Genomic DNA, 72,089 nt, shown 5'->3' on the forward strand with positions numbered 1-72,089 from the left:
ACGGGAACATCATTGATGTTCTTTTCTTCAGGTTTGATTTCTTCGATGTGTGCTAGAACGGCATAGCAACCTTTTCTTATTAGTTTTTGCGCCTTCAAATTACTAATAAGATTTAGCTTCGCGTTGCTCTTTTCTCCGTACACCATTATAGGTTTTCCTTTTTCTCGTACACTGCAAATTGCATTTTTGTAACATACGATTTTCGCTCTCTCCTTTTTCAACCAGTCCATGCCGATTATCACATCAAAACTCCCTAACTCTACTGGTATCAAATCGATCTTAAACGTTTCGCTAACCAGTTTAATTTCTCGATTCCGACATATTTTATCTGCCGAAATTAATTTACCGTTTTCTAATTCGAGTAAAAATTTATTATTCATAGGCGTCAATGGACCACTTAATTTAGCACAAAAATCTCTACTCATATAACTTCTATCCGCACCCGAATCAAATAAAACATAAGCAGATTTTTCATCGATAAGAAACGTACCCGTAACAAGCTCCGGGTCTTCCTGCGCTTCTTCCGCATTAATGTTAAAAACTCTCCCACGACTTTGCCCATTATTATTTCCCTGGTTTGGACACGCAGTTTTATAGTGGCCCTTCTTCCCGCATCCATAACAAATAATGTGGGAATTACTTGTTCCTTTACCCGATGGTCCATAAATTTCACACTTCGTTGCATCATGACCTTTTCTATTACATTTGGTACATGTTGCTGGAAAAAAAGTAGTTGGATGGTACCCTTCACACCTTAGACACGGAGTTTTCTGATTTTGATTACCAGTGTTGTTATTGATATTGTTGTTGGGATTTTTGTTGTTGCGGTTGGTATTGTTGTTGGGATGATTGTTGTAGTTGTTGTTGTTGGAATGGTTTTTGTTGCGTTTGTTGTTGCGAAAAATGGTGCGATTGTGGTTGTGATTGTGGTGTTGATTGTTGAAATTGTGACTCTTGTCACTGGGTTCTTCCCACTTTCTCTTGACTTGTTTCATTTTAGCCTCCTCGACCGCCTGCTCTTTAATCCTTCCCTAGATCTAGTTTATAAGTTTGTGAGCCATTCGGCTTGACTTTTGCATTGAAGTGGGCGCGCTTGCACTCACATCCTCCTGAATTCTCTCTGGTAACCCCTTTACAATCACATCGATCTGCTCTTCTTCATCTTCGAACACTCTTGGGCACAATAAACACAACTCGGTGAATCGTCATTCGTATGTGGTGATATCGAATCCCTTCGTTCGTAATTCTCTAAGCTCTGTCTTGAGCTTATTAACTTCGTTTCTGGGACGGTACTGCTCGTTCATCAAGTGTTTGAATGCTGACCACGGTAGTGCGTAAGCAGCATCTTGTCCCACTTGTTCGAGATAGGTATTCCACCATGTTAACGCAGTACCTGTGAAGGTATGCGTGGCGTACTTTACCTTATCTTCCTCAGCACATTTGCTTATAGCAAACATAGATTCGACCTTTTCGGTCCATCGTTTCAGTCCGATTGGTCCTTCAGTTCCATCGAATTCCAGAGGTTTACAGGCAGTGAAAGCCTTGTAGGAGCATCCTACACGGTTTCCTGTGGATTTAACTACACTGCTAGACCCTGAGTTATTGTTGTTTTGCATTGAAGCCTGTACTGCGGCTATATTTGCTGCAAGGAAAGCACGAAAGTCTTCCTCACTCATGTTCAAGTTCTGACGAGTAGTCGGTGCCATTTCCTTGAAAAATAGCCAAAAGAATTAAGTTAATTATATAGAATATTAAGAGTAGTCAATAGTATTCCGTAGCATAATATGAACTCATTTATAAAAGCTTTTTATTCATATTAGCATTTTATAAGTTTTAATCCGGGTAATACCTACCCGTTAAGTTCATACTTAGTAGCTAACATACAATTCAACTACTACAATTCTATATGAAAAACTGATTATAATAATATTTCACATTCAAACTTTTATACAATATTTTGCAAACTTACAATACTACTATTTTACATATAGCATGAAATATAGCACATAAAAACTCTGATACAAAACAGTTGCGAAGACAATTCTAGTTAATACGCAAGTCGTTCAACAAAGGCAATAAAGACGCGTAATTCATACGTCCAGAAACAAGTCATGCATTCTGGTTTTACTAAGACTACTTCCCATCCTTGGTCTTGTGGAACATAACCGTTGTGACCGTTGACAAGACAGCATGTTGTAATGTCGTCAAAGGGACGAGGGTTTCGTAATGTCCAACAGCCCCGTAATAATCTAAAAACCTTGTTTCTCGCCCCAACTACTAAATCTGTCACATGTGGAAAGGTTTTATTTAAAAGTTGTAATCCGATGTTCTTTTTCTCACTTTGGTGAGAAGCGAACATCACTAACCTGTAAGCATAAGATGCTTCCTTATGTTGCATGTTAGAAGCTCTTTCTAACTCACGAAATCCTATGTTGGGATATGTTGAGTCAAAATAGGTTCTTAACCCGTAGCGTAAAATTGCATTTGGATTCCCCGCACTTAACGCTTTAAAGAAAACACGGCGTAACTTACGATCTCCCCAATGTGATATACCCCACCTATCAAAGGAAAGCCTTTTATAAACTAAGGCATTTCTGGAAAGTCTTTCAAATGTTTGACAAGTTAATTTCGCCATAACTAATTGTGCTAATGAATTCTGACCGACTCTAGATAAGATTTCATCAATCATATCCTCTGGTAGGTCTTCTAAAATATTCGGTTGTCTACCCTTAACGTTCATTTTGTGTTTTTATACTGTAAAATAGACAAGGATTAGATTCGTAAAAGATAATTAACAAATAATAAAAGCAATTTTTACATAAAACATAAAAGTACAAGCACACTACAATACATATAATACACAACATGATTACAACCCTCTAATCTGAATCACTGGTTTCTTCTTCTTCGGACTTGGTTCGTTTTCCTAATTTTCTAGGGATATATGGTGTTCCTCTAATACGAGTCGTCATTTTCCACAATGGTTTAGAAAAACCTAGTGGTTTAGAGGTTCCCGGGTTATTATTACAATTTAGGAAATACGGATGTTGCCGATACATATAAAGTTCATCGGGGTTGGAATCAGGTTTCTCTATTTTTATACCTTTTCCCCTATTATTTTCTTTTGCTTTATTAAATTGGGTCGAGGTAATTTCTATAACATCATCGGAATCCTCATCGGGATCCGATTCATCGAAAAATTAGTAATCTTCCCAATATTCTGCTTCCTTGGCGGAAACACCATTGGCCATTATTAACTTTGGTCCATTGGTTGAGGATTTTCTTTTATTTCTCTGTTTTTATGTGGTTCCTAATATTTCCTCCTCCGGAACCTCTTCTTCCAGTTCCTCTTCTTCCGGTTCCTCCTCTTCCGGTTCCTCTTCTTCCGGTTCCTCTTCTTCCGGTTCCTCTTTGGGAATTTGTGAATCTTCTCAAAATATATTCGACTCTTCATTATTATTAGGTGAGTCGATAGGATTTGTACTAGAGGTAGACATCTATCACACAATATCAAACACGTTAAGAGATTACTATATCACATAATATTTACATGTTAATAATATATAGTTTCCAACAAAAGATGTTAAGCAATCGTTTTTGAAGAAAAACACGGTCGAAGTCCAGACTCACTAATGCATCCTAACAAACTCGGTAAGACACACTAATGCAAAAATTATGGTTCTCTAAGACCAACGCTCGGATACCAACTGAAATGTCCCGTTCATATTGATTATAAACGTTCCATATTAATTGATTTTGTCGCGAGGTTTTGACCTCTATATGAGACGTTTTTCAAAGTCTGCATTCATTTTTAAAACAACCATAACCTTTATTTTATCGATAATGGTTTAAAAAGTATTACGTAGATTATCAAATAATGATAACCTAAAATATACCGTTTACACACGACCATTACATAATGGTTTACAATAAGAATATATTACATCAAAATAAGTTTCTTGAATGCAGTTTTTACACAATATCATACACGTATGGACTCCAAATCTTGTCCTTATTTTAGTATGCAACAGCGAAAGCTCTTAATAATCACCTGAGAATAAACATGCTTAAAATGTCAACAAAATTGTTGGTGAGTTATAGGTTTAACCTACATATTATCAAATCATAATAATAGACCACAAGATTTCATTTTTATAACACATTTCATATCAGGCATTTCGCAAACTGCATAGAGATAAAAATCATTCATATGTTGAACACCTGGTAACCGACCTTAAAAAGATGCATATAAAATATCCCCATCATTCCGGGACTCTCATCGGATAAGATAAATCGAAGTACTAAAGCATCCGTAACTCGGATGAGGCTTGTTGGGCCAAATAGATCTATCTTTAGGATTCGCGTCAATTAGGGGCTATTTCCCTAATTCTTAGGCTACCAAGCTAAAAGGGGCATATTCGGTTCGATAATCCAACATAGAAAGTATTATCGATTACTTGTGTCTATTTTGTAAAACATTTATAAAATCGCATGTATTCTCATCCCAAAAAAAATAATAGATTTTAAAAGTGGGACTATAACTCACTTTCACAGATTTTTACTTCGTCGAGAAGTAAGACTTGGTCACTTGTCGATTCACGAACCTATAACAAATATGTACATATATATCAAAGTATGTTCAAAATATATTTACAACATTTTTAATACGTTTTAATATTTTAAGTTTATTAAGTTAGCTGTCCTCGTTAGTAACCTACAACTAGTTGTCCACAGTTAGATGTACAGAAATAAATCGATATATATTATCTTGAATCAATCCACGACCCAGTGTATACACGTATCAGGCTAGATCACAACTCAAAGTATATATATTTTTAGAATCAACCTCAACCCTGTATAGCTAACTCAATCATTACTGCATATAGAGTGTCCATGGTTGTTCCAAATAATATGTATACATGGGTCGATATGATATGTCAAAACATTTGCATACGTGTCTATGGTATCCAAAGATTACATAATATATTAGAATACATGTATGATACAATATAAGTTAGCTAGGATATGATTAATATAGATTTGTTACCAATTTTCACGTAGCTACATCAAGCAAAATTATCCAATCTTGTTTTACCCATAACTTCTTCGTTTTAAATTCGTTTTGAGTGATTCAAGTTGCTATTGTTTCACATTGAACTTATGTTTATGAATCAAAACAGAAAAAGTATAAGTTTATAGTCGGAAATACAGATTACAAGTTGTTTTTGTAAAGATAGTCATTTCAGTCGAAAGAACGACGTCTTGATGACCATTTTGAAAAACATACTTTCACTTTGAGTTTAACCATAATTTTTGGATATAGTTTCATGTTCATAAGAAAAATCATTTTCTCAGAAGAACAACTTTTAAATCAAAGTTTATGATAGTTGTTAATTAACTAACACAAAACAGCCCGCGGTGTTACTACGACGGCGTATGTCCGGTTTTACGCTGTTTTTCGTGTTTCCAGATTTTAAATCATTAAGTTAGCATATCATATAGATATAGAACATGTGTTTAGTTGATTTTAAAAGTCAAGTTAGAAGGATTAACTTTGTTTGCGAACAAGTTTAGAATTAACTAAACTATGTTCTAGTGATTACATGTTCAAATCTTCGAATAAGATAGTTATACATATATGAATCGAATGATGTTATGAACATCATTACTGCCTCAAGTTTAGTAGGTAAACCTACTGTAAATGATGAAAAAATAACTTGAGCTTCAAAGAATCTTTGATGGCTTAGAAGTTCTTGAAATAGAATCATGACACAAAAATAAGTTCAAGTAAGATTATTACTCGAATTAAGATAGTTATAGTTATAGAAATTGAATCAAAGCTTGAATATGAATATTACCTTGATTTAGAAAGATAACCTACTATAAATAACAAAGGTTTCTTGATCTTAGATTATTGCTTGGAATGGATTAGGAAACTTAGAAGTAAACTTGTAAACTTGGAAGTGTTCTTGATGTGTTCTTGAGTAATTGTTTTTATAATGATTATAGGTAATAACCAACGCTTGTATTTGATGATTTTTTCTAAAAAAATAGTAACTTAGACGTTCATGGAAGAGTGTGTGTGTTTTGAGAGAGAATTGGGAAGAAAATTGGAAGTGAAATGGAGTAGGTGGTAAGTGGTGAAGGTGAGTGGGGTTAAAAGGAGTTCTTGTTTTTGTTTCCTTGCTCATAAGTCATGCTAGTTGTCTAATTGTTGGTTCCACATGTTTGTTGACTATATAGGGCTTCTAAGAGCTGAATTATTATGTGTATATACCAATAGTATATACGTCTAGGAGCTGGGTATTGTACGAGTACGAATACGGTTGCATACGAGTAGAATTGTTGATGAAATTGAACGAGAATGTAATTGTAAGCATTTTTGTTAAATAGAAGTACTTTTATATGTGTCTTGAAGTCTTCCAAAAGTGCATTATTACAACATAATACACTACATGTATATACATTTAACTGAGTCGTTAACTCATCGTTAGTCGTTACATGTAAGTGTTGTTTTGAAACCTTTAAGTTAACGATCTTGTTAAATGTTGTTAACCCATTGTTTATAATATCTAATGAGATGTTAAATTATTACATTATCATGATATTTTTATGTATTAATATATCTTAATATGATATATATACATTTAAATGTCGTTACAACGATAATCGTTACATATATGACTCGTTTTGAAATCCTAAAGTTAGTAGTCTTATTTTTACATATGTAGTTCATTTTAATACACTTAATGATATGTTTACTTATCATTTATCATATTTAAACATAGTGTAACAATATCTTAATATGATTCATATGTATTTAGTAAGACGTTGTTATAACGATAATCGTTATATATATCGTTTCGAGTTTCTTAATTCAATAAACTCATTTTTATGTATATCACTCATTGTTAATGTAACACCCCAGGTAAAACGTTCCCCGTAGCATGATATTGTCCGCTTTGCAGAGATAGGGACGTACCCTTGTCTCCCCCGTAGGTTGCTCACGGATTTTTCTTAGCGACCACACACGACGAACACTTTCCCAGGAGGTCATCCATCCTGGTAGTGCCCTTTCCTGAGCACGCTTAACTGCAGAGTTCTCATGAGATCTGCTGCGCTTGTGGTCCCAAAACACGTCATGCTAGGAAAGGTCTCCACACCCTTATAAGGCATGCTTCGTTCCCCTCTCCAACCGATGTGGGACGGATGTAACACGGATGTTACAATCCTCCCCCCTAATGGGACACAGCGTCCTCGCTGTGCACGTTTGGTCCGGGGCCTGGCTCTGATACCATTCTGTAACACCCCAGGTAAAACGTTCCCCGTAGCATGATATTGTCCACTTTGCAGAGATAGGGACGTACCCTTGTCTCCCCCGTAGGTTGCTCACGGATTTTTCTTAGCGACCACACACGACGAACACTTTCCCAGGAGGTCATCCATCCTGGTAGTGCCCTTGCCTGAGCACGCTTAACTGCAGAGTTCTCATGAGATCTGCTGCGCTTGTGGTCCCAAAACGCGTCATGCTAGGAAAGGTCTCCACACCCTTATAAGGCATGCTTCGTTTCCCTCTCCAACCGATGTAGGACGGATGTAACACGGATGTTACAGTTAACATACCTAGTGAGATACTTACTTATCATAATTTCATGTTAACCATATATATGTCTATATATATAACATCATATAGTTTTTACGAATTTGTAACGTTCGTGAATCGCCGGTCAATTTGGGTGGTCAATTGTGTATATGAAACCTATTTCAATTAATCAAGTCTTAACAAGTTTGATTGCTTAACATGTTGGAAATATTTAATCATGTAAATATCAATTTCATTTAATATATATAAACATGGAAAAGTTCGGGTCACTACAGATAAAATTCTACTTAACAACTCAGATTCGTCATGAAAACATATTTATTGTCAGCCATGACCATCCCAATCAAATTTCGGGACGAAATTTCTTTAACGGGTAGGTACTGTGACGACCCGGAGATTTCCAACCAAATTTAGACTTAATCTTTATATGATTTCGAAACGATAAGCAAGGTCTGTAATGTTGAGTCTCAAAAATTTTGAACTATTTCATATATGCAATTACCCCTTCGACTGTTCTCGACGATTCACGAACCACTATTTGTAAATAGATATGTGTGTATATATATACATAATAATTGAAAATATAATTTGAAATATTATATATTGTTTCTATTAAAATGTAATTATGTAAAATAAAATAAAAATAGGATATTATGTTAATTATTATTTAAAACATATCTATATATATAAATAAAGAATGTTAAATATATATTTTGTGATTTTGAAGTTATTTAGTAAACGACGGTAACGCTCAATTGTTATTCGATTGATAGTAAACGAGATAAAAAGGAACTTATGCGATTTTAGAATGAAGGGTGATTCGAAAATGAGTTATATAGATTATAGGCTTATTAAATATATATTTAGAAGCTATTTGTTAAATATTAAAACTTTTTATATTTTACTTAGGGTTTGAGTGAATAATTAATGTAATTTTTATTTAATAGTTAGTGACTGAATTTTATACCAAAATGACCAAAATAAATAAATATAGTTAATTTAAAAATATGGGATTTTTCGGAATACTTTTATTCGCCACTGAGTAACAACGGAGTACGAAATAACAGTCCGTTATATCAAATGATACGGCTGCTACACTATTTATGATATTGAATTTTTTTCTGTTTACTGTATCATTATTGTGCACATCCTTTTCCACTACCATGTTATGGGAATCTTTCATAAAACACAGCTGGATCACATTTTAATTATTTAAATATATTATTATACTTATTATCCTACTTGCTAGATATATATATATATATATATATATATATATATATATATATATATATATATATATATATACACACACACACACACGATGGATTACTTACCTTCACACACAAAAAAAATCACCTTCTTGCTTGATGAACGAAACCACACTATCATCATCCATCGACCACCACTTCAACCCATTAACCACCATCCTCCAACACCAGCAACCATCACCACTACCGACGAACCACCAAACCGTAGTTAATTTTTTTCTCTTCTCGCTGTTATGTTAGCTGAAGTAAACCCACAATCATCTCCACCATTTAACCACCACCCTCTTACATTACCTTGAACCTATCACCACCACCTTTACACCACCATCCCTCGCTCTATTTTTCTGTTTAAATCCTAACCGCCAACTATCAATAATTCATCGAACAACCTAGTTGCTACTGCAGCTCATTATTCTTGCTATTACTTCTGTTTATTTTTTTATTTTTTTTTTGCTGTTTTAAAACCCAAAAACTTCGAAACCCATTTAGGAAGACGATGAATAGTAATTCGTTGATAAATACACGTTTCTGTTTCAGCTTCCCTTATTTCTGTTTTTCTATCGTGATCCTAAACCCAAATAACCTTACTGCAACATGCGTTTTTTTTTCTTTCTTTGTTACCCAGCTCGTTCCTTAAAGATCTCAACCTTCAACAACTTGGGCCAAATAACCTGTTTTTGTATTACTATTGGGCCATAATCTTTTTCTTGCACAATTGGACCGATGAGTTTTGGACCGAAACATTTCCCATCTGTTTTGACAGCAACGAGTGGTTTCTTTTATTTATTTATTTTAGAACGAAACAAGTACATGGAACAATAATGATGGTTACGAACAGATGTTGATGATGAGGGAAAGTGATAAATGAATATGATGATCATGATGAAATGGTGTTACAGCGAAGGGATTGATGGCGAACTTGATGATGATAACCGTTGAAGGAAATGATGATGAAGAAACATGGTGATGATGTAAGGATGTTAGTGATATAGAAGATGATGTTAAAATGATAATAACGTGAATAAAATTGATGATAATAAAAATAATAGGTTATGATCATGATGATTAGAGACAATGAATAAGATGATGATGCGTATGATTTTGATTAGGGCTATTGTTAAGATGATGATGATCGAAAATGTTATTGATGATGACATACGGTTCATAGATGTTATATAAATATATACGCAAGTTATTATAGAAAATAAATAACGATTCAGTGGTAAGGGAGAGAAAGTTTAAACGGGAGGTCGCGGGTTCGAGTCCCACTTCAGGCAGTTTATTTCCTTCTTTTTAAGAAAAGCTTTTAAGGTATTAACTATTATTATTATTATTATTATTATTATTATTATTATTATTATTATTATTATTATTATTATTATTATTATTATTATTTTTATTATTATTATTATTATTATTGTTGTTGTTGTTAATATAGGTATTAGTTATCATTTATTATTATCATCATGATTATAATTATAATTATGATTATTATTATCATTGTTATTACTAATATTATTATTATCATTAATAGTATTACTATTTAGGAGCACTATTATTAATATTATCATTAGTAATGAAAATATTATTATTAAGTACTAGTATTACTATTAGTAGTAATATCATCATTATAGTTAGTAACATAAATATTAGTATTATTATTAATAGTAAAATCATTATTTTTATAGCTATTATTATTAGTATTTATTATTATTAAAAGTATCATTTTTTTTTCTATAAAAATTATCATTATAAGTATTATTATTATAAGTAAAGATATACTTATTACATATACTATATTACACTACAAAAATTTTTATAAAATATTACTATCTACAATTTTATATATAAATTTACATATAGTATAAATATATATTTTCACATAATCATAGATAAATATTAATTTTGATATATTATAACATTTTAAACATATATAAAATTTATAATAAATGATATATATATATATATATATATATATATATATATATATATATATATATATATATATATATATATATATATATATATTAGGTATAATAATAATAATTGTTTATTAATAGTATATGTGTTAATATTATTTGTTATATAATAATTTATTTAGGTTCGTGAATCCGAGGCCAAGCCTACATTGTTCAGTTCCGTCGTATGAATATTTTTACTACAAAATATCGTATTGTGAGTTTCATTTGCTCCCTTTTTAAATACTTTTGCAATATATATTTTTGAGACTGAGAATACATGCGCAGCTTTTATAAATGTTTTACGAAATAGACACAAGTAAACGAAACTACATTCTATGGTTGGATTATCGAATCGAATATGCCCCCTTTTAGTCTGGTAATCTAAGAATTAGGGAACATACACCCTAATTGACTCGAATCCTAAAGATAGATCTATTGGGCCCAACAAGCCCCATCCAAAGTACCAGATGCTTTAGTACTTCGAATTTATCATGTCCGAAGGGAGTTCCGGAATGATGGGGATATTCTATATGCATCTTGTTAAGGTCGGTTACCAGGTGTTCACCATATGAATGATTTTTATCTCTATGCAGTTTGCGAAATTCCTGATATGAGAATGATGTTTATGAAATATGAAAATCTTGTGGTCTATTAAAATGATGGAAATGAATATTTATGATAAACTAATGAACTCACCAACCTTTTGGTTGACACTTTAAAGCATGTTTATTCTCAGGTATGAAAGAAACCTTCCGTTGTGCATTTGCTCATTTTAGAGATATTACTCGGAGTCATTCATGACATATTTCAAAAGATGTTACATTCGAGTCGTTGAGTTTATCAAGATTATTATTAAGTCAATTATAGTTGGATATATTATGAAATGGTATGCATGCCGTCAACTTTCGATGAAATGAAAGTTTGTCTTTTTAAAAACGAATGCAATGTTTGTAAAATGTATCATATAGAGGTTAAGTACCTCGTGATGTAATCATATGTTATTGTATTCGTCCTTATGGATTTGGACGGGTCGTCTCAAATTCCATAAATTGAGTAAGAATTTCGAAGTCAAAGTTTTTGATTTAAAAAGTCAAACTTTTGTTCTTGAACGAATTCAAAATTTCTGTTATGAGTTAAGTCAAATTGTCGATTCCAATAGTTTATAGGATGGTTTTTCAATGTACTTTGTGTTTTAATCTTGGTCTATTACGTTCTAAAATTCAAAATCAATTATATATATATTTTTTTAAAACCGCGAAGAATAGCAGCAGAATCAAGATTTGATTGTATCGATGATTAAAAGTTTTGGTCGATTATGGTTCTGAGAAAAAGAAGAAGTAGAGAGAAACAGATGAAAATAGTTTAAACTAATTAAAGATGGGAATAATAACAGGAAAATAGAAACGGAGTGTGGTCTTGGGGTGTTTCGGGTGAGCGAGTGGTCACGAGTTCGAGTCTCGTATGGGGCAATTCTTTTTATAACGACTTTTTAAAGGGTATACATTCCTATTTTATTTTCTAATTATTATTATTATTATTATTATTATTATTATTATTATTATTATTATTATTAATTATTGCTAATATTAATTAATATCATTATTTTGATCATTAGTAATATTGTTATTATTATTACAAATACAAGTATTAATTATCATTATTATATTATTATGATTATAGTTACAAATTTGAATATTATTATTATTATTATGATTAAGATTAAGATTATTGTTATTATTAATGTATTATCATTAATATTGTTATTATTGTTATCCTTATCAATATCATTAAAAGTATTATTATGGAAACTTTAGAATTATCATTATTATTTTCACTAATATTAGTATTAGTATCATTTTTATAATTATTAGTATTATAATTATTATTATTATTATTATTATTATTATTATTATTATTATTATTATTATCATTATTATTATTATTATTATTATTATTATTATTATTATTATTATTATTATTATTATTATTATTAATATTATTATTATTATTATTATTATTATTATTATTAGCATAAGTATCATTATTAAAAATATCATTATTTTTATTAGTATTATCATTATTATTAATAAAGTTAGTATTATCATTATTAGTAAATCATTACTATCAAAAACTATCATTTTAAACAAATAAATATTTTGTACATAAAATATACTTGTTACATATACTATAATTATATTAAAATTTCACATACCTATATATATCAAACCTATCAATATTATTTATATAAATACATACACATAATAAACTCTCAATTTTTAAATATACCATTAGACAATTATGTATATAAATATGGATATATTAATATAACTATATAAATATTTACCATTATGAACATATACAAAAATTAAACATACATAATATATAAATTAAAGATATAATAATAAATTTGTTCAGTTACGATTATATGTTTTAATATATATATATATATATATATATATATATAAATGATATAGGTTCGTGAATCCGAGGCAAACCTTGCATTGTTTAGTTTCTTCGTATGAATATTTTTACTACAAAATATTGGATAGTGAGTTCATTTGATTCCCTTTTACTCTTTACATTTTTGGAATTGAGAATACATGCGCTGTTTTTATAAGTGTTTTACAACTGCTTTATTAAATGCTTTTGCAATATATATTTTTGAACTGAGAATACATGAAATGCTTTTATAAATGTTTGACGAGATATGACACAAGGAAAACATTCCTCGAATGAATTATTATGCAGACAGAAGTTCTGTGGATTATTATTGAATTAGTTGGACGTTATAATTGCCACTAATTGTTGTGAATATTTCCCTTGATTATTATTGCTTGGTAACCTAAGAATTAGAAACGGGTATGACCCTAATTCACGCGAATTCTAAAGTTAGCTACCGGGTTTAACACCCCCACCCAGAATGTTAACTAGACGGAAGAGCTAGTGGGCGTGGTGTTTAGTACTTCGAAGTTTATATATTTTACAGACGAGATGTTCTGTTTTGGGAATATTATTGATGCGCATTATATGTTAAGGTCGGTTACCATGTTGAGCAATGAAATCGAATTGAATGTTATGTATCGAAAGAATGATTTTTATACACAGGTTATGTGTATTATTTTTGTGCACGAGATATTTGTACGGTTATTTAAAAATCGCGAGGCAACCTACGGGGGAGAAAATGATACGAACCTACTCTGCTAAGCATTATGAAAAATGGTTCCGTACACGAGATAGGTGTACTGTATTTGTATCTTGTGGTCTATCAAAATGATGAATTTTATTGTTTATGATAAACCTATGAACTCACCAACCTTTTGGTTGACACTTTAAAGCATGTTTATTCTCAGGTATGAAAGAAATCTTCCGCTGTGCATTTGCTCATTTAGAGATATTACTTGGAGTCATTCATGACATATTTCAAATGACGTTGCATTCGAGTCGTTGAGTTCATCAGGATTATTATTAAGTTAATTATAGTTGGATATAATATGAAATGGTATGCATGCCGTCAAATTTCGATGTAAAGAAAGATTGTCTTTTAAAAACGAATGCAATGTTTGTAAAATGTATCATATAGAGGTCAAATACCTCGCGATGTAACCAAATGTAATGTATTCATCTAGGTGGATTAGGACGGGTCGTTAAACAAAAATATGCTACAAACTTACATAAATGTACTGATGTTGCCCACAAACCCATTTTCGTCCTACTGTCGCCTACAAACATATAAAAAATGTGCTACTATAAACAAAATACTTTTTTAACCGTCAACCAAAATAGTTGATTACGTGGCTTCTAAGTAGTCATGACACGTCGGTGATACATCGAAACAGAAACTAAAAGTATATGGGCGACATCGTAACACAACTGAAAGTATATGGGCGACATCGGGACATATAAAATGAATAAAAAAAGTTAAATAATTAACTTTACAGGTTCAGCAAGTAACCGGTAACGAAATGTTAACATCAGCACATTTTTTATAAGTTTGTAGGCGACAATAGGACGGAAATGAGTTTGTGGGCGACATTGGTACATTTGTGTAAGTTTGTAGCCTATTTTTGGCTTTAACCCTATATGCTTTAAGTCATACTTTATGAAATTTATGTGGTTTGTAGCTTAGCCTATCTATGAATAATGATTGGTCTATGATTATTATTTTGCTACTTATCAATGTGAGTTATGAAACTTATCTAATATGTTTTCTGCGTTGTCTATTCGTTCATGTAACCACTTATATTTTATATAGTTTATTCAAATCAAAACTATATTCTATCTTTCCTAAGATAGTATTATTTAATTTACTAAGAACGTACCTCCTATTATCTCTTTCCTAAGAGATAGTATTCCAAACTTAAACAACAACCAAAAACATAAAAATATATTTCTAGTTCTTTAATAAGATTTAGACTACATATATAAACCAACTTAAAACCGCTTCCACGCTCTCTTGGGACGATAACTTAAAATATTACATCTGATCGGGTTTTATTGCTCGTTAGGGTGTTAAAAGTGAATTAAAAGGTTATATAAATTTAAAAGTTTAAAAAGAAAATTAAACACTACACACTTTTGCACATCAGGTGTGGACTAAGGCAACATTCATTCAGGCTGACAAATTGATAAGCTGATAAACTTAATTAGATAAACTAAAGTTACTAGCTAATAATCAATCTTTTGACTAAATTTTCATGCAATTGACAATTGAATCCAAATAAGCAAGGGATCTTCGATTAAGCCTAATGATAGTGAATTTATTATATGAGCATAATTAGTGTTTTTATGATTCATTATTACACATGTTCTTTAGCTAAACTTCATGCAATCCAAATACTTTATTGATGTGATTAGTCTCAAAAGTTAGATGAATCGAGTAAAATAATACTTAGAATTAATTATAAGTTAATCCTAGTTCCTATTACCTAATCATTAAGCATGTAAATAAAGATCTAGAACATGGCAGCAATAAACAGATAAACAGCAATCACGGGAAACATAATTGTATACTAGTAGTTCTAAAAAATCAGAAACTGTACAAATTGAAGCACGAAGCCGACGGCTTTGAATAATCCATCCGGCGGCTAGGATTAACTCAGCTGGCGCCTTCATCATAAATCTCAGGTAATTTGCAATTTTTGTCCCATTAACCACTATGAACGTTTAGTTCATAATGGTAGACGAACAGAAACAAAAGAACATTAATTGAAATATAATTAAAGAGAAACGAGAATTGAAAAGTAAAAGTACCTTAAATTGAATGAAAGAAACTTGACTTGTATTGAAAAGAAGATGATTACAACTTGAAAGAAAGACTAAAACTCTAAATAATTCGTAACTTTTCGTAGCTAAACCCTAAAACTGAATATACATTTAAAACTAGAAAATTCGACATCTATTTATAGGACATTGTTATACAGCCTAGCCGACGGCTAGGATTGGTCTAGCCGGCGGTTAGATAAGTCGGTTAGGTATTTTTTACGCTTTTAACTTGTTCTTCAAGCTCAAGAAACTCCCTTTCTACAACTCTAGCCGGCGGCTATAAGTGATCCAGCCGGCAGTTTTGACTCTTGTAATCCGATTCAGATTTGTTTCCTAATTTATCTTGACTTGGGCTTTACTTACAAGAAACTGCTTTACCAGCCGGCGGCTACAGATGATCGAGCTAGTGGCTGCCTTGTATTTTTCTTGGGCTCCAAGTTCTTCGATTTCTGGATTGATTTTCTGAAACTATCTGGAATCTGGACTCTAGCCGGCAGCAATGGTGTCTCCCAGCCGGCGGCTCCAGCTGATTTCCCGCTTTTTTCGATTTTTGTCCTGTTTAAACACGTTTACTAAACAAACACATCAAAATACCTTTTAAACAAGAATTGTGTAAATACCGAGACAATGCCTTAAATTACTTGTAAAATTATGTTTAATTTGGGCGTTATCATTACAAATATTTTTTTGAATTTATTGAAAGATGATAGATATATCACCTATTTGAATTAGGTGTTATTAACAACACTAGCGTTCTATATGATTAGCAGAAAATAAAGTCTTGAATACGTTATTGAATCTGAAACAACATAACAACAATATTTTTTTCTCAAGTTTGCTTATGAATTTTTACTGTATATGGATGATATATTCTTTAACATGGTTAATCATTCAAGCATATATATATGTACACTAACACTCTTGGCTGACTGCTCATAATCCTCTATATACTTGTTTCTGCTGCTGCATGATGATACTTATTTATGGCTAGCGTATAACGGGTAACGTTCACAAGTATCAGTACCGATTTCTAGAACTAAGTGTAGTGGAGATTTATTGTCGATTGATCCTCGAGACAGTTGTCTCTACAGACCCGGATCACGGCCTAGTTACCGTGGGGTGGCTTGATTAATCTTTTCAGACCAAATGAGGAATTGGTCCGACTAGCGTTATGCGGCTTGGCTTGCTAGTTCTAGAGTGAGAAAGTACTATGTAAGAGAGAAAGTGTGTTCTCTGTCACAAATCCAGTTAGTTGTAAAGTGATGACCCAAGTGGTCTTTTTATATGTGTCAGGGCTCCTGAATATTCGGAGGTACACATGTCACTTTATTAGTGGTTAGTTTATCGTAAAAGTTCATAACCGACCTTGAGCTTTATGTTGACGTGGCATGTAGGCTGCTCAGTGCGTATTATTTTAAGTTTTTAGGGCTTATGCATTTGATGCGGCCTACGGGGCTTACGCAAGACGTTGTACGGCACAAAATGCCATTTAATTTAGCTTTCTGAACAGAGAATGCTGACGAGTAACTGTCATCTTTTCCTTTTTGATGCCATTATAATGCTTTAGTTTATATATTTATCCGTCTAACTTTTTATACATGTAAACTATAGTATACACTATTACTGTACAAAACTCCTTGCTGCTTGCATGCTAATGTTTTTGCTAGCAAACTACTGCTTCACTTTCATTCATTTATTTGTTACAATTTCGTTGTAGTTAGTTTATGATAGTACATATATTTGTTATCGTAGCAGCAGATCTACACTCGAGATTTGTAATCTTATAAATATTTTGTTGGTTGTTTAATAAATGGTTTTTTGCTTTTGAAAAAATATTGTAATATTTACACTTATGTGTTTCGACTATTTCACATTATGCATTCATAATACTAGTATTAAAATTGAGAGTTCATTTTTCAAACATCTAAATTACTTTATCCATCATAAAGTATCTATTAATAGGTTCCACTCTACCACTAGATAATTCATATATTTGGTGGATGTAGTGTTGGTGCACGAATCCCAAGTTCTATATTGTAATAAGTTCTATAATTACTTTGTGGTTTATGTTTCAGTTATGTATAAACAATGTTGGTTGATTACGTTTAACCAATGCCGATAAATGGTTTAGAGTTGTTTGGTTGGCAGCTCAAGACCTTCGACCGATGGTAGGGACCATCGGTCGAGGGACAAAGACCATCGGCCGAAGGTCAGAGACCTACGACCGATGGTCACTGCAGACTTATATAAATATGGGTGTCGGGTTCCTTTGTTAGTTTACGAACCCTACACCCTGTGGCCGACCTATTACGATTCTGTAATCGTACCAAACCACAACCCAACTGAATACACACCCTAAGGCGTCGATTTCATCAACAATTCGTTGGTTTTATTGATCCCGAAGCGTATACGTATTCGACTCGACCTAGATTAGTGATTTCCGCCTCTAATCCTAATACAACGATTAATCTAAGATCCCTATAGAGTATGTTGGTGATATATCTGCAATAGTGTGTATTGAGAGCTTCTAATATATATATATATATATATATATATATATATATATATATATATATATATATATATATATATATATATATTAGTTTAATCCATAGCTAAGCAACTTTAGTGACTAAGTGGGATAACTAAAATCAAAATTTTTTATAAGCCAAAAAATATTCGAAATCGTTAAAAAATCGACAATGAATGATAATAATCGTGATGAATGATTAATTTATCATTCATCTGAATAATGATGAATGATAAATTAATCATTCATTAATATTCAGATGAATGATAAATTAATCATTTATCATGATTATTATCATTCATCATCGATTTTTTAACGATTTCGTTATTTTGAAATTCGAACAATTTTGTGTTTTACATTTTTCAAATTCGAACAAAAATTTGTAGAACACGTGAAATTCGAACATAAAAATTGAAATTCGAACAATTTTGTGTTCTACATTTTCGTAATTCGAACAAAAAATTTTTTTGCTCGCCTGTGTTTTTTTTGTTGTTGCTCGAATTCCTTGTTTTTTGCTCGCCCGCCACTTTTTTTGCTCGAATTTAAGTGTATTTTGAAGTTCCTAAAGTTCTAACACTAAAAAAGTTCTCACCGGATCTTCTCTCAATATATATATATATATATATATATATAGTTAAAGGATCCATAAAGAACTAGAGTATGTAGAGAACTCATAGAACTCATAGATTGAACTTCAATCTATGTGGAGATTGAGCTTAAAAAAAAAATGGAAAAAAAAGTCAATCTGCACACTAAAAAAAGTCAATCTGCACAAAAAAAAAAATCAATCTGCAAAAAAAAAATAAAAAAAAAATCTGAAAAAAAAATAGTCAATCTGCACACTAAAAAAGTCAATCTGCACAAAAAAAAAGTTAATCTGCAAAAAAAAAATGAAAAAAGTCGATCTGCAAAAAAAAAGTCAATCTGCACAAAAAAAGTCAATCTGCACAGAAAAAAAAGTCAATCTGAAAAAAAAACTGCCAAAATCTGTACACAAAAAAAGTCAATCTGCAAAAAAAAATGAAAAAAAAAGTCAATCTCCTGCACAAAAAAAAAGTCAAATCTGCACATAAAAAAAGTCAATCTACAAAAAAGAAAAAAAAAATTGCAAAAAAAATCAATCTGCACGCAGATTGACTCAATCTGCACAAAAAATAGTCAAATCTGCACAGAAAAAAAGTAAATCTGCAAAAAAAAAAAAAAAAATTGTCAATCTGCAGGAGATTGACTCAATCTGCACGAGTTCCATGGATTCTCTACTACCTTTGGTTCTCATGTAAATGATGTTGGTGGTGCAAAGGATAATGGGGCTGTGAAGCCTCACATTGTTGACAAGGTTGATTTAACCTCTTCTTATTTAGGTGCGGTCAATGGAAATCAAAGCAAGAATACCGTAAACTTCAGGTTTATAGAGCCAGTAGCTAAGTTAGATGATGGTGTTGATGTTGAGTTGCCATTAGCTTCGGTTCTGGAAGTGAATGAAAGGTATAATAATACGCTTTATGGGTATTTTCTCGGTAATCGAGTAGCTTATCCGGTTGTGAAAAACTATGTTACGAATGTATGGAAGAAGTTTGGATTGGAGAAAATAATGATGAACTCTAAGGGTTTCTTCTTTTTTAAGTTTACTTCGAAAACTGGATTGCATGGAGTGCTAGAATCAGGCCCGTGGATTATTCGTTCAATCCCTATCATTCTCAATGCATGGTCGCCTGATGTCTCTTTAACAAAGGAGGACTTAACCCGTGTCCCGATATGGGTGAAAATTCATGATATCCCACTAGCAGGCTTTACTGAAACCGGGTTAAGTGTAATAGCTTCTAATATTGGTACTCCGATGAGGTTGGACTCTTACACAAGCACAATGTGTCTAAAGTCTTGGGGTAGGCCTAATTTTGCTCGAGCATTGATTGAAGTCTCATCAGACAAGGATGTTAAGGATAATATCAAAATGGCGATACCAAGTATCGATGGTAAAAGCAAAACCATATGCACGTTAAATATAGAGTATGAATGGAAACTCCCGCGTTGTAAGTGTTGTGCTATTTTTGGGCATTCAGATGACCAGTGTCCTAAAGTGGTGACTCCAAAAGTGGTGGCTGCTACCAAGGGTAATCAATCTAACGATGAAGATGGTTTTCAAGTAGTTGGGAAGAAGGTGGCTAAAGAGGTGACAAATGGTAATAACAAGCAGAAGGTTACTTTTGTGTAAGTAAACCAAAGCAAAGATTGGTTTATAGGCCAAAGAAGAATACTGACGGTAATAATGGTTTACATAAGAGTGGTCCGGGTGAAAAAAAGAAGGCGGAAGTCGGGACAAGTAAAAGTTTAGAAGTGAAGACTCAAAACGTGTTTGATGCTTTGAATGAAGACGCTTTTAGATTAATTGATGAAGAAAGCGATGTTGAATCTGATAAAGATGAAACTGCTGAGTTTATGGCTTCGAAAACTTTTTCTAAGGAAAGAACTACGTTTGGTATGAAATCAGGCTGGTTATAGACTGTGTCCGTGATTATGCAGGCTGTTATGTGTGTTTGGTTTTGCTAGTTATTTCTTTATTTAGGTTCTAGCTTGGTTGTCTGGTTGTCTGTGGGGCCTCTTGATGCGCTTGAGGTTGTTTGCGCTTTCTTGTTTCTTATTATTATTTTTTAATAATATTTACCGGGTAAAACTCTTTACCCAAAATATATATATATATATATATATATATATATATATATATATATATATATATATATATATATATACTTACAAATATTTTTTTGAATTTATTGAAAATATGATAGATACCTAATTGAATAGGTCTTATTAACAACACTCAGCATTCTATATGATTAGCGGAAAATAATTTCTAGAATATGTTAATGAATCTGAAACAACGTAACAGCAATATTTTTTTTTTCTCAAGTTTACTTAAGAAATTTTACTATATATAGATGACATTTTCTTTAAAATGAAATAATACGTATCAATAATGTTCGGGAAAAGCGTATATAAAACATGGATCAACTTATTTTAAATCAATGTTTAATCGAAAAAAATGTCGTAGAATAGTCTAAATGTATTTTAGCTTGCAAGAAATACAGAAAATAATATTATCTTGAGATATTTGTATGTAAAGTATAAACTTATCATTACAACATCAAATTTATTTTTTGATATAATATTTGACGAAATGTAGATAGAAAGTTAATAGAGTAACTAGAACTAAATAACTCAAGGATGACATCGCAAACTGTAGTTGCTTTCTACGATAGAGTCGTTTTGGAAGCAAGAGGGTGAAGGCAGGCACATATTTTCATTCATTTTTTCGTGAGAGAGTCGTTTTAGAGGGTTATCTTCCTGAAATTTTGTAGGCGACTCAGATTATTTCAATGTTCAATTTTGTGAGGTGATTTTTATTTGAAGTTTCTCGTTTATCCAGTTGTTCGAGGGTATAATTTTTTTTTATTATGACATTTTTAAATTTCATGATATCACCATTTAATTAGATTGTGTAATGAGACTGTTTGGTTTAAGGTTTTGGTTGGTTTTGTCTTAGTTATCGTTGTATTGGTCGTGATTAGTTTAATAACCCTTAAAGTGATTTTGTGTCGTGTTAATATAGATGAGGAGTAGATTATTAAATTGTTGGATTGCATCCTTGTAATTTTTTTTTTTTTTTTTTTTTTTTTTTTTTTGCTGTCATCTTACAGGTTCAATCCCAACAGCAGTGATTCGTGGTCATGGAGTTTAGCTTCGGACGGGGTTCTCACAGTCAAGAAACTTGCATCCCTGATCGACGCTCAAATTCTTGGCCAAGCCCCGCTGATGCAAAAGTTCATTCGTAATTCCCTTGTTCCCAAAAAGCTTAAGGTTTTCATTTGGCGAGTGAATAACAAACGCTTACCGGTGAGGCTTGAGCTCGACAAACGAGAGATTGATTTACACACGGTGCGATGCTCACTTTGCGACGAGGACGTGGAATCAATTGAGCATGTGTTGATTTCGTGCAAGGCTACTTCCGAGGTTTGGGTCAGGATCTATAATTGGTGTAATATGGGTTCATTCTCAGGTGTCAACATTCGCGATCTTACAAACGAGAATGGCTCAAATCAAAACTCGAGTTTCGGGAAATTTCTATCGCAAGCCATCAAGTGGATTATTATCTATCAAATTTGGAAGGTTCGTAACGACAAGGTGTTTCAAGGCAAAAGCTGGAGTGTACCCGTAATTGTTAACGAGATCCAATCAAAATCGTTCGAGTGGATCGCGCATAGAGCAAAAGGTAGACAATTAGATTGGCTAAAGTGGATATCTAGTCCTAGTATTTATCTAAACCTCTCGTGACCTTAGTACGGTTGCACTCTTGGCAACTGTATTTGTATGTTTATGTTACTGCTAGAGTAGTCTAGTGGTGTGTCTGCTGGGCGATTCATTTGCATGTAAGAATCCCCAGTGTACTGCTTTGTTCGTGTTCTCTTTTATTTTAATGAAATTTGCCTTTCTAAAAAAAAAAGTCGTGAGTTGTGTTTGTTAAAGTTTATCATTTTGCATTGTCATAATGAATAACTTCTGGTTGATTTTACTTTTATTTATAAAAGTATTGACATTTCAAACAGAACCCACTATAGTGGTGTAGTGGTTCACCTTTTACAGTTATGTATTGGGATAGGAGTGGAGATGTCTCAAATTCGAGTCCATCCCTCTTAAAAAGTATCCGTGAGATTTGTCCTGAAAGCCGGATTGCACCGGGGGAGGTTTTACCGACTCGTATTCAGGACTCAAATCCGACCCGTCTGCTCCTCGGGATGGTTCAAGGTTCGGATCCCTGTAATACGGTTCGGATTTCTGACAAAAAATGCGTGTATGCGTGACAAATGAAAGTATTCGATGCCAACAATTTGCTTTTAAAAAAATGCCATTTCAAACAAAAAAAATTTAAAAAAAATAGGAAAAGAACATGAAATTGATGTTAATTAATTGATAAATAATACTACGTAATATTAAATTAATAATAATAATAATAATATAATTAATAATTAATAACTGATTAATTAATAATAAATATAATATAATAAATAAAATAAAAAGGGAAGTATATAATAATGTAAATGCGCGTTTCATGTGAATGCCTTTTTCACGTTGTCCTTTCAAAGCATACACGGCATTCACGTTCTCATCACGTGTCTATTAACTGATCTGTCACACGTCCCACCGCCACGTGCCTTTTACTTTACTCCATGCCAATCCAATCCAGTACCATCCTAATATCAACACTTTCTTTCCTGTGTTAATATTAAACTCTAATACCACTAAATACATTTTAAAATAACATTACTGTAATATAATACTTAAAACATATTTAATATAACATATGTATATATATGTATATAATATTATACCGTAAAAATCATCACTCTTCCTTTCTCATCTTCACGTCTTATTTTGTGGCATCAAATTTTTTCACTTCCATTCTTTTTAGTTTTATTACAACTTATTAAATAAAATGAAAAAAAAAACTTTAAATCAATTTTAATGACGAATAATATGCTCACACATAATTTATTAACTTTGTTCGCAGTGGATCAATAAGAAATGAAATGAGAAAGATGAGAGAAAAAATAAAATTGTTGTGATTGGTGAATGTTTATTGTCACGTCATCGTCGTGCGAAAGCTTTTATATTAATATTGAGAGAGAGTGTCCTATTTTAATTCATTATATACATCATAGATCCAAAATTAAAATAAGCTAACGTATATTTTCTAATAAAAAATGAAAAATGACAACACAAAATTAATCCGTACCTAAAGTAACTGAAACAATAGAATAGCATATGTAATTGATCATCGATCGAAAACCTTCCAATCACCGGCGATCATCGATCTGCAATGAGAGGATGATCAGTCTTTCAGAAACAAGAGGATGGGTGGTATTACAAGATTAGAAACAACTCGGATGAAGGACCAATGCCTACTCCTGGTCGAAGTGCTAGTGGAGGATCAGCTCCAGTCTCTGGTGAGCAACTAGCTAGATCTTTAATGCCTATTGATCTGGAGACTGAGACCAATCTTCAGAAACTTATGGAAACCCTTCAACAAAAGGAACCGATAGGTCCATCCACAAGGACACCTCAGATGCCATCTTCCCCCAAACATCGTGGCAAAAATATTGCAACGAAAGATGTAGTAGCAACTAAACCCTCTGGGTTACCTAAATGACCTGAAGAAACTTATGAAGAAAAGAGAGCTAGAGAGCTTAATATTTATGTGGAGAAATGGTTGCGTAGAGATGCTCTGGTTCAAGAAGCGAACTTCGGAGGATACAAGCTACATATCATCCACTTGACCAGCAGCACTTATCAACGTTGCCAGAGTTTGTATGCCCATAGACATGTATCTAAGTGCCTATGAATTAAGACTTAGCACACCAGAATAGAGAGTTTAGATGACTCGACAGCAAAGCTTAACATGAACATGGAAGATTATGTAGCTTGTCAAAGCACTGAAGAATGGAGGGCTTTAGCTACATCAGCTAGAGAACTCGATATAAGTATGGAAGATTATATGCTCTCTTTACAACTACAAGAGCAGCGACAATCTGATACTGATCTATCAGTGAGCCTAAGTGTTGTTGACCTGTAAGTGAAGCTGGAAGATAAAGAAGACCAGGCAGCAAAAAGATCAAAAGCCAGGAAGAAACTTGAAGTCTCTAATCCACCAGAAATGTCTGCTGAAGGCAAAGCTTACTGGGATGCTTATGAAACCAAGAAATTAAAAGATGTTAGCACTTAGAGACTAAGTCAAGCTAAAATTTCCATGTGTCAAAGGTGTACTTATAAAACGTTTAACATCAATAGAGAGAACAAAGAATTTGTAAATGTTCATGACTTACACATTTATGGATACTCTGAATGGGTTGAGCTACTTAATATTTTCAAACCAAGATCTAGAAAATTTAAGGCTAATGTCATGAAAACAATATGAAAATTGTTTGATAGATCTCACAAGTATAGTGGCACACCAGAAGTAGATGTCGATACTACTCCTATAAAGAAGAAAAGGGCTCCTGGATATGCATTTATCATGAATGAACCAATCATTCTACCTCCATAGATCCCTAAATTAAGAATTCATAGTGTGCTCAATCTTATTACTCAATTTCACACTGTCAGAATCAAGATCCACAAAACCACCTACAAGCTGGTGGGTAGTTTCTCTCTTCCAAAAGACCAGAATGGGATTTCATGGTGAACTGATCACTAACCCTGAGCATGGAGTATACTTAAATGATGGCAGCTATTTAAAATTTCAAATAATTAACTAGCTTCGCCAAGAATCCATCCAGCACATCGTCAATATGAGGAGTGTAGCATACTTTTGTTATAAATTTGCTCCTGGCCTCTTAATTATTATTGTGAATGAACTCAGAGAAAGAGGACTGAATCCAGATGATGATATTTTTTTGCTGTATGTCAAAGAAGAAGAAGAGGAGTGTTTCTGAGTGTGTTAGAACTTTTTGTATCTGGTACTTGTAATGATTGTAATATACTGGCTGTCATGTACTCTGTTTATATATATATATATATATATATATATATATATATATATATATATATATATATATATATATATATATATATATATATATATATATGAGTTTATCTTCAAAAGCATATCATTTTATAAGATATAGATAACTCGGCAAAGATCCTAGAAAAGTGAACCAAATGGACAATATTCATTCTTTATATATCTAAGTCATTTTACTATTGATCCTTAATGTTTGCTTTTCATGCAATATGTTTTGTAATCATCAAATAGGGGGAGATGTTTAGCAATTCATGTAATTAAAGATTTAATTATGACAAAATATGGTCTATAACACTAATTGTATTTATGTGTGGCCAACAAGGTTTACTAAAATTGTTCTAAGTATATAAACAATGTTTAGGGTTGAGTCTAAGCGTTTAGTTGGGTTAACTGCAATATAAGTACAAGATAGTTGCATCAGGGTTCTGTTTGAAGAACCAGCAAAAGATCACTGAAGAACCAGTAGAAGAACCAGCGACAATAAACTTAGACAGATTATGTCTATCATTCAAAGACATGGTTTATTTCACGTGTTGTCTACATCAAGGTTGCTCATAAAACGGACATCGAAGACTAAGTTGAAGAAAAAAGGACACAAGTCGGCGGTTGAAAATTGACCTTACAAGACAACGTGGAATGCAGAAGTATATCACACGCGCAGTTCGTGGATGTACTTTGTCAACTCTTTTGGGACCTAATATTCTATTTGTTTATACAAATAATGTGTCTAACCTTTATAGGGTGTTCCTAAATTAGATTATGTACAAGAAAGAGAGCCACGTGCTTTCTATCAACTCTTTCGGTCAAAGTACAAACATAATTTTAACCATCGTTCACTAGAAGGTTTACACGGTTTATAGTTTCTCTACAAATAGACAACTACAAAAAATTTTATAGTTATTGTTGTGGGATTTGATTAACAGAGTCTGTAAAATCTTGTATATGCTTTCAATGTGTCTGATCTATCAAGGCGTAATCTGTATCAACCAGTTATCTATTCCACTTTAAGATAACCATGATTCTTTGAAATTTTATCAATAAAAGGATAAGTTGAAAAGTACTTTGACCCGTGTAAATTTACTTGCTTATTATGTTTAATTGTTTAAACTTGATTAAATAAGAAAAAAAAAGAATTGTATTCACCCCTTTCCCTCCTACAATACTCCTATTGCTAATTAGGACCAACAATACCATTATTTGAGATTTATTGGATTTTATGCTTATGCAGATGAAATTCGGTACCATTTGGAGTTCATGGATCATATTACGTTGTAAGACCCTGGATTTTATGCATCAGAAAGTGTTCTCGAAAGTGTCAGTAAAACACTTATGCATTTTCAGAATTTACATCAGAATCACAAACAAGCTGAAAATATTCTGATTTCAGTTTACCCTTTGAGGCGCGTCGCGGGGGTTGTTGTAATATCCTATAAAACTAAAACAATTTAAAACTTATAATTTGTATTTAATCATTCTTACAAATTAAAATAAATAAAATATTATAAGATTTAAAACATAAGTAATTAGTGGTAGATTAGTTAACTAGTAAAATTTTATAACTTCTAATGCTAAGAACGTGAGCCGTGAACTTTAATGTATACAAACTTAAATTGTATCATGTTAGAATTAAGTTAATTAGGATTAACAATTGCTAGTCAATTTTTTTGTACTAAAATTCAAGCTAAATGCAATATTAAATAAGGAATATCAACCTACTGATGGAATTTGTTTGGACTAATAATTATTAAATGGAATGAGGAGAGTCTCATGAGGTTATATCTCATAAACATCATCATAAGTATCATTCGTTGGACTTTATTTCACCATTTCTTCTCCAACTTGATGTTCATACTACACCACAATTTACCATAATTTTAAGAAGAAAAGAATATAGAGATTCAAAGAAGAACACAAAATATTTGCGGGTCTAGCTTTGGTCCTAACACACAAACACATTTTAGAGGTAACTACTAATCAACATCTTTGTTATTGATGTATAATTTGTTGATTGTTTTTTTTAACTTGCTAGTTTAAATTTACCACATATCACATGAATTATTATAGGGATGAGATGTTAAGATTGTGAGTATAAAATTGGCACCTTTTGTGAATATAAATCTTAAACAAATGGTAGTTATATCTAGTAATGGAGTATCAAAATTTTAGCATGATTGAATTAAAATATACAAATTTAATGGTACTGACCACTATCAAATTGTAGTCAAATTTTATGTAGTATTATATGCTTTGTAAAATAATAATATGGGTACTTACAAAATTATAACTAATGGGTATTTACGTTTAGCCATGGAAGTCGTACAGTAGGTTGAATAAAATTAAATGGCATATGTCACTAGTATAATTAATCTACTAAATAATAATTTGGAAAATAAATGTCATAGTAATATGGTAATATAAACTAAACCGGTAGTATAAAACTCATGAAACCATTTAGATAGAGATAAACACTTAGGAATTATATGGTAACACTAATTAAATAAAGGATATTACATACTCCCTATTTGAATGCGTTTTGTACTCATACGTGTGTATTCATTAGATTTGGCTCGGTGATCGTCTCCTTTGGTGGTATTTTGTTGTCCTTGGAATCTCGTCATTCAATTAAGGTACGGATATTCTAGGTGGTTCTAGGATCGCTTCGGTAAATCTTTCCCCTCAAAACTTTGTTTCGAATTGTGTAAATATTATGGTATGACATGCTTGTTCAAAATGTGTGTTTATTTGTCTTTGAAATGTATTATAGTTTCCTCATGTATGATGTACTAACGATTTTGGATGTTTGTTGTTTGAGGAATCATAATACTTTTGGTATTTGGAAATTGTGTCAAAACCGTGTCTTAAAACCTCAACCAAAACAGTCCAGAATTCAGCCCAAAAGTCAGCTCAGAAACTGTCGCGAAAAGCACTGAAAGTGTCGCTAAATAGCCTGAAAGTGTCGCTAAACACCCTGAAACTGTCGCGAATGTGCTGTCTGGAAACTGTCACGAATTCAGCTCCATAAACAGCCCCGTACAGCCCGAAAACAGCCCCAAAAAGGTGGGAAACGTCCCGGTAAAGAACGTGTGTGTATGTGACGAGTGGTACGGTGATTCGTATCGAGTGTCCCTCATTTCACGTGGCTTTACATGTCCCGTTTAGTCCCGTGTAAGTTGTTAATATGTAAAGGGCTAAAGTATTATGTAACATGACTCGTTTCAAAAGTTAGACCGAATGGTTGGGTTGACACGTGATTTTAAAATAATACGACATACAATGTTATATACATTTAAGTGTTTGGTCAAGCGTAAAATATTTAAGTCAACTCGTTAATTCTTTTTAAAACATATTTTAAAGTCCGTTAGCCACTTTAAAAGTATTTGAACATTTATAATTAATAAGACGGTTAAACGGTTTCTTAAAATATGCCTAAGAGTAACCTATCCATGGAGGTCCCGTGGGCGCATTATTGTGACACCGATAATGTGGCATCGACCGTAGCGGTGTATTTGTTTATATCTACGGCGTCTCCTTTTGATTACCCGGTAGTTGGTATGAGCTCTTAATTATTATATTTTGATAGGAGGCGTATGGATCGATCCTAGGATTTTGTTTTGACGGTGTACGTTCATCGTAGTGTCATACGAAATGTCACCGATATGGATGATTAGTGGAGTAGCTACCCTATGATTTCATTTTGATACTTTGTACATATTTGTTTTGACTCTTAGTGCATTATTTTATGAAATTTGCATCATGACATATGGTATTGTGGATCTATACATATTCGCACTTTGTTTTGCAACTAAGTTATTTTGAAAATAAGTTTGTTTTGAAATTAAATTTTGCATGTCATACTATACTCTGTTATTCATTATATCCGTTCACTGGGCTTTGGCTCAGTCGTATTCTTTGTTTTCCTTCTTATACGACAGGTAATCAAGAGGGCGTCGGGAACGAGGGAAGAGTGTAGAGTGGAGTGAACTTAGCACCTTGCCTTAGAGATTTCCTTCAAGATTTAGTAGCTTATTTTGGTTTAGTAGTACTTTTGAATAAGTTTGTCAACTTTGGTGTGAACTATGGTTTGAATTCGAATAAGAATAACGCTCATTTATCTTTTAAGTTACCTTTATTTATATGTATTGGCATTCGTAAGATTAGGGTCTTTACAGATGGTATCAGAGCTTAGGTTCCCTCCTGTAGAAACTTAGTCCTAAGTTATGGCCTGTGAGATTTGGGTAGACTTTTGGGTTAGGATTTTCCTTCCGCTATATTATTCTAATTCCACTTTGAATATTCTCTTTTATTCTTCGTACTAATCGTAATCGTTATATCCTCATCTCGTTCATAGATGGCACCGAAAAAAAAGGGAATGTCCGAGGAGGAGGTAGATAACAAGATTAACCAAACTATCACGAATTTGTTACCCAACATTATAGCTCAAGCTATTGATGCTATGCGTAATCAAGGTGGCGAGACTTTTAAGCATGAAGACGAGGATGAGTATGTGGAGAAGAAAGCTGTAACGGGGGATGCTATTCATGTTTGGTTAGGACGGTTTCAAAAACAATGTCCTTTGTCATTCAGCACTGCTAGTACCCCCGTGGAAGCTGAGAATTGGATCACTCACATTGAGAAGATATACCGAGTGCTTGGTTGTGAAGAGAGGTTTTGGGTGCCATTAGCTGTTTATAAACTAGAGGGGGATGCTCAGCGCTGGTGGATCGCTTTGAGACAAGCGAAAGGGGGTATCGATTTTGAGGATTCATTAGATTGGGTTGATTTCAAAGAGTTGTTATTCCGTCAGTACTTTTCTGAGGCGGAGAAAGAAGCTGTGATTCGGGAGTATGCGAATATTAAGCAAGGGAATGATGAGTCTATTAATGATTTCACTAAGAGGTTTTTGAGGCTTGTGGGTTTGATTGGTGCTGCTGCTGGGTCTTCTGAGGACCAAGCCCGTAAGTACAAATGGGCTGTTCATGGGCGTTACCGCTCTAAAATGATTAATCTGAAATGTTTTGATGTCGCTGAGGCAGCCGATTATGCTCGGAATTTGGAGATGGAGCGAGCTGAGTATTTGGCTACTAAAAATGAGGATGGTAAAAACAAGAGGGTTAAGATTGCACAACCACTACGATCTGTGCCTGCACCGACTACCAAACAGGGTCAACAATCTGGGAACCAAGGGTATCGTAGTAATAATTGGAATAATAGAGGAAATCAGCAAAGGATTGACAACGGGCCCAATAATAATAACCGTGGTCAATTACAAGTGTACCGCCCCCAAGGGCAACAAAGGGGTAACGGAAATGGTGGTGTTAATGCCAATGCACCGTGTGGGACTTGTGGAAAGAATCATCCGGGAAGAGTTTGTTATCGTAGTGCGGGTTCATGTTTTGCTTGTGGAGAGGTTGGTCACTTAGCTAAGGATTGCAAGAATCCTAGACCTGGGTTTGTTCCGAAGGTTCCTCCGCCAGCTCCTGGTGGACGCGTCTTTACCATGACTGCTACTCAGGCTGCTGACGCTACAGGTATATTTCGATCCCTATTCATTTTTAAAATATTTCCTTTGAGTTATTTGTTCATTCATTCTTAATATTATTAGGTACTATTACTGGTCATGTATTCGTACACCATCGTGCCCTCTTCGTTCTATTTGATTCTGGCTCTACGCCTCGATTGTGTCTGTTAAGAGCTCGAAATATTTGAAAGTGCCTCCAACTTGGTTGTCTACTCCATTTACGATCTCCACCCCAATGGGTAGTATTGAAATTATAGATCGTGTGTTTCAAAATTGTCGTTTGGAATTCAATGACTGCATGTTTCCCGCAAATCTCTTTCCTATGACCATGCATGACTTTGACATTATTCTTGGCATGGATTGGTTATCTCGCCATCACGCGACTATCGATTGTTATTCGAAGAGGATTTTGTTTGGAAATCATTCTATACCCGATTGTGTCTTTAATGGTGATCTTCCTGTAAAATCTATTAAAGTTATCTCAGCGCTTAAGGTGCAAAAGCTCATTTCACATGGTTGTGTTGGTTATTTAGCTTCGATTCAGAATTTGTCTATTGAGATTCCTTCGCTTGAAAATATTGATGTTGTTCGAGAGTTTCCCGATGTATTTCCTGATGAATTGCAGGGTTTGCCTCCAGTCCGTGAAGTTGAATTTTCGATTGATTTGATTCCGGGTTCCCAACCGATATCAAAAGCTCCTTATCGTATGGCACCACTCGAGTTGCAAGAACTCAAGGAGCAATTGCAAGAGTTGATAGATTGTGGTTTTATTCGGCCAAGTGTGTCACCTTGGGGTGCGCCGGTTTTATTTTTTAAGAAGAAGGATGGTAGCATGAGACTTTGCATTGATTATCGCGAGTTAAATCGTATTACTATTCGAAACCGTTATCCGCTTCCACGTATTGATGATTTGTTTGATCAACTTCAAGGTTCGAAGTATTTTTCTAAAATCGATCTTAGGTCTGGGTATCATCAGCTCCGTGTTAAAGAAGAAGATATCTCTAAGACTGCTTTCCGCACTCGTTATGGGCACTATGAGTTTTTAGTGATGCCGTTTGGATTAACTAATGCTCCTGCGGTTTTCATGGATCTAATGAACCGTTTGTTCCATGAGTATTTGGATAAGTTTGTGATCGTATTCATTGATGATATCTTGGTATTCTCAAAGAGTAAAGAAGAACATGAGAATCATCTTCGTGTTGTACTTGAAACCCTCCGAAGTAAGAAATTGTTTGCGAAGTTCTCTAAATGTGAATTCTGGTTGCAAAGAGTTGCCTTTCTGGGTCATGTTGTATCGGCTGAGGGTATAATGATGGATCCAACGAAAATTGAGGCTATTATAAATTGGTCAAGACCTACTTCTGTTGTTGAGGTTCAAAGTTTTCTTGGTTTAGCTGGCTATTATCGACGATTTGTTGAAGGTTTTTCGACGATTGCTTTGCCGCTTACCAAGTTATTGAGGAAAGGGGAAAAATTTGTGTGGACCGAGGAACGACAAAAGAGTTTCGATGAGTTAAAGAAAAGACTTGTATCAGCTCCTATTCTTGCATTGCCATCAGGGAGTGGGGGTTTTCAAATCTATAGTGATGCTTCTAAGCATGGTTTGGGTTGCGTTTTGATGCAGCATGGTAAGGTAATTGCTTATGCCTCGAGGCAGTTGAAACCCTATGAGGTTAATTACCCTACTCATGATTTGGAGTTAGCTGCTGTGATCTTTGCGTTGAAAATATGGAGGCATTATCTTTACGGAGAAATTTGTGATATTTTCACCGATCACAAGAGTCTCAAATACATATTCACGCAAAAAGAGATAAATATGAGACAACGAAGGTGGCTCGAGTTATTGAAGGATTATGATGCAAACATTCAATACCATCCTGGAAAAGCGAATGTGGTAGCCGACGCATTGAGTAGAAAGTCATTTGGTAGTATCTCATGTTTGGTTACTCACATTCGAGAATTCGAAAGACTTGATATGGGATTGAGTAAAAGAGGAGCATCGGGGATGTTGGCAAATCTAAAATTCGAGTCTGATTTAATTACTAGAATAAAAGAGGCTCAATTGGATGATGGTGATTTGTGGACAGTGTTTCAAAATTTGGAAGAGGGTAAAGTGAAAGAGTTCAGAGAAGATGATGATGGGGTTATTTGGTGTGGGAATCGATTATGTGTTCCTAATGATGATGCTATTCGTGAGGCTCTGTTGTCTGAGGCTCACAGCTCACCTTTTTCTATACATCCTGGTTCGACCAAAATGTATCAGGATTTAAAGCAGCACTTTTGGTGGAGTGGTATGAAGAAAGACGTTGCTAGATATGTTGGGAAGTGCCTTACTTGTCAACAAGTAAAGATCGAGCACCAACGTGCTAGTGGTTTGTTGCAGCCGTTGGACATTCCCGTGTGGAAGTGGGATGATATCTCAATGGATTTCGTATGTGGTTTACCGAAGACTGTGAAAAGGCATGATGCTATTTGGGTGGTGATTGATAGATTAACCAAATCGGCTCATTTCTTGCCTATTCGTATGGATTATTCGGTAAGTAAGCTATCCGAGCTTTTTCAGCAAGAAATTGTGAGATTACACGGGGTTCCTTCTTCCATCGTATCCGATCGTGATCCTCGGTTTACATCTAGATTTTGGAAGGGGTTACACAAAGCTTGGGGTACGTGATTGAAGCTTAGTACTGCTTTTCATCCACAAACTGATGGACAGTCTGAGCGTACGATACAGATCTTGGAAGATATGCTTCGAGCTTGTGCCCTAGATTGGAAGGGAAATTGGGATGAGTACTTATGTTTGGTGGAGTTTGCCTATAATAATAGTTGGCAGGCTAGTATCCGTATGGTGCCATTTGAGATGCTCTATGGTCGAAAGTGTAGAGCGCCAGTTTGCTGGAATGAAGCGGGTGAAAAATTGATTGAAGGACCTGAGTTGGTTAGAGTGACTAATGAAAAGGTCGCTATAGCTACGAATCGGCTGAAGGAAGCCCAATCGAGACAGAAAGTGTATGCCGATAAACACCGACGTTCATTAGAGTTTGTTGTGGGTGATAAGGTGTTTTTAAAGGTGTCACCTTGGAAGGGTGTACGACATTTTGGTTTGAAAGGAAAGCTCAGTCCTCGATATATTGGACCGTTTGAGATATTAGATCGAGTTGGTGAAGTATCTTATCGTTTAGCATTACCGCCACAGTTATCTCATGTTCATAACGTATTTCACGTATCTCAGTTGCGGGGTTACAACTATCATCCATTGCACGTGGTGCAATATCCTTTTTCTGAAATTCGAGCTGATCTTTCTTATGTTGAGGAGCCCGAAGCTATTATAGAACGCGAGGAGAGAGTAACTCGTAAAAGCTCCACCCCTTTCGTTAAAGTTCAATGGAAAAATCATTCTGCTAGCGAGGCCACTTGGGAACTCGAGGAAACCATGCGGGCCGAGCACCCTCATTTGTTTGCTAATTGGTGCGTTTCTATTCTATAACTTCTTTCAATTTCGAGGACGAAATTTTTTTTAAGTAGGTGGAGTTGTAATATCCTATAAAACTAAAACAATTTAAAACTTATAATTTGTATTTAATCATTCTTACAAATTAAAATAAATAAAATATTATAAGATTTAAAACATAAGTAATTAGTGGTAGATTAGTTAACTAGTAAAATTTTATAACTTCTAATGCTAAGAACGTGAGCCGTGAACTTTAATGTATACAAACTTAAATTGTATCATGTTAGAATTAAGTTAATTAGGATTAACAATTGCTAGTCAATTTTTTTGTACTAAAATTCAAGCTAAATGCAATATTAAATAAGGAATATCAACCTACTGATGGAATTTGTTTGGACTAATAATTATTAAATGGAATGAGGAGAGTCTCATGAGGTTATATCTCATAAACATCATCATAAGTATCATTCGTTGGACTTTATTTCACCATTTCTTCTCCAACTTGATGTTCATACTACACCACAATTTACCATAATTTTAAGAAGAAAAGAATATAGAGATTCAAAGAAGAACACAAAATATTTGCGGGTCTAGCTTTGGTCCTAACACACAAACACATTTTAGAGGTAACTACTAATCAACATCTTTGTTATTGATGTATAATTTGTTGATTGTTTTTTTTAACTTGCTAGTTTAAATTTACCACATATCACATGAATTATTATAGGGATGAGATGTTAAGATTGTGAGTATAAAATTGGCACCTTTTGTGAATATAAATCTTAAACAAATGGTAGTTATATCTAGTAATGGAGTATCAAAATTTTAGCATGATTGAATTAAAATATACAAATTTAATGGTACTGACCACTATCAAATTGTAGTCAAATTTTATGTAGTATTATATGCTTTGTAAAATAATAATATGGGTACTTACAAAATTATAACTAATGGGTATTTACGTTTAGCCATGGAAGTCGTACAGTAGGTTGAATAAAATTAAATGGCATATGTCACTAGTATAATTAATCTACTAAATAATAATTTGGAAAATAAATGTCATAGTAATATGGTAATATAAACTAAACCGGTAGTATAAAACTCATGAAACCATTTAGATAGAGATAAACACTTAGGAATTATATGGTAACACTAATTAAATAAAGGATATTACATACTCCCTATTTGAATGCGTTTTGTACTCATACGTGTGTATTCATTAGATTTGGCTCGGTGATCGTCTCCTTTGGTGGTATTTTGTTGTCCTTGGAATCTCGTCATTCAATTAAGGTACGGATATTCTAGGTGGTTCTAGGATCGCTTCGGTAAATCTTTCCTCTCAAAACTTTGTTTCGAATTGTGTAAATATTATGGTATGACATGCTTGTTCAAAATGTGTGTTTATTTGTCTTTGAAATGTATTATAGTTTCCTCATGTATGATGTACTAACGATTTTGGATGTTTGTTGTTTGAGGAATCATAATACTTTTGGTATTTGGAAATTGTGTCAAAACCGTGTCTTAAAACCTCAACCAAAACAGTCCAGAATTCAGCCCAAAAGTCAGCTCAGAAACTGTCGCGAAAAGCACTGAAAGTGTCGCTAAATAGCCTGAAAGTGTCGCTAAACACCCTGAAACTGTCGCGAATGTGCTGTCTGGAAACTGTCACGAATTCAGCTCCATAAACAGCCCCGTACAGCCCGAAAACAGCCCCAAAAAGGTGGGAAACGTCCCGGTAAAGAACGTGTGTGTATGTGACGAGTAGTACGGTGATTCGTATCGAGTGTCCCTCATTTCACGTGGCTTTACATGTCCCGTTTAGTCCCGTGTAAGTTGTTAATATGTAAAGGGCTAAAGTATTATGTAACATGACTCGTTTCAAAAGTTAGACCGAATGGTTGGGTTGACACGTGATTTTAAAATAATACGACATACAATGTTATATACATTTAAGTGTTTGGTCAAGCGTAAAATATTTAAGTCAACTCGTTAATTCTTTTTAAAACATATTTTAAAGTCCGTTAGCCACTTTAAAAGTATTTGAACATTTATAATTAATAAGACGGTTAAACGGTTTCTTAAAATATGTCTAAGAGTAACCTATCCACGGAGGTCCCGTGGGCGCATTATTGTGACACCGATAATGTGGCATCGACCGTAGCGGTGTATTTGTTTATATCTACGGCGTCTCCTTTTGATTACCCGGTAGTTGGTATGAGCTCTTAATTATTATATTTTGATAGGAGGCGTATGGATCGATCCTAGGATTTTGTTTTGACGGTGTACGTTCATCGTAGTGTCATACGAAACGTCACCGATATGGATGATTAGTGGAGTAGCTACCCTATGATTTCATTTTGATACTTTGTACATATTTGTTTTGACTCTTAGTGCATTATTTTATGAAATTTGCATCATGACATATGGTATTGTGGATCTATACATATTCGCACTTTGTTTTGCAACTAAGTTATTTTGAAAATAAGTTTGTTTTGAAATTAAATTTTGCATGTCATACTATACTCTGTTATTCATTATATCCGTTCACTGGGCTTTGGCTCAGTCGTATTCTTTGTTTTCCTTCTTATACGACAGGTAATCAAGGGGGCATCGGGAACGAGGGAAGAGTGTAGAGTGGAGTGAACTTAGCACCTTGCCTTAGAGATTTCCTTCAAGATTTAGTAGCTTATTTTGGTTTAGTAGTACTTTTGAATAAGTTTGTCAACTTTAGTTTGAACTATGGTTTGAATTCGAATAAGAATAACGCTCATTTATCTTTTAAGTTACCTTTATTTATATGTATCGGCATTCGTAAGATTAGGGTCTTTACAGTTATGGCTGCCCCGCGGGTGATGTCTGATAAGCACTCCATGTTTTTAATTAAAAATAGAAAGGGGCATTTGAGTAATTTTACATGGGGAACGGTTTTTGGCCACAAAAGGCAGATTCGTGGACTCATTCAAATCCACAATCTTATCCTTATCCTCTCATCTTCAACCTCCAATTATAGAGTGAGAAAAAGAGAGAGAGAGAGAGAGAGAGAGAGAGAGAGAGAGAGAGAGAGAGCTTGGTTTGTGGGTTTTGGTGGTGATTCTTGCTAGCTTGGAACAAATCCTTGGTGCTCTAGCTATCTAGCTCCACTTTGGTGTTGTGGTTAGTTCCATATCCGAACTTTAAGTGTTTGATTCTCGTTTTGAGTTAAGGTTTGAGTTAATGTTGGGTTATAAACCCCATTTCCCATGAATTTGGGAGTTTTGTTGTATGTATTGTGTAAGTAAACCTAATTGTAACGACCCGACCAAAACCGTTATTGACGGCGCCGTTAACTTAGGTCCCGTTGCGTGGTCGTAGTCCCTATATGAGACTCGTTTGACCAAAATTATGTCGCATTCATTTGAAAGGTACAAGACTTGCAAGTTTAGTTTACAAAACCGTTCGACAACAAGTCTAAGTTTACAAAAGTCATAAAGTATAAATGAAATAACTTGCGACATAATTAGTTTAAAAACACAGTTGCTATAAATAGCGTAAGTATGTAAACAAAAGTTTGAATCCAAAAGTGCTATCCCTAGCGTATGTATGTATGTATGCTTGACCCCAAGCAAGAAATCAGAGTGTATGCATGTATGCTTGACCCCAAGCAAGTATGAATGTACGCGGAAGCATGTATCAAATAGCCATGTATGAACCTGAGAAACATATAGAAAACTGTCAACGAAAAACGTTGGTGAGATCATAAATGTATTTGTAAAAGTATATTTTGAACCACAATAGTTTGTATAGATGATTATCCAAATCGTATTTATTCCGAAGAATGTAGTTTGTATTGCGAGCACCCAATTACCAAAGCTTAACTGAATCTTCCCTCTGAATTTTGAATATAGTGTTAGAACATACACTATGCACGTTGAAATTATATTTCATCCACTAACGGTAGCGAACCGTCTGAATGAGGGTTCGTTAAACCCGTATGGCCACACAACATAATCACTCGCTTACACTTACACCCTGCAAGTGGAACTAATGATAATTGGATTGAGGACTTTTGTTCTAACTCGTCTGTATCTTTGTATTCGTATTGTGTTCAAAGTATAAAAGTATGAAAAGTATATATACATGTGAAATGTATATAAGTATGTAATGTACATGTTTCTCAGCCCACGATTTAAAAGAATAAAAGTATTTGCAAAGGTGGGACTATGATCTCACCTCGAGTGCACGAGTATAAACGTACTTCACAAAGTAACGTATGCATGAAAGTTGCTTAGCCTTGACCTAAACAAGTAAGTTATATCAATTAACCGGTTACGACACAAGGTCGGGTGAAATGTGTTCAATTAGTCCTATGGCTCGTTACGACTCGAATAGTATAGCATGTGAATCACGTTGTCAAGTTTCATGCAAGAATCAAGTATAAAAGCATGTTAGAACGATTGTAATAAAGTTTGAGTTGACATTTCAAAACCTTACCATTAGAAAGGAAATCTTATTACGTTTCCAACGATATTTGATTCATCGAAAATGGAGTTACGGTCAAAAAGTTATGGCCAAAACAAGTTTGCTGAAGTTCGGATGAAACAGGCAATTGTCACGGCGCGACAAATTGCTCCGCGGCGCGACAAATGCCTATGTTGAAGGTCAGAAAGCCTGAAAAACATGTTCTAAAATCACCCTTTGGGCCACGGCGCGACAAATTGCTCCGCGGCGCGACAATGGCCGTGGCCTGATACCAGGTCAGTTTCAAATGTTCAAGTCTTGGTCAAAACTTCAAACAAACGCAAAACTCAAACCGTAAACAATTAGGAAGCGTATCTTATACCGTTGGAAAGCTCTTTTGACAAGGAACACAACTAAGCACTTATCATCAAACAAAAACAACATTTTCCATAACCGATTTCTCGTCAAGTGATCGTTTAAAAGTCCATTTTCAAAGTTTCAAGTTCATCAATTGCATTTTAAGTTTCGGGAATCCAATTTACACATACGATATGCCGTTTCGAAGGTAATTAAGCATACATTACTACTAAACACTAACAATTAACATTCCATGGCATTTAAACATCCAAATGTTCATGTCAAGAACTATCAAACCCTAGTCAAACATCACAAAATCATTAATCGGGTTTTTGAAGTTTTCTTAATCAACCTACACATCCAAACGAAGCTAGTGATACTAGTAACACAATTAAAACATGCACTTTAACAATCTAACAACATTAACTCATCCAAAATCAAGGATTAAGCAAACCCATTTCAAGTTCATGCTAGTTACTCCAAAAACAACAAATCGAGCAAACCAAACATATATTCATGTTAGACTTGAGCCATAGACACTAACTAACACCATTTCAAATCAAAAACACGAATTTAGAGAAATCTAGAGTTTTAGAAATGTTACCCAAACGAGATGAAGTTGGTATCAAATTGTAGAGGATGAAGAGAGGATTCCAAATATGTAATTTGTTTTGTTGTAAGCCTCCTAAATCGAATTTAGATGATGAATGATTGAATTGGGTGTTGTGTGTGTGTGTTCTTGCTAGAGAGAAAGAGAGATGAGGGAGATGGATGGAAATGGATGGAGGAGGTGAAGTGGTTGACTAGTTGACCTAGTCACCACTTTGCCCACTTGTCAACTTAAGTCCCTCATGTTTGTAGTCGGGTGCGGGAATTAACCAAACGAATATTTTTAAAACGCTCGAGTAAACGGGTGATGTCAAAATTAAATAGCGGGAATATAATGAACGTTACTCACGGAAACTATTAATTTAAATACGAAAGATTATGTTTTAAAAAAAAAAGACGGTGTTAAAATTAAATTTAACGGAAAAACGCGGGATGTTACATTATCCACACCTCAAAAGAAATTTCGTCCCGAAATTTAGTTGGAAGTAGTAGTTGTTGAATCTTACTCGAGATCTTGCGTTGTAAATTCTACGAATAAGTGAAGGTACTCCCTTGGGCATTTCACGTCGTCTTAGAGTTTGGGTTCACGATTCATGGTTTCGACTGGCCCTCCTAGGAATGAAGTTTATCGTCGATAGTGAGTTCATCAAAGAAGATAACAAGTTCTCGTTTCGCAAAACACGTCTTTGAGTTGATACATCGAATGTAGGATAAACGGAGACTCAAAATGGGTCGGAAAAGTCTAAACGGCTAGCGACGGGTCCAAAACACCCCAAGAATTTAAAGGATCAAAATATCGCGGATTTAGCTTCCTACGTTTCCCGAAACGGATTGTACCTTTCCAAGGTGCGACTCTTAACGTGACGCGGTTTCCCACGCGGAATTTGAAATGTTTACGTCTAACATCGGCGTAGCTCTTGGTGATTACGAGTCGCGTAGGGTTTTACCTGAATATGAATAAATTTTCTCGGTTGCTCATGAATAACCTCGGCCCCGGTGAATTGATCATCGTTTACTTGGTTCGACAAAGGAGAACGACGTTTCCGGTCACATGTGGTTTCAAAAGGAGTGACGTTAAAACTCGAATGAAAATCATTGTAGTACGAGGATTCGGTTAAAGGAAAATACTTTTCTCAAGTAAGTTTGAAGTTGGTAATACAAATTCGTATTATGGTTTTCAAGACTCAAATCGTATGTTTGTTCGGTCCGTCGGGTTGTGGATGGTACGCGGTACTCATGTCTAAATGCGGTCCCGAGGCTTTTTGTAAGGTACTCCAAAATCTAGAAGTGAAACGAGGATCTCGATTCGAAACGAAGTATATCTCCTTAAGATATATTTTGAACAAGTTTTTGTTTCTCAGTAAATTCGCGCCGTGGAAGATGTATCGGTCTCCGAAAATGTTTGTTAGAGCAAGTTTCTTATCGAGTTCTGAAAATGTTCGTTAGGACTATTCACCCTCGTGGTGAATAATAGTACGACGTGAAGAGTTGCTCTCCATTGCGAATTTAGAATAAGGACCTCCTGAACCGGAAGTACGAGGGTGATGCAAGAGAAGTTTCCGCCCCGATGTGAGCATAACGAGTAAATTGTAGTTAGTCAACAAGACTGCGCGAGGACGAGCTAGTATACCCATGTGACATACGGTTGAAGTCGAATGGAATCGGTAATTCATTCGGAAGCATAAATATAATTCAACAATAGTCGAAGGTGCGTCCCCGGTATGGTTGTTGTCAGTACTTTCGGAGTTTTCAGATGTCCAAACTTGAAAAGATGAAGTCATGTACATGGCACATGGTGGTGTTTAGGTTGATCGAGTCTAACCACCATCACGCGTCACTAGAACTTTGGTATGTCTTACCGTAATATAACCACGTTGATCGAGTGTCGTTATATTACGCCAAATCATACTTCCATTCCCACATCACTCCATGAGTTCAAGTTCGTGTCATCGTGAAAATCTAAAATGAACAAAATGTAACGACGTCTCAAACATGATTCGTATTGAATCGAAAGAATTAGTGCAACTCTAAAGATGCGTTCCCCGAGGGAAGTGTATAAGTGATTGTTCACGTCAATGCGGTTCGAATCAGACAATAAAGTAGTTAGGTATGAAAAGAGTAACGAGTCATGATAGCGAGTAGTACGCAACCGTAGTGATAAACAGTGATGACGATACTCATCTAGAGTGGTGGTGGTAACACCAAAAAGTAGATAGTAAGAAACACCAGTGGGAAACCGATAGTAAGTTGAAACGGTGGCAAATAACAATCCGGGAGACAGAGTTCCCGAACGAGTGTGACTAACGAAGTCGTCGTCATCCATACGTGTATGAATCATGAATTTACGTGTGTTACCAAAAAGTGGCGGAATACGAGTTCGTATGATGAAGGTTGGGTACCATTAAAAGTTTTCCTAAGAATGATTCAAGTATAATGCACAAGTAGTCAAGTAAGTGCTATCTATAGCAAATGTATGTCAGAATGCAAATGTTAACTATCCGGTTGTAGTCTAGACTCACTAATGCGTCCTAACGACTCTGTTAGACACACTAATGCACGTCCTAGTTCCCTACAACCAACGCTCTGATACCACTTGTAACGACCCGACCAAAACCGTTATTGACGGCGCCGTTAACTTAGGTCCCGTTGCGTGGTCGTAGTCCCTATATGAGACTCGTTTGACCAAAATTATGTCGCATTCATTTGAAAGGTACAAGACTTGCAAGTTTAGTTTACAAAACCGTTCGACAACAAGTCTAAGTTTACAAAAGTCATAAAGTATAAATGAAATAACTTGCGACATAATTAGTTTAAAAACACAGTTGCTATAAATAGCGTAAGTATGTAAACAAAAGTTTGAATCCAAAAGTGCTATCCCTAGCGTATGTATGTATGTATGCTTGACCCCAAGCAAGAAATCAGAGTGTATGCATGTATGCTTGACCCCAAGCAAGTATGAATGTACGCGGAAGCATGTATCAAATAGCCATGTATGAACCTGAGAAACATATAGAAAACTGTCAACGAAAAACGTTGGTGAGATCATAAATGTATTTGTAAAAGTATATTTTGAACCACAATAGTTTGTATAGATGATTATCCAAATCGTATTTATTCCGAAGAATGTAGTTTGTATTGCGAGCACCCAATTACCAAAGCTTAACTGAATCTTCCCTCTGAATTTTGAATATAGTGTTAGAACATACACTATGCACGTTGAAATTATATTTCATCCACTAACGGTAGCGAACCGTCTGAATGAGGGTTCGTTAAACCCGTATGGCCACACAACATAATCACTCGCTTACACTTACACCCTGCAAGTGGAACTAATGATAATTGGATTGAAGACTTTTGTTCTAACTCGTCTGTATCTTTGTATTCGTATTGTGTTCAAAGTATAAAAGTATGAAAAGTATATATACATGTGAAATGTATATAAGTATGTAATGTACATGTTTCTCAGCCCACGATTTAAAAGAATAAAAGTATTTGCAAAGGTGGGACTATGATCTCACCTCGAGTGCACGAGTATAAACGTACTTCACAAAGTAACGTATGCATGAAAGTTGCTTAGCCTTGACCTAAACAAGTAAGTTATATCAATTAACCGGTTACGACACAAGGTCGGGTGAAATGTGTTCAATTAGTCCTATGGCTCGTTACGACTCGAATAGTATAGCATGTGAATCACGTTGTCAAGTTTCATGCAAGAATCAAGTATAAAAGCATGTTAGAACGATTGTAATAAAGTTTGAGTTGACATTTCAAAACCTTACCATTAGAAAGGAAATCTTATTACGTTTCCAACGATATTTGATTCATCGAAAACGGAGTTACGGTCAAAAAGTTATGGCCAAAACAAGTTTGCTGAAGTTCGGATGAAACAGGCAATTGTCACGGCGCGACAAATTGCTCCGCGGCGCGACAAATGCCTATGTTGAAGGTCAGAAAGCCTGAAAAACATGTTCTAAAATCACCCTTTGGGCCACGGCGCGACAAATTGCTCCGCGGCACGACAATGGCCGTGGCCTGGTACCAGGTCAGTTTCAAATGTTCAAGTCTTGGTCAAAACTTCAAACAAACGCAAAACTCAAACCGTAAACAATTAGGAAGCGTATCTTATACCGTTGGAAAGCTCTTTTGACAAGGAACACAACTAAGCACTTATCATCAAACAAAAACAACATTTTCCATAACCGATTTCTCGTCAAGTGATCGTTTAAAAGTCCATTTTCAAAGTTTCAAGTTCATCAATTGCATTTTAAGTTTCGGGAATCCAATTTACACATACGATATGCCGTTTCGAAGGTAATTAAGCATACATTACTACTAAACACTAACAATTAACATTCCATGGCATTTAAACATCCAAATGTTCATGTCAAGAACTATCAAACCCTAGTCAAACATCACAAAATCATTAATCGGGTTTTTGAAGTTTTCTTAATCAACCTACACATCCAAACGAAGCTAGTGATACTAGTAACACAATTAAAACATGCACTTTAACAATCTAACAACATTAACTCATCCAAAATCAAGGATTAAGCAAACCCATTTCAAGTTCATGCTAGTTACTCCAAAAACAACAAATCGAGCAAACCAAACATATATTCATGTTAGACTTGAGCCATAGACACTAACTAACACCATTTCAAATCAAAAACACGAATTTAGAGAAATCTAGAGTTTTAGAAATGTTACCCAAACGAGATGAAGTTGGTATCAAATTGTAGAGGATGAAGAGAGGATTCCAAATATGTAATTTGTTTTGTTGTAAGCCTCCTAAATCGAATTTAGATGATGAATGATTGAATTGGGTGTTGTGTGTGTGTGTTCTTGCTAGAGAGAAAGAGAGATGAGGGAGATGGATGGAAATGGATGGAGGAGGTGAAGTGGTTGACTAGTTGACCTAGTCACCACTTTGCCCACTTGTCAACTTAAGTCCCTCATGTTTGTAGTCGGGTGCGGGAATTAACCAAACGAATATTTTTAAAACGCTCGAGTAAACGGGTGATGTCAAAATTAAATAGCGGGAATATAATGAACGTTACTCACGGAAACTATTAATTTAAATACGAAAGATTATGTTTTAAAAAAAAAAGACGGTGTTAAAATTAAATTTAACGGAAAAACGCGGGATGTTACACTAATTATGGTGGGGTTTAGGGTTAGATGAAGAATTAGAAAGTATTTGACATGATATGGGTGTTAAATCACTAGATTGCAAGTGTGTTGGTGTTTTTGATGTTCTTAAGAACAAGTATTAGTCAAAATGGGTGTTGTCTTTGATTTGGTGTCAAACTAAGTTTTGAGTCAAGTTTTGGTGAATCAAGTATGTAAATACTTAGTTTAGGTGTTAATTGGTGTTTTGAAAATCTAATCACTGGTCGTTAGTGATTATGGGCATTTTTGTGACTTGGGTCAAATTGGGTAAAATGAATTGGGTCAAATTTGATGATGACACTAGTTTTGGTCAAATAGATGTTTAAACACTTGTGTGTTAAATGGTGTTTTTGGAAGCAATCGCTCATGAGAAGTGATTTTGAGTCAAAGTGGTGTTTTTAACATAAGTCAAATGTGGTCAAGTGCAATATGGGTCAACATTGCACATGTTGTAGTTTGGGTGTAAATGGCGTTTGAAATAATCACTACCTAAGTAGTAATCTAGTGTCGGGACCTAGGTTGGTCTAGTTAGTGTAAAGTATAATTTGGGTTAAATTGTACATTGTAGAGTGGGTTTGAATTACCACCCGAAGTAGTAATTGGTTTGTGTCCATTAGGTGTTAAATGGGCGAGTTTTGGCGAGCAAGGTGTGATCCCTCGGCTAAGGGATGATTGTGTCGGATTCTCTTTTAGAGAATGTACATTTATGTGTATATTGTGCTTATGTGTGATATAGGTGGTTACTTGCTCGGATTTGAGGACGGAGATCATGTTATACATGACTTTTGCGGGCATTTCAAGGTGAGTGGAATAATTATACATGTATGTATATGGTGTATTTACTTGTGCTGGGTGCGATGTGGGTTTAAAGTTCGTGAGTTCGATACCACATCATGTTTGGCAGGAGATGAGGGTTTAAAGTTCGTGAGTTCGATATCTCATATGTCATGTGGGTTGGCGTATGATGTGGGTTTTAAGTTCGTGAGTTCGATACCAAATCATTATGTGTGGCGTGAAATGTGGGTTTAAAGTTCGTGAGTTCGATACCACATTGAGCGTGACATGTGGGTTTAAGTTCATGAGTTCGATACCACTCATGGGGTTAGTGATACATTAGCCGGGTATGTATACTAATGGTTGTTGGGAACACCGATGGTCATTCGTGAGTACCATTCCCTTGTGCATATGGTTAACCATGGTTGTGTGATTTTATAATAGCATATTAAATTGTGAACTATATGCTATTGGTGATGCTAGCTTATTGTGAATTGTGGATATTTAGTTTATGCATTGTGATTGCATGGTTATTGAATTGCTAGCTCATATGCGGTATTTGTGTAAGTGTTTGCAAGTAAGTAGATTATATATGTATATGTATAATTATTATATTCACTAAGCTTTATGCTTACCCCTCTCGTTGTTTACCTTTTTACATGTATTGTGATTGTGAAGCTAGCTAGTTGTTAGACTAGATGCGTAGGAGCGCTTGGCCTCGAGGGGGTAGCTTTTGGATATTTGGACGTGGATTAGGGATTTGGTAGTCCCCGGGATTATGCTCTTGGTATCGGGTTGGGTTATTAAGTGTTAACCCGTGAAATTATGTAAATGGGTCGAAATGACATTTGTTTTATAATGGGTCATTTGAGTACCAAGGGAGGTCAAAAAACGTTTAATGTGTTGATATGACATTGCATAATTAATAAAGCTTCTATTGTTTAAAGTTGGGGATTTTAATTTAAACTTAAAGTCAGTATCAAGTCCGATTATAAGCCGCGCTGCGGCAAGTATGGCCGCGTTGCTCCTCCTAGTGTATTTTGGAAACAAAATTTTGACTTTTGCTGACCATCTATTTCAGTTGTGGGCCGCGCCGCACCATGTCTGGCCGCGCCGCGCCATGTCTGGCCGCACCGTGCCTTATACCTGAAATAGTGGTCAGGCCTTTAAAAAATGCGTCGATTTTGGTTAAATGGTTTTGGGGTTGTTACAAGTGGTATCAGAGCATGGTTAAAGGGATCTAGGTAACTTTGTAATAGGTGCCTAGACTTAGACTTGACGGTGTGGAATTGTATGTGGACTTGTAGAAATACGGGTCGGGATGGTTACAGTTAGTGCCTTAGCGTAGGTACATTAACTAGGACATTTGGATATGTGGGGCCTTAATTGGTATTGCTCTTGTACCTTAGATAGATAGTCTCCTAAAGTAGTAGATTGACTAGGAGGTTGCTTTGATGATAAATCCTTAAGTAGTGGGATAACTTTGCGGTTGTGATTATGTGCATTTATTATTATATTGTATATATGTGTATATACGGGTATCTATTAGTGCGGTGACCTAGAGATGAATCTATTGGAGAGATTCAGATGTTTGGCAGTTTTGAGTGATCAAAGTTCACCGTAAGGACTTTGGTCATTCGGGTACTAGGAGTTATCGCGTGTTATTTTGTGTGAATGTTGCGTCAGTCCGGGTAAAGTAATTTGCGTGACCATGTGGAAATGGTAAGGTTCGCAATTGTAATAGAGATTGATCACCATTATTACGAAAGTGTATCTTGACACCAAGCATGACATGACAAGTACCGAACGGAGAAAACGTGGCATGGTTGGGGTATATTCGGGATGAATTAGGAATCTTTTATTGGTTCCTAGGATATAGTTGTCTCGGGTGATGTGCTTGTTGTCACATCGGGCTCATTGTGAGTCGGGAAGTGTTACGGTGAATTCGGTTAGTTAAGGTGAGTGAGCAAACTCACGAGTTTGGTGCGTGTTTAGTCACCCTAAGTAGTGGGTGCACTATTGAGATTGTCATTGGTTATAGTTACTTATCGTAACTAGGATGGCCGATTTATGTGTGCGTGTGTGTGCGACGAGGACTTGAATTCCGTAATGGGTTGCAACAAGTCTAATGATTGTAGTTTTGGGTTACACTCAGTAGAGTGTGTGGTTAGAGAATCGTGTAAGGATTCTAGTTGTGAGTCGCCTTGGAATTGGCGAATCGAGGAGTCTTCGGGTCGTTAAACTCATGGGAGTAGGACTCGTATGACGATGATTGGGTTAGTGTGCTGTGGATTATAGGGTAAAATTCCTATCAGAATATCCCTTATAGTAGTGGCTGTGTCGATGTGCAGAAGGGTGTAAGACTTGGTGTTTCCAAGCATCTCCTTAGTGTTGGATGAAAGGTTTCGTTAGGCTATATCGTTTGGCCTTGTAGAATTTCCGGTAGCGTGTGATCGCTAGTAACATTGATAAGACAATAAATCGTAAGGTTTGTAGGGAAGGTATGACTTCGGGTCATTATTGTGGAGAGATGGGTGAAATTCGGTTGTATGGAACCCAAAGATCAAGTTTCTAAATCTCGGTAGATTGTGGTGGGAGTCTGCATGACACTGAGTCGGTGCCTCCTTATACTTGCTAGTGTGATGTTCAACTCTGGTGATGGTGTGATCACTTCGTGCTTAGGGTGCCCGTGAGATACCATTGGAAGCAGCGAAAATTATAATAGTGATCAACGGGTGATAGTAATTCGATGTTTGCGAAAGTCGAAGTGTAAGAGCATTACAGTAAATACTTCTTGTGAAGTGATAGATGAGAGAATCTTGTTGCTCTTAAGTGATGGACGGGTAAAGATGACCGGCGAGTCGGTGATGGACTTAATGGTCGATTAAGCCGAAGGTTTTGATGAAGTGTGATATTGCGGTCGACGCAATTATTGTATCGGATTGGTTACTCTTCTCCAATTGAGTGAGCAATTATTGATAAAGGTTCGTTGAGTGGAAGGTCGGGCTATCTCGACTGAGAAGCACTGCTAACTAAGCGGAGCGGCATATGCCTAGGCTTAGAGGCGTATGTGGGACTTTGGTGGAGTTCGCTTTGCGAACAATGTAGAGCTGTAAATTGTGATTTGTGGTATGAAGGTACGATGCCGTCGCGTGTATGACATCGCAAGTGATTGTGTATGATGGCTCTGAGAGCCTAAAGTGAATTTGCGGTGATTTGGTGTTTATGACCAATAATGAGAATGATCATGTGTGTCGTGGAATGACAACTCCGCGGGATGTTATCATCCGGGCGGTGAGAATGTGGAGCTGAATCCTAAGTGGGGGAGTTTTTACTGCCGCCCGAGGAAGCTCTGGTGGTGTTACATATATAGAAGTGTCAGAGTGTACCGTGCTATGCCTCAATAGAGATTCGGATTCCCCGACGAGGTTGGGTGATGGGTTGTTGATGTCGACTCGAGATCGTGCGTTACGATTGTGAGTTACAATTCCAGAATGTTACGTGTGAAGCTTGTGATGATAGGATCAAATGAAGTGTATGTATTCTTATGTAAGGTGGTCGTGTAGTACCAAAGTGCGGTATAAGACCAAGTGTGAAGTTGGAGATCACGGGAGTGATAAAATGAAAATGTCGTTGCGGGTGCTCTCGTGATGTAAATATGGTTGGTGTGAAACTCGGATAGTACTGTCGAGTGAGTACGAGTTCGATATTGTGGTGAATACTGTATTTTTCCTATCGGAAAACGTGATCGTGGAAATTTTCAGTGGATTATTCCACTTTATTGATGATTGTGAGGCGGGGAGCGCCGGTTCTGATTGTCTCACATCGAGACACGCGGATGTTGTTTGTTTGTGAGGGTGTGTTCCCTAGTGATGCGACCCGTTGGTTGCATTGAAATGTCGAGGTGAAACGCCCAAAAAACTCTTACAAAAAACGTGATCTTTTTTTTTAAATAGTTTCTCAGTCCCAGACCAAATGTGCAATGCGCATATAAGTGCGCGGCGCGCTCTAAAGCGCAAAAAAATTCAGAACTTGCACTGCACTGGATACCTGTGTTTGACCATTTGCGCGGTGCGTTTAAATACAAATAAAGACCGAGCATGGCGATTGGGATTGCACTACCCAATCCTAAGTCTAAACCAAAAGCTGCCCCATCGAGCCCAAGCGCTCCTACGCATCTAGTCTAACAACTAGCTAGCTTCACAATCACAATACCTGTAAAAAGGTAAACAATGAGAGGGGTAAACATAAACCTTAGTAAATGCAATAATTATACATATACATATATAATCTACTTACTTGCAAACACTTACACAAATACCACATACGAGCTAGCAATTCAACAACCATGCAATCACAATGCATAAATTAAATATCCGCAATTCTCAATAAGCTAGCATCACCAATAGCATATAATATAAATAATTCTCAAGAAATCCATGCACACACCATATGGTTAACCATACTCGCGTCATGATGCTACCGGCTCCGTGGTTCACACCATACGCATTTTTCATGATGCTACCAGCTCCGTGGTTCACATCACAACTGGAGTTATACTCACGTTAAGGGGCTACCTGCTCCTTGGTTCACACCTTAACCACCCGTGCTATAGACATGGTTACACTATTAATATATAAAAGATAAGATATGAATGCTCACGTATCAATATTGTGATTCAATATAAATGCTCACGCATTTTTCATGATGCTACCAGCTCCGTGGTTCACATCACAACTGGAGTTATACTCACGTTAAGGGGCTACCTGCTCCTTGGTTCACACCTTAACCACCCTTGCTATAGACATGGTTACACTATTAATATATAAAAGATAAGATATGAATGCTCACGTATCAATATTGTGATTCAATATTGTAGGAAAGTACGTAGACGCAACGGAAATGATAAACGCTAGGTTGACCTCACGAACAATACCCCCGAACAATACCCATATCTTCCATATCTATAACCCATATTCTCCATAGCTCTATCCCGCTCAAAACTTCGTCGTAATATTTTATGTAATAATAATACTAATAATAATAATGCAACTTAATAATAATAGTAAGATTAATAATAATAATAATAATAATAATAATAATAATAATAATAATAATAATAATAATAATAATAATAATAATAATAATAATAATTATTATTATTATTATAATTATAATAATAATAATAATAATAATAATTTATATATATTTTGAGAGAGTAGAGAGATATTTGTGTGTGTGTTCTCGAGCAAAAACCGTCGAATTTATATATGTGGCCTGCCTTCAGACCCCATGCGATCGCATGGTTTCTGTGTGTAATGGTCATGCGATCGTATGGCCTAGGATACCAGCTCATTTCCCTTTTGTTTGCTAGTTCGTCGACATAATATTTAAATATATATATAATATATATAATTTTATATAATTATATATATATATATATATATATATATATATATATATATATATATATATATTATATTATATTCTTGTGCATAGTTGACTTGAAATTTTAGTTCCGATAACTTGTACGTTGACGCTCGACTTATGTCCCGGTTCCGATTTCTCGAACGTCCTTTCGTATACTTAGAAAACTTGCACTTTATGTTTCGTGGCTTGTACCTTTGTCAAAATATAGACTTAAATTATCAATAATCTATATTACTCAAAGTGTAACTTGTACGTTCGAGTGTTTTGGTCATTTGATTCTATAAATTAACGTCTTAATATATAATAATATTATTTTAAATCAAAACGTTTTATATCTAAGTTAATATTATATTTTATAACATTTGTAAAATATACATACATTTTCATTTTGAAATAGTGTTTTAGTGTTGCAAAATGATTTTTACTGTAGCAAATAGTGGTTTTCGAAAACACTGTAGCTTTTCGGGTACTGTAGCAATTTGAAAATACTGTAGCAAATTAGTGTTTTTACTTGTTTATCTTAAACGTTTTAGTTAACTTATCTAAATATTAATCGAATCAATAATCAAATGTTACTATCGTTTACTAAATAACTTGAAATTATATATATGTATATATCTTTATTTAATATACATAAATCAGTTTTTAAATACACATTGCAAGTTATTTATAATTAATTTTAATAATTAATATTCCAACTTATTGTATATATATATTTATATATATATATATATATATATATATATATATATATATATATATATATATATATATATATATATATATATATATATATATATATATATCTATTTACAAATAGATGTTCGTGAATCGTCGGTAAATAGTCAAAGGTTAACTGAATATATGTTCAAAAATTTTGAGAATCAATATTACAGACTTTGCTTATCGTGTCGGAAATGTATAAAGATCAAGTTTAAATTTGGTCAGAAATTTCCAGGTTGTCACAGTACCTACCCGTTAAAGGAATTTAGTCCCGAAATTTGATTGGGATGGTCATGGCTAACAATAAGTATGTTTTCATGACGCATATGAGCTGAAAATTAGAGTTTTTATCATCAGCGAGTAATATGGATAAAACAATTTGTTTATGTGAAGCGTACGAGTGAAGCTGTCACAAAAGGTTGAGATAAAGATTTAAATTTTTACGTAGTCACAGTGGATTTTCGGATTTCAAGGAATTTAAAGATAATCCTTGAAATCTATAAAAGATTTGATTCTCCGGTAATCAAGGAAATTATGATCCTCTTTGATTAATTGCGGTAATCTGCCTCGATTGCTATGTATGATATTTCGCTATAAATTAACCTCTTCCGTTCCATTATTTTCATTACTCCTACATCTTCTTCCTCATTTCATACCTCCCAATAGGTTGTGAAAATGTTAAATCCAGTCCTGATTCTTGATATTTTCCTGGCTATCGTATCCTTCATTCTTCTTTTTCATCTGCCACCAGAGGAAGTTATTTTCTTCCACTATTACCTTGGGGTTATAATGTTTTTAATTCTCCCGTGTCTTTACGTTGCAATACGTATTGTTATACACGGTTTGTAATTTATGTGTTGTTGTTAGGCTTTATATTTTCCCTTATATTTAGTAGTTCCATGCTTTTGTTTTTCCTTCCCGACTTCGAGTCAAGCAAATAATGGTCCAGAATTCGTAGGTATGGAGTTTCGAATGATCATAATATACAAAGTAAAAAAGGAAAGGTAATATCACGATTTGATTTGTCAAATTACCAGAATATCCAGAAAAGACCGAATCATCAAGAAAAATATTTTCTTGATAGTTTAGAGGTTAAATAGAATGAAAGAGTTATGTAACATGGTTCATGATGAGGGTATGAGATGTGAACCTTTATCACGTTCCATTAGAAACTCAGCATGACTTACTGTAATATAATCACGTTGATCAAGTGTCATTATATTATACTAACTCATGCTTCAGTTTCCAACACTACTTCAAAACATTCATATTTTAAACTCGAAGGTTTACAGAATATAGAAACTAAACAGTTTCCTTTATGATGTAATACAGATAATGCAAGAAGATAAATGATTTCAGATAAGGATAGTTATGAAAATATCTTCAGAAATATCGAGGATATTTATAATGAAAAATACGATGATATCTTAGAATTTCTGATATCGAAAGATGATGAAGAATATTTGCCCGCAAAGGTTTAGAGTCAGGAGCAAGGTATTCATTAATGACTTTAGCAGACACTGAATTATTTGAATTCTTTGAAGGCATGTTTAGTCTTTGTGATTTGTCCACAGCCTCCTTCATGGTTTGCTCAATCCGTTTTCCAGTTCCAAACCTTCTCTTTTTCTGAGCTTTTCCAACACACCATTCTTTATCATCAAACTTTTGGCTGTTAAAGTCGTTTACAGTTTTTGCTGCTTCATCAGCATTTTTCAAAATTTCGAGAACTGATTCGTATGCATATAACTGTTGATGTAGAAACATTGCGAGATTCAAAATACTGATTGCAAATTCCCCGTAGTTGGTATGACAATTATTGTTACAAGATGTGGATGAGTACATGATAGAGTTTTAATGAGTATAATGATTTTTCGGAAGGTCAAAGATCAATGAAGTTGTTGGTAAATTTACTGCTAATGTGGTGAGATATAAAAGGTTCCCCTGTAACAATGATGAAGGGTAATCGTTATAATAAGGCTTATTCGAATGAAAAATTGAAGTTGATTTGCTGGAGGTGTGACAAAACTGACTACTTTGAAAAGGAATTGCAAAGTTATTTTCGGTAATAATAATGTCAAAGGATCTTGCACAGTTTTGAATTCAAAGTATGGTTTTGTAAGATGTGAAAATCTAATAGTGATATCTTCTGTTAAATCTTGACTCGGATTCTGATCTGTCAAAAATCAGAATGTGTAATCGAATTTGTATGAAAATGGTTGTTATGATTCTTATGGAAGAATGTATATCGTTGTGAATGTAGAGAGTATAGTTAATGATTCTTGAATCAAAATTGAAGAATGTACAATGTAACATATTAATTGTGAACTTATATATATATTTCCCGGGTATTACCTACCCTTTAAAAAATTTCACAAGTAATATTTTGTACAGAAGAATTTTACTATAGTCTTTATGAAAATATATATGTATATTTTCTTCGGATGTAATACAGATTTAATGAGTTAATATACTATTAAACTCATTTGATTTTCTGCTGGAACTAGAAATAAAGAATCTCTAAAACATTAAAGATTACATAATCTTCACGGAGTATTTCACTAATGTAATCGATACTTCATTATCTATTCTTATTGATATTCCTTGATGAAGGATGTTGGTGCTCGTGGAATTCTTATGAACTTCGTAAGATATAAATAATGTTTTCTAAAAAGTTTCGAGTACATCAAAGATAAAAGTGTAAAATCAAACATGTATTTGAATAGTACACTTGATTTATTATGAAATGAAATCTATTAAGTCGAAGCAGAGATTATAGTTAACAATTGTTAAGTCATTGACGAAGGATGTACATCATAGCATATTAGTAACATGAACTAACCGAGTAGTACCTACCAGTTAAGATTCACACGTAATAGCTTAGTACGAAAAGATTTATTTTGATTTCAAAATTCATATATATATATATATATATAATATACATATAATTTCTTCAGGGAAAATGAGTTAATACTTCATAACTCGTTGATACAATATACGCGTTGTTGATTTGTTGATGATGTTGGTGATTATGGAATTGGTAGAACTTGTAGTGCTACAGGTTTTACCGGTGTTGGTGATTCTGACGGTACTGTTGATGCTGCTGGTAAAATAAATTTAGCTTGTAAATCGTGCACCATTCCGGTCAGGGTTTCTACTCTTCCTTCTATCATTTCGGTCCACTCATCTGATTTACGGTTACGGCTGGAATAGATAATCTCTAATACTTTAGGGATTACATAATCGCCGCAGAATATTTATCCAATGAAGTTATGAAACAATACTTCCTCGGTTATTGTTGTTGGTACTCCTTGGTATCTATGGTGAGTATGACGTTGATGCTCGAGGTACAGATTGTGATGTTGAGGTGTGGGATGCGGATGTTGTTGTTGGTGGTAGTAATGATACTGTTGGTGTTGATGATGGTGGTACTGTTGATGCCGGTGATGCTGCTGGTGCTTGTAACCTTTGCACCATATTTTCCAAAGCCACTACCCGAGCGCGAAGCTCGTTGACTTCTTTTATTACACCGGGGTGATTGTCGGTTCGGATGAGCGGACAAATAAGATCTAGAATTTGAGATAGTATATAATCATGACGAGATACTCTAGAAATGAGAGAGAAAATGGTATTACGAACATGTTCGCTCGTAAGTGATAATGCTAAAAACGAACATATATTTCATAGCATTTTCCCTCAAGAAAGACAAGCTTTTAGTTGCAATTGTTCTATTTACAAGTAATATTCGTTTAAATAATAAAAGGTGAAGACAAAAGACAGATTCGACGAATTGAAGACGCAAACGACCAAAAAGCTAAAAAGTACAAAGTACAATCAAAGTGGTTCAAATTATTGGTGAGAAACATCTCAAAAATACAAGAGTACAAGACGCAAAACGCAAAATACAAGATATTAAATTGTACGAAAGGACGTTCGAAAATCCGGAACCAGGAACAGAGTCAACTCTCAATGCTAGACACAACGGACTAAAAATTACGAGTCAACTATGCACATAAATATAATATAATATTTAAATAATTCTTAAAATTATTTATATATTATATATATATTTATAAACCGTCGGTAAGATGCAAACAAAGACATGTGAACTCCCCCAGCTGGCCATGCGATCGCATGGCCTGGAAGAGTAAAAACCATGCGATCGCATGGCCCCAAGTATCAGACCACATCTATAAATTTCGCGTGTTTTGGCCAGTTTTATATATCTTTTCCATCTATCTCTCTATCTCACTCGTATAATATATATATATATATATATATATATATATATATATATATATATATATATATATATATTATAATTTTAATTTTAATTTTAATTTTAAATTCTAATAATAAGGGTATGTTAGCGAATGTTGTAAGGGTGTAAGTCGAAATTCTGTCCGTGTAACGCTACGCTATTTTTAATCATTGTAAGTTATGTTCAACCTTTTTAAATTAATGTCTCGTAGCTAAGTTATTATTATGCTTATTTAATGCCGAAGTAATCGTGAAGTTGGGCTAAATACTAAAATTGGGTAATTGGGCTTTGGACCATAATTTGGGTTTGGATAAAAGAACGACACTTGTGGAAATTAGACTATGGGCTATTAATGGGCTTTATATTAACTAAACGATACCTCGTTAATTTAATATATAGACTTATAATTTGACGTATTTATATATAACCACATACGCTTGACTGGGCACGGTGGGCGGGATATCTATAAATACCAATAATTGTTCATTTTACCGGACACGGAACTGGATTAATAGTTAATAGACTTGTTGAAATAGGGGTGGATTACATTCAAGGGTAATTGGTGTAATTGTTAACAAAGTATTAAAACCTTGGTTTACACGCAGTCGATAACCTGGTGTATTCATTAAACAAAGTATTAAGACCTTGTTACAATTCGAATCCCCAATTAGTTAGAATATTTGACTTCGGAAATAAGAATAATTTGACGAAAACTTCCGCACTTTATGATTATGACTGATGGACTATTATGGACAAATCCATATGGACATATCAAATAATCCAGGACAAAGGACAATTAACCCATGAGAATAAATTAAAAACAACACGTCAAACATCATGATTACGGAAGTTTAAATAAGCATAATTCTTTTATTTCATATTTAATTGCACTTTTAATTATCGTTCTCTTTAATTATCGCAATTTTATTTTATCTCACTTTTATTTATTACAATTTCATTATCGTTATTTACTTTAAGCTTTAAATTAAGTTATATTTATTTTTAATATTTTACATTAGGTTTTAACTACGACTAAAGTTTTAAAAATCGACAAACCGGTCATTAAACGGTAAAAACCCCCTTTTATAATAATAATAATACTACTTATATATATTTTTGTATTTTTACAATTATAAGTTAAAAATATAGCGTTAAACTTGGCGAGTTCCCTGTGGACAAACCGGACTTACTAAAAACTACACTACTGTACGATTAGGTACGCTGCCTATAAGTGTTGTAGCAAGGTTTAGGTATTTCCACTCTATAAATAAATAAATAACTTGTGTAAAATTGTATCGTATTTAATAGTATTTTGTAGTAAAAATTAATACTATTTTGTATACACCTCTACGCACATCAAGCATTTTTGGCGCCGCTGCCAGGGACTTGCTTAAACGCCGGAAGTGAAACGCTATATATAAAAAAAAAGATTTTTTTATTAAGTTCTTTGTATAAAAATATACGTTTTAAATTTTAAAAAAATACAAAAATATAAAAAGAAAAACAAAATTTATATATTTTTAAGAAATTGTTAAATATATAAGTTTTATAAAGTTTCTTTATTTTTATTTAGTTTGTAAAAATATAAGTTTTATATAAATATATAAAACAGAAAAAAAAAAGAACTCGGTCCAGTACTGTTGCAGCCCAGAACCTGGCCCAAAACCCTACTCCATGCGACCGCATGGATTTTTAAAGCGTAGACCATGCGATCGCATGGCCTGATCTGACAACCCTGATCCGAGCAATAATTACAGAGTTTTTAATTATTATTATTATTATTTAATTAAAACCCTAATTAGGGTTAGTGTATTTAAATATTTAGTTTAGTTATTTATTTCATTTGTATTTTTAGTTTAATTAGTTTTATTAATATATAAAATTAATACTTTTATAAAATAAATAATATAAAATAATATTTTTATAAAAATTGTACTTTTTATAACTTTAAGTTTATTTTTATATTTTGTATCTTTTTATTTGTTTTAGCGTAATATTTGTATTTTTCACTCGTATTTAGTTTTAAGTTATAGTTTTTGCCGTAGTTATTTTTTTTTTATTTCTAGATTTTTAGGCTTTGCCGTAAAATCCCTTAAGTACTTTTTCTTTAAGACTAAGATTTAGGTGCTTTAGAATTTTGCGACGCCGTTTTAATATTTTAGTATCTTTTTAAGTTATTACCATTTTGGATATAGAATTTCTTGTAAGCTTTAATATTTGTAGACGCAACTTTTAATTCTTAGTTTTTAGTTCCTTTTTAAGTTTCGACGCGCTACTTTCTTATTTTTATTTTTGGACGCCTATTTTTTTTTCGACCTTTTATTTTTTGACGTTTTTCGACGCGTTCTTTTTTTTCTTATTTCTCGCCGCTCTAGTTTTAGGGCATAGAATTTTCGATTTCTTCTCTAAAATTTCATTAAATTTCGACGAAAAATTATTTTAAGCGGTTAAATTGATTGACATCCAAAATTTATTGCTTCGTAGTAATAGTTGGATTTGTTAGTAGCTGAGTTGTGAGCTTCCAATTTAAAGGGTTCTGGTTCCCTGCTACATCTATTGGCTATTCGAAACGTAGGCAAAAGCAGAAAAGTCTATGAATTTGATAACTTATATAATTTTTATCTTTTATAACTAATAGGATATTCAGTGAATGCACCGAGCAAAACGTTTACCACCTTTTGTACGTTCACCACCTGTAACTCGATCAAGACATCTAGCCAATATTGTCGCCGTTGATTTTTCTTTAGAATCGTCATCCAGTCGACCAAGTACTCCAATTCAAATTTCCGATAATCCATTTTTTGAACCCGACCTCACAATTGAGAATCCGGAGGATATTCAGGGACAATTCAGAGATCCTGAACCACTAATCTTTCCTCCAGAACTACCAATCATTCAAACAGAGATTGTCGATGAACAACCAATTAAATCAGAATCCTATAGTGATTCAGGTTCAACAAATTCAATCATGGAGAATCTGGAACCTCTAAGTATGGAAGACCGAATGAGAGCTAAACGCATTGGCCAAGGTCACGCAATTACTCAACCAGACATAAATGCGCCAGATTATGAAATCAAAGGACAAATCCTACACATGGTAACTAATCAATGCCAATTTAGTGGTGCACCGAAGGAAGATCCAAATGAACATCTTCGTACATTTAATAGGATCTGCACTCTATTTAAAATAAGAGAAGTGGAGGATGAACAGATATATCTCATGTTATTTCCCTGGACTTTAAAGGGAGAAGCCAAAGATTTGTTAGAATCGTTACCTGAAGGGGCGATTGATACATGGGATGTCTTAGTTGAAAAATTTCTTAAACAATTCTTTCCGGCATCTAAAGCCGTAAGACTTCAAGGGGAAATTATTACGTTCACACAAAAGCTAAATGAAACTCTTTATGAGGCGTGGACAAGATTTGGAAAGTTATTAAGAGGATGTCCGCAACATGGTTTAGACACTTGTCAAATAGTACAAATATTCTACCAAGGATGCGACATCACTACACGAAAAGACATCGATATAGCAGCTGGTGGTTCCATTATGAAGAAAACCGCAACTGACGCTTACAAAATTATTGATAACACTGCTTCCCACTCACATGAGTGGCACCAAGAAAAAGATATCGTTAAATCATCTAAAGCAGCTAGAGCCGATTCTAGCCATGACTTTGATTCCATTTCTGCAAAGATAGATGCTGTCGAGAGACGAATGGAAAAGATGACTAAAGATATTCACTCAATACGAATTAGTTGTGAGCAGTGTGGAGGACCACATTTAACAATAGATTGTCTCAGTATTGAACTAACAATGGAACAAAGAGAGAATGTTTCATACATAAACCAAAGGCCTAGAAATAATTATCAGAATAATCAACCGCCAAGACCAATCTACAATCAAAACCAGAATTATAACCAAAATGTTCCATACAACAACCAACAAGGTTCTAGCAATCAACAAGTATCCAACAATACTTACAATCAGCAAAGACCTATTTTTCAAAATAAACCACCACAAACCGATGATAAAAAGCCAAATTTAGAAGATATGATATCGAAGCTAGTTGAATCTCAAACTCAGTTTTTCACATCTCAGAAACAAACCAATGAACAAAATGCTCAAGCATTTAGAAATCAACAAGCTTCAATCCAAAATCTGGAACAAGAAGTGAGTAACCTAGCAAGGTTGATAGGTGAAAGAAAACCGGGAAGTCTACCTAGTGATACAAATGCTAACCCCCGGAATGAAACAGCTAAAGCCATTACCACAAGAAGTGGTATTACACTTAAACGACCTGAAATACCTGTAATTTCTGATGAAGCTATTCCTATTCCACAAGAACCACAACCTGAGCAAGATAAGGAAACAGAACCGGTAGTTGAAAAGGTTAATGAAGATATCACAGTTAAGGCAAAACCTTATGTTAAACCATACCAACCACCACTTCCTTACCCGAGTAAAATGAGAAAAGAAAGACTTGAAGCCGAGCAATCCAAATTCTTGGATATGTTTAAACAAATAAATGTAAATCTTCCTTTCATTGATGTGATTTCAGGAATGCCTAGATATGCTAAATTTTTGAAAGATCTAATCACGAATAGAAAGAAAATGGAAGAACTCTCGGCTGTTACTATGAATGCTAATTGTTCTGCAGTGCTGTTGAATAAGATACCAGAAAAACTTTCAGATCCAGGAAGTTTCACAATTCCATATTTTCTGGGTATTCTTAGTTCAATAGAAGCATTGGCAGATTTAGGTGCTAGTATAAATTTAATGCCGTATTCACTATACGCTAAACTAGACCTTGGAGAATTGAAACCAACACGAATAAGCATACAACTAGCCGATCGATCAGTAAAATATCCTAGAGGGATAATGGAGAACATGCTAGTTAAAGTTGGTACTTTAGTATTTCCTGTAGATTTTGTTATTCTGGATATGGAAGAAGATTCTCGAGTTCCTCTCATATTAGGAAGACCATTCTTAAACACGGCCAAAGCAATAATAGACGTGTTCGGTAAGAAGCTGACCCTAAGTATAGAGGACGAGAGTGTTACCTTTTCAGTTGATAGATCAATGCAACAACTACAATCTGCAGATGATACATGTTATTATATTCAAACTATAGATTCACATGCAGAATTGTTAGAAGAATTTCCAGAATTACAAGGAACAGGAGAATGTTCTTTAGGAGAAGGAACTGAACCAATTGATGAAACTGAAATGTTAGCTACACTTATGGCTAATGGATATGAACCAACAATAGAAGAAATTCAAATGCTAAAAGAAGAAGACATATATCGGTATAAATCATCGATAGAAGAACCACCGACATTAGAATTAAAGCCACTTCCAAACCATTTGGAATACGCTTATTTACATGGTGAATCTGAATTACCTGTAATAATATCGTCTTCTCTTACTGAAAATGAAAAATCACAACTCATTTCTGTGCTAAAAGCTCATAAACCAGCTATTGCATGGAAAATTCATGATATTAAAGGAATAAGTCCTTCGTATTGCACACATAAAATCCTTATGGAAGAAGGTCATAAAACGTATGTGCAACGCCAACTAAGACTAAATCCTAATATGCAAGATGTTGTTAAGAAAGAAATTATTAAACTGCTAGATGCAGGTTTAATTTATCCAATCTCTGATAGTCCATGGGTAAGCCCAGTTCAATGCGTACCTAAGAAGGGTGGCATGACTGTCATCACAAATTAGAAAAATGAGCTTATTCCTACTAGGACTGTAACAGGTCGGCGTGTTTGTATTGATTATAGAAAATTAAATGACGCCACCAGAAAAGATCACTTTCCCTTACATTTCATTGATCAAATGTTGGAAAGATTAGCCGGAAACAGTTACTATTGTTTTCTTGATGGTTTTTCTGGATATTTTCAAATTCCAATAGCACCCGAAGATCAAGAGAAAACCACATTCACGTGCCCTTATGGTACTTTTGCATACAAACGCATGCCATTTGGACTTTGCAATGCCCCTACAACCTTTCAAAGGTCCATGATGGCGATTTTTCACGACATGATAGAAGAATGCATGGAAGTTTTCATGGATGACTTTTCAGTCTTCGGTGATACATTTGAATCATGTCTAGTTAATCTTGAACGAATGCTTATTAGATGCGAGCAATCAAATCTAGTACTTAATTGGGAGAAATGCCATTTCATGGTTAAAGAAGGCATCGTTCTTGGTCATAAAATTTCAAAGGAAGGAATTGAAGTGGATAGAGCTAAAGTAGATGTAATTGCTAAACTTCCACATCCCACCAATGTTAGAAGAGTTAGGAGTTTTCTAGGGCATGCCGGTTTTTACCGACGTTTCATAAAAGATTTTTCTAAAATTGCCACTCCTATGAATAAACTCATAGAAAAGGATGCCCCATTCATCTTTTCGGATGAATGCATCAAATCTTTTAATATTCTTAAAGAAAAACTTACTAATGCGCCGATCATGATAACTCCAAATTGGAATCTACCGTTTGAACTAATGTGCGATGCAAGTGATTTTGCAATGGGAGCCGTTTTAGGACAAAGGATTGAAAAACGATTTCAACCTATATATTATGCTAGTAAGACGTTACAAGGAGCACAAACGAATTATACAACTACTGAAAAAGAACTCCTTGCTATTGTCTTTGCTTTTGACAAATTTCGTTCATATCTCGTTCTAGCAAAAACGGTGGTCTATACTGACCATTCTGATCTTAGATACCTATTTTAAAAACAAGATGCCAAACCAAGATTAATCCGTTGGATCTTACTCTTACAAGAGTTCGATATTGAAATCCGAGATAAAAAGGGAGCAGAAAATCTCGCAGTTGATTATCTTTCTCGTCTTGAAAATCCCGAATTAGAAGTTCTGAATGAATCGGCCATACAAGACAACTTTCCTGATGAATATCTATTGAAGATAGATTATAATGAAATTCCATGGTTTGCAGACTATGCAAACTACTTAGTATGTGGATTCCTTGAAAAAGTTGTCCCGATGGAATAATCCGCCGATGTGTATTCGGAGATGAAGCTAGTCAAATCTTAAACCATTGTCACACAGGACCAACAGGAGGGCATTATGGGCCTCAACTTACAGCAAGAAAAGTTTACGATGCTGGATTCTATTGGCCTACAATTTTTAAAGATGCACACCTTCTTTGCAAATCCTGTGATGCTTGTCAAAGGGCCGGAAAAATAAGTCAACGTGATGAAATGCCACAAAATGTCATTCAAGTATGTGAATTATTTGACATTTGGGGTATTGACTTTATGGGTCCATTTCCAAAATTACATAATAATCTCTACATTCTCGTTGCCATTGATTATGTATCTAAATGGGCGGAAGCACAAGCTCTCCCGACTAACGATGCACGAGTTTTAGTCAACTTTTTAAAACGTCTTTTTGCAAGGTTCGGAACACCGAAAGCTTTAATAAGTAACCGGGGTACTCATTTTTGTAACAATCAACTTGAGAAAGTTCTCAAAAGATATGGAGTAACTCATAAAATCTCCACTGCTTATCATCCACAAACAAGTGAAAAAGTTGAAAATACCAACCGAGCTTTAAAACGTATTCTAGAGAAAACCGTAGGATCAAATCCGAAGGAATGGTCCATGAAATTGGAGGATGCACTCTGGGCTTTTAGAACAGCCTATAAAACTCCAATTGGAACCACACCTTTCAAACTCGTTTACAGAAAAGCATGTCATCTTCCAGTAGAAATAGAACACAAAGCATTTTGGGCTTTGAAGACATGTAATCTTGATTTACATGAATCCGGATGTCTACGATTAAGTCAACTAAACGAATTAGAAGAATTAAGACATGAAGCATACGAAAATTCCTTAATCTATAAGGAAAGAACGAAGAAATGGCATGATAAAAGAATCAGAAGTTCAAAAGAATTTAAAGATGGAGACAGAGTTCTTCTTTTCAATTCAGATTCAAGCTATTTCCTGAAAAATTGAAATCAAGATGGTCTGGACCATTCATAGTCAAAAGAGTTTTCCCATACGGAACAATAGAGTTAATAAATTCAAATGGAATTGTATTTAAAGTTAATGGCCACAGAGTTAAACATTACATACATGGTCCGATGGAAGTTGACAATGAAGTCAATCATAATTTCACCACCCAAGAAAACCTACAAAATGAAAACATAAATATGTTATCAACAACATATGAAAAATCAAAATTGGAAAATAGGGAGGATTCAATTGGAGTGATGAAGAAGAATTCTTATACAAACCTCCCATTCCAAGAAACGAAGAAAAATGTGAACAAGAAGTTCAAATAGAAGTGAAAGAACCAAGAAAAGAACACCCGAAAAAGGTTTACAAACCAACTCGACTTACTAAAGCAGGAGACCCGGATGAATTTATCATTTCTTGCTTGCTTAATGATGGTGCTATATATAATGGACTCGCAGATTTAGGAGCAAGTGCAAATATTATGCCTCTTTCCTTATACAAAAGATTAGGTATGGGTAAATTAAAACCAACCAAAATAGGTGTTCAATAATTTGACCTAACCATTAAACACCCGGTTGGAATAGCAAGTAATTTACTTGTTAACGTGGGAAGTTTGACCTTTGTTGCAAACTTCATAGTGATTAATATGGAGGAAAACCTTGATATTTCTCTAATTTTAGGTCACCCATTTTTAGCAACCACCGAGGCGTTCATTGATGTAAGAGAAGGTAGAATGACACTTAGGGATGGTGATAAATCGATCACCTTTGTGAATCGAAAGTTTAGATTTCCACCAACCAAAACTGTTAGACCAATAAAAACACATAAGTGTGGGGAAGATGAAGAAACACTTAATGATGATCTGATCACAAAGAACCCCGTTGATGATACGAAATTAGATGAACCCGTTTTTAACAGTTCAACGAAGAAACTTTATAAACGGATTCACGATGCTAAGATTAAGGGAAACTTTAAGTTATGTAACCGATTAGTATCCAATTTATCGCCAAAAGAAAAGGCAATGTTAGTTGAATTTGTGAAAGTTACAGAGGAAATCAACAAATGGATTGAAGCAAAAGTCAGAGATATACAAGTTGTTGATGATACAATTGAAAATAACGTTAATCACAATTTCAACACCACATCTAACTAAGTGTGGGGAGGTTCGAATCTTTTTAGGGTAATAGTTATTTCTGTTAGAGTTAGATATTCTGTTTTCGTGTAGTTCTCGAGAATGGAATCCGAATGGTCTTTTCCTAGCAGACCCTAAAGAACTAGTCTTCTCCCCCCATTCTGAATTTTTATTTTTTTTAGGTTTTACGAGATGAAGAATTCCTTTGATCTGAACCATGGCCTAATGCTACACGCTTTGATCACTAAAGGTAATAATGACACACTCTCGAGTGACCTGGTATCAGTAATAAGAGCCAAATTGGACGGAGTAAGAAAAGAACTCAGGAACGAACATAATAAGTTACTTTTTGGTAAAGGAAAATCAGAATCCGCAGCGAAAAGAAGAGCACGACACCTTGAAAGATGTCACAAATGCGGAAAATGGTCACACAAAGGAAAATGCTCGACGAATCAGACATATTCCAATATCGAGTTCGTTACTTTATGCAGATAAGGACCGTTCATATGTTTCGAAGAAAAATCGTTGAATGCTCGAGGTTATGCCTATGTAGCTATGGAAAACCAATTAGTCCGATTATCTTATGAGTGGGCTAAAGCAGGTCACTGAGAATTCTATCTCACAGGTAAGTATGTACAGTTTTTATTTTTATTTTTATTGCTTTTAACCTTTTGATAATAACCGATGAATCTTTCGCTATAAAGTATTAAATTGGTATTCAATAAAATTAGGTATGCGTAACCGAAATTATTGATATCATACAAAAATTTATTACATCACTGCGAAATTTACCGTTTATTCTTAAGGTATAAATATCTTTAATCAATCAACCAAAAATATTTCAAAAATTCGTCAGGAGTAAAACTAGGTAATATAGCCGAAATTACTTTACCGAAAAGAGGGGCGTATATTTTTGATAATATTTGATTGATTAAAGTGGGATAAAAGACCAAAAAGATTTTTAATTTTATTTTTACTTTGTTTTTAAAATTAATATTAAATTATTATTATAAACTTTTTAAAATCAATATATTTAAGTTTGTAAATATTTGAAAAATTAATATTTTTAAAATTAGTTTGTATGTTTAAAAACAAAATTTTTAATATAAAGTTTGTATTAATAATATGAATTTTTAATTTTATGCAATTTAAATTTAAGTTTGGTGTGAATTTAAAAACAAAAATTTACTTTATTTCGCTAAGTTAAAAATATGATTTTTAAAATTCGTCGTGAGTTGAAAAATAGGTCGTTGAACCGAAATTGCTTTACCCGAGGGAGGGACGAGAAATTTTATTATCATTATTTTTAATCTTATTGAATTAAAGTATGCCAAAAACATAAAAAAAAAACCAAAAATCTTTGCTTTTAAAACAAACGCCAATATGTTTGAAAACTTTGGTAAAATTTAATCATTTTTCTACGCTAATCACCCTCAATAATTTAAATTGTTACTGATTTCTTGCAAATGAGGGCATTGCAAGATCTTAAGTGTGGGAAGGGGTTAAATTCTTTCGGATTTTTAAAATTTTAACTTATACACTTGGTTACCATTAAAAATACTAGTAACGCAGTAGTTGTATTAGAATCTAGTGCTCTCTGATAATAAAGAACAGCCCTAGTCTTATATACTGACTACCCAATTCTAGTAAAATTTTTCAAAATTTTCAATTAAATAAATTCAAAATCATGTTTATATATATTTATGAACGATAAAACTAGGTGTTAACACCGAAATTATTGTTACCTCGGAAAGGACATAAATTGAGAAACAAACCAAAATATAAGAATTGATTTAAAATGGAATAGAGGACAATAAAAAGGCAAAGAAAGGAAAATAAAAGCCAAGTGTGGGAAAAATTTACCAAGTTATTTAAAACATATATCACATATTTTATTAACAAATAATTGAAGATACTTTTGCTTTGGACTAAACTAATCTGTTTTACCCGGAAAATTGTAATATATTTGAAAGAAAGATGGATCTACACGATGAATCAATTCCATCATTAAAAGGAAGTAAAGTCTTCCGAAAAAGAAATGCGCTTCTTGATGTAGGTCTGGAAGTTGTCATCCAGACCAGTTGTAGAGTCTACGAAAAACCTTGAAAAGTTTTCTCTAAAATCAGCTGGAAATCCACGGACCTCAGTATCAAACAGGGTCGCCAAGTGGTCAGACTTATCCTAACCATGAGAGGATCTGTCTCGTAAAATGGGGAGGGCGCCATGCAAATTAGCTTGATAAGACTAATGAATCAGATCCGCAGAAAGGATAATCTCCTTTAAAGATCAAAAATCAGCTTTTAAGACTGATATTACTCAATCCTAGAGATTGACTTTAAAGATTGAGAATTACAAACTCATGGAATTCAATGATATCTAAACTCGAGCTTGAACGAGAAAATATTTTGATAAAAATTACAAACCGATTTGTTTTCTGAAAAACCCATTTTTAATGCGTTCATTACCATTGAACGTAAAATCCTAGGAATTCACCTGGAATTCATTAGGTCACCTGAACCAAATTGGGTGTCAACCGTAAGAACGGTGGTTGCATAACATGGTCAAATACAGGACCTTGAGACACACCGAAAAATTATAGGGTGAGCTTTACTATTTCTCCTACAAAGGATAGTAATTGCATCTGACATGTTATAGACCATAATTAAAAGCATGTCATGGGACATTGCCTTAACAGTTGCTTGTTCAACACTTTCCTTTACAACCGGACGGTAGTTTATCGAAAGGTAATATACGGAGCAAGTATACTGGACGGGTTGCTTTCCCAATACAAAGTTAGCAAGTGGGTGACACAAAACCGCAAGTTTTGAGCTAAAATTTTCAAATCTGAAACCCACCAAACCCACAAAAACAATTTGCAAACACCGGTGAAGGGTTATTCCGGAAAACTTATCTAGGGTAAAAGCTAGATTGTATTTTCAAAAGATCATATGTTTTCATAAAGATCCAATTTCCTTAAGGATCTAAATTTTCATAGTCATGTGGGACTGTAAACCACAACGTTACTACCATTGTTCATACCGCCATATAGAATTCACTGATGTACAAAGTGTGAAGAATAAAGTGATTCTAGTATTTTTATTTCAAGACTATATTGCTTGAGGACAAGCAACGCTCAAGTGTCTGAATATTTGATAATGCTAAAAACGAACATATATTTCATAGCATTATCCCACAAGAAAGACAAGCTTTTAGTTGCAATTATTCTATTTACAAGTAATATTCATTTAAATAATAAAAGGTGAAGACAAAAGACAGATTCGACGAATTGAAGACGCAAACGACCAAAAAGCTAAAACGTACAAAGTACAATCAAAGTGGTTCAAATTATTGGTGAGAAACGTCTCAGAAATACAAGAGTACAAGACGCAAAACGCAAAATACAAGATATTAAATTGTACGAAAGGACGTTCGAAAATCCAGAACCGGGATCAGAGTCAACTCTCAACGCTCGACGCAACGGACTAAAAATTACGAGTCAACTATGCACATAAATATAATATAATGTTTAAATAATTCTTAAAATTATTTATATATTATATATATATTTATAAACCGTCGGCAAGATGCAAACAAAGACATGTGAACTCCCCCAGCTGGCCATGCGATCGCATGTTTAACGACCCGTCAAAGTACACTTGACGACCATCGTTATCTTGGTCCCACAACTTGATCATAACTCTATATGAATTTAATAAATAACCTTGCATTCTTTATTTAAAAATGATTTCCTATAAAAGAAACCTATCAAAATATGTAAGTTTAGAAAAACCATACATTATTACTTAACCAAAAGTTAACCAAAACAAAGTCAACATCATCCACTATTAAATGTATCAAAAGAGAATGCAAGTTATTGTTTAACAAAAGCTGCCATTATAAATATGCAGACTCTCTAAGCACAACGGAAGCAATCAATCATGAACCTGAGAATAAAACATGCGAGTAACTGTCAACAAAAATGTTGAGTGAATTATAGGTTTAATATTGCAAACAATATTTAATTTAAACAGTAAAAATTTATGTTTGAAAACATAAAAACTCTTTTTTGGACCACAAAATTATATGCTAGAAAACATATAAAAACATTATTCCATTTACCGTGAGCCACTTGGTAACCAGTTAACCATTTATTTACCCTTGCCAAACACAATAAATAATATACACCGAACAAGTGTATCTACAACAAATTACCAAGTACTAAACATTTCGATTATAAATTGCTAGCGCGACTAGCTCGAAATGGGGTTGTCAAACCCGATAGATCTATCCGTAGGATTCGCGTTCACTAGTAGAAACCAGTGATTACAGTTACCAGACTAGGGAATATTTTTGTTCAACTCACAATGAATAATTTAAACCAACTTCCACTTGTGTCCAAAATATAAAATAAATTGCATGTATTCTCATCCCAAAAGATTTAAATAGAAAAATAGGACTATAACTCACCTTAATAGCAAACGAAGTAACCACACAAATATGCGAACAGCAAATGAAGTAAAGTGATCAGGAATGATCACAACGCCGACCTATAAATAAAGAAGGTCGATATAAATAACTAACTTAGGTCAAGTCTTAGTATGATAGCTATTGTACATGTTGCAAGTAGTCATAGAACAATACTCAACATGCGTCGGTTTGATCAGAACAGCGTACGGACACACACTTTCTATTTTTAGAAAGCTTCTATTTTTAGCAGGTTTCCATTTTTGGAAAGTTTCTATTTTTGGAAAGTTTCTATTTTAGGAAAGTTTCTATTTTTGGAAAGTTTCTATTTTTAGAAAGTTTCTATTTTTAGAAAGTTTTATGTTAGGAAAGTTTCCTTATTTAGAAAGTCAACGAAAGTCAACTGAAAGTCAAAGTCAACCGAAAGTCAACTCAAAAGTCAACCTTGGTCAAACATAGTCAACGTTAATTTTAAAAGTGTAAGTTGTAATAATAATGTAAGTTATAATGTTTATTAAAGTTAAATATGTCTAATTATGTCATAACATAAGTTTAATTAAATTAAATGAATTATTAAAGTTAATATAAGTTTAAATGATATAATTAATATAACATAAGTATTTAATTAATTAATTAAATATTAGTCATAATATAAGTATTATTAATTAATAATAAATTTTAAATCATATCATAAGTATCATTAATTAATAATGAATTATTAATCATATCATAAGTTTCTAATTATAATTATTAAATCATAAGTATTTAATAATTAAATTATAATTAAATAATAACTAAGCCTTATAATAATTAAATAATTAATTAATATTTATTATAAGTCTTATAATAATAATCTTATAATAAAATTTTAATACTTATCATAAGTATTTTCCATTAATAATAAAAATATTATTAATCATAAGTTTAATTAAAATATTAATTAAATCATAAGTAATAATTAAATGATATAATAAATATATATCATAAGTCTTAAATTATAATAATTACTTTTTATATCATAAGTAATTAAATGATAATGAAATTCATTATTTATATCATAAGTTTAATAATTAATCACAAGTTTTAAATCAAAAGTTCATCGGGTCGTATCTTGAGCCCCAGGTGTCGGTTTTCGGCGAGCCTTACATATATCTCCGCCTAATCAAACCACCCAACACTTCGGTACACTCAAGAACACACCAAGAATAGCCCACAAGTCGTGGTGATCAGCCAAGACATCACTTGAAACTTTAATTCAATCAAAATCGTGTTTTAGACGCAACGGGTGATTCGTGGCTCGGATTTAGATGACCCGAACATGAAAGTTCGTCCCATCATTGATCCTAACACACTAACACAACCTAAAGTCACCAAATATGGTCACAAAGTCGGACCAAACCTGGTTCATATCAATATCACATTTCAATCTTAACAAAATACCACTTTGATCATATCTAGGGCTCCGGGAATCGAAACGACATGAATCCGGAGTCTAAAATTAATGTCTTGATGAGAGGAACTCATCTAGATACTTTATTTTAACTTTTATAATAGTCACAATATCATAAATACACGAAA

The 72,089-nt window shown here is 34.1% G+C and overlaps 1 protein-coding gene across 1 annotated transcript; it reads left to right on the plus strand.

Annotated features, from left to right (window-relative positions):
• Positions 1-30,548: 30,548 nt before the first annotated feature.
• On the plus strand, positions 30,549-35,202 carry LOC139900729 (uncharacterized). The gene is made up of 4 exons (XM_071883488.1): positions 30,549-31,728; positions 31,976-32,520; positions 32,887-34,254; positions 34,396-35,202. The coding sequence occupies exons 1-4, from the start codon at positions 30,549-30,551 to the stop codon at positions 35,200-35,202; spliced, it is 3,900 nt and encodes a 1,299-aa protein (XP_071739589.1).
• The last annotated feature ends 36,887 nt before the right edge of the window (positions 35,203-72,089 follow it).

This window comes from Rutidosis leptorrhynchoides, chromosome 3, assembly GCF_046630445.1.
Source record: "Rutidosis leptorrhynchoides isolate AG116_Rl617_1_P2 chromosome 3, CSIRO_AGI_Rlap_v1, whole genome shotgun sequence".
In the NCBI taxonomy this organism is placed as follows: Eukaryota; Viridiplantae; Streptophyta; class Magnoliopsida; order Asterales; family Asteraceae; genus Rutidosis; species Rutidosis leptorrhynchoides.

Bases quoted from the DNA above. Each gene is read 5' to 3' on its own strand.
- LOC139900729 (XM_071883488.1), top strand. From the start codon at position 30,549: ATGGCACCGAAAAAAAAGGGAATGTCCGAGGAGGAGGTAGATAACAAG. The intron at 31,729-31,975 runs GTATATTTCGAT...TTGAAATTATAG, and splicing joins TCAGGCTGCTGACGCTACAG to ATCGTGTGTTTCAAAATTGT. The intron at 32,521-32,886 runs GTTTTATTTTTT...GTATTCTCAAAG, and splicing joins TGTCACCTTGGGGTGCGCCG to AGTAAAGAAGAACATGAGAA.